This window comes from Mesoplodon densirostris, chromosome 10 (assembly GCF_025265405.1).
Source record: "Mesoplodon densirostris isolate mMesDen1 chromosome 10, mMesDen1 primary haplotype, whole genome shotgun sequence".
NCBI lineage: Eukaryota > Metazoa > Chordata > Mammalia > Artiodactyla > Ziphiidae > Mesoplodon > Mesoplodon densirostris.
Window position 1 is genome coordinate 37,879,879 of NC_082670.1, and position 71,101 is coordinate 37,950,979.

Below are 71,101 nucleotides of genomic sequence, written 5' to 3' on the forward strand. Positions count from 1 at the left end.
GAAGGAAAACACCCTCACACATTTACCCTGTAATTTTACCACCCAGAGATGTTTTGCCAATATTGTGGTGTATTTTCCTTAAGTCACTTTTCTAGACTTTTCTTTCTTTAAAGAGTTTTAACCTCCCCCCCCCGCCCCCCCCCCCCCACCAGCCTTATTACTCAGAAAAGCCCTTTGGAGTACAAAGGGCAGCATTAGTGCAGCCACTCCCCTGGGATCCAAGCCCTGACCCGAGGAGGATTTTCCTGAACTTCCAAGCTGGCTGTCTCTGTCATTGCTGTGTCCAGGCAGGTGGGACAGGAGCCGAGGAACAGGAAACCCAGGGAGGTGGCCCGCCTACCCTGGCCAGGCCAGGTGCTCAGGAGCAGCAGCCAGCTCTCTTGGGTGGCCTCTTGCGGGCTACCTCCACCAGTGAGCCCTTCAGACGGTCTTCTTGCATCTTGAGTGACCTGCGTGAAGATGCCTGGGCATCATTCCTCTCTCTCATCTCCCACGGGCAGCAGGGAGGGGCCCAGGGGTGCAGCTGGGGGGCTGCCCCCCTGAGCTTCCTCTCTCCCAGCTGCTCTGCCCCTGTCCTGCGTTCCACATGGCACCAGAAAAATGGGGCCACGGAGACTTCGGCTTCCTGTCTCTTTTCTGGCATTCTCTGTAGCCTACTGCGTGCCAGGCGCAAGGGACTCTGATTATGACAATGAAGCCATCATGTCCTTGCCTTGAGTAGTGAGAGAGACAGAGAGGGGAAGGGGCGATCAGGACCCAGGAATGGGGAGGCACACAGAGGGACTTCACACCAGGTCCTGGAGGGATTTAGGGAACAAGGAGGCAGAGATGGAGCTGAGACTGACCAGTGGACAAGGGTTCACTAGCAGAAAAGAAGGAGGGGTGTGTTCTAGGCAGAGGGCAAAAGCTCAGTGTCGAGAGAGAGCTTGGGGGTTGGGGAAGCAAAGCTCCTTCGTTCATTCATTTATTCACAATATATTTACTGTGTGCCTGGTGCTGTCCTAAATCACAGAGCCTAAGGACTAAATGGCCAGAAAGAAGCCTTGGAGGCAGCAGGGATTCAGGGCTCTGTCGGCCAGGAAGCCACATTCAGGAACTTGGGCTTTTATCCTAAAGCAAAGGGAAGCCACTGAGCAGTTTCCTGTCGGAGGGATCTGGTGTGATCAGGTTTGAAGTTTAGCAAGCTCCCTCGAGCTGCTTTGTCAGAGAAGGGGCCCAGAGATCATCTGGTCTAATACCCTTCCCCCCTCACTCACTTCATTCATTTATTGAACACCTAGTATGTGCCAGGCCCCAGGGGGAGGGGCTGAACGAAACAGACATGACTCTGCCCTCCTGGAGCTACAGCCTGGTAGGGAAGGCAGGCAGCAAAAAGAAAACTGTAACTACAGTTTGTCAAGAGGGGCTTTTTTGTTTTTTTTTCAAGAAGGGCTTTGAAGGACACAGAGAAGGTAATCCAGAATAGCGGTGGGAGGGGTTGTGGTCAGGGAGGGTCCCTCTGAGCGGCTGAAGCTTATGGGGGGGGGCGCGGGCGGGGAGATGGCACTGGAGCCAATACAGGCCACTGAAAGGCATTTGGATTTTACTCTAAGAGCACTGCATTATTATTACTATTTTTTTTTTTTTTTGCCGCACTGCTTGGCTTGTGGGATTTTAGTTCCCCAACCAGGGATCAAACCCGGCCCCTCGGCCACTGCACCAAGGCTCAGAGAGGGGACGGGAGACTTCCCAGAGGTGATGCAGCTAACAGGACTGGTAGCATTGGAGCGAGGAGACTCCGGGCAGTGTTCTCTCTCCTTCCCCAGACTTCTGAGCCCTGTGCTTTCACAGGTGCTTCCTCGGAATGGGCCTTCCCCTCCCACATGAGTCAGCTGAAGGCTGTCCAGAGATTCTGGGTGGGGAGCAGCAGGGCGGCACTCACCGGGCCAGGTTCACCACAGGCTCCAGGATGTTGTGACCCAGGGCAGCGCTGCACTCTCCAAAGGAGACTCCCAGTTCCTGCAGCCAGACAGATATGAGTACAGGTGCCATGGGGGAGACCACTGAGAGTCTAGGTGGCAGTGCCCACCACCAAAGACCTGATCATCAGACAGAGTCCCACCCACTACACCCCCAGGCAGCCCCAACAGGTGAGGCAGCCCATCTCCATCTCCTTGTGGCCCATGGTCCCCAGCCTTGCCCCTCTGCCCACTGTCTCTCCACCCTGGCTGGACAAGGTATCAAAGATGCCACCTAGAAAACTCCACAGCATTCAGAGTGACAGTGGGAAGCCTGTGTCCCAACTTGGAGATGTGTCCTTGGGGACATTTTTAAGTCATTAGTTATATGTATTTTTAATTTCAAAAATATTTAATTGGGGGAAATATTTGAAAATGTAGCATAAAAAAGTAGAAATACAAAATACAAAACACTCCTGTTAGTGTTTGAATATATATTTCCATTGTGTTTTATATAACTGTTTTATTGGGGGGTGAGGGGGGTGGGCTAAACGTCGTTATACTTTAGGTTAAACCATATGTAAGTGCTGTTTTGATAGACACCAAACAGTCAAATATCAGCAATCTCATATGATTCAACCTAACCTATACCCGGAGATGCAGCTGCTTTTCTGACTTCACATTATATTGTAAGCATTTCCTCCACACCCTTAGATATTTTTTAGAACAGGATTCTTAATGGCAAATGCTAGCCTCTCACATGAAGCTCCACAAATGAACCACCAAAGGTTTGTTCTTATAAATAACACTGTAAAGAATATCCTCATACAAATGTTCAAGTATACATACTACACAGGTATCCAGTACGTCATTCCCTTAAGAATTATTATTTCTGACTCTTTCCTTAGGATAAATTGCTAGAGGAGGAATTACTGTGTCAAGGAGATGAGCTACTACTTTTAAGAGGAAAAAGTTCCCACCAACCAGGAGTCACAATGATGACCTCATGATCAGGAGAAATGAGAGAAGAAACAGGAAGGAAATACGATATGGAAATGCCAAAAGGGGTGGAGTCAGAGGTAGGGCAGGGAGCGAGTCTTTGTTCCACCTTTATTATTCTCCAGATTTTCTGGAATGTAGTTCAGTTCTATTCATAAATAAATAGTATCCACTGTCCCCTGTCTGGTGACAGGGCTTTTGATGCAATCTTCCCAGGGAAGAATTTGGGTCTTAAGATAGAATAAATTAGAAGGAATGTTATGTTAATTAGAGACCAGAGATAAAATTAAGATTTGATTGGGAATTTTAAGTGAAGCTTAAAAAGATTTTTTTTTTTTTTTTTTTGCGGTACGTGGACCTCTCACTGTTGTGGCCTCTCCTGTTGTGGAGCACAGGCTCTGGACGCGCAGGCTCAGCGGCCATGGCTCATGGGCCCAGTCGCTCCGTGGCATGTGGGATCTTCCCAGACCAGGGCACGAACCCGTGTCCCCTGCATTGGCAGGCGGACTCTCAACCACTGCGCCACCAGGGAAGCCCTTAAAAAGATTTTGACTCTGAAGATATTTTTAGGTAGGTAAGGACACTGTGGGGATTTGCTAATTCAACAGTGAGGTTCAATGTCATGCCCACTGTTACCTTCTCATGTTTGGGTCTTAGGCCCCGGGTGGGTGGGAGGCTGTCGGTCTTTGATGGGGCAAGGGCAGGAACGGATCCTTCTCTGTGGTATCGGCTAGGTTGACCTATTCATTACCCTCCAGGGAGGGGTCTGCCCAACCCAGGCTGGGGGAGGGGCTGATGCCCAGGTACTCACCTGGGCCAGTTGCTGCCCAGCCTCGGTGGACACTTGCCGATCCTCCTCACAGTCTGTCTTGTTTCCCAAGAGAAGGACGACCACGCTGTCAGACACTGCATCCTGTACACAGAACATGTTCCCTCAGCAACACATGTTGAGCGCCTGCTGTGTGCCAGGCCCTGGGTAGATTTAGCCATGCTCTCCAGGAAGCTGACTGTGTGCCACTTCCCTCCACACATGCCCACCTTTCCATATCACACCCACTCCACACTCTTCCCACCTCTTACACTTTCCCTTCCATCTGCAGTGAACCTCTCTGCCTGCAAACATGTCACCCACTTTCCAAGGCCAACCTCAAAGTCACCTCCCCCAGGAAGCCTTCCTAGATTGCTCCTGTCCATGCCCCTCTTTCCTGCGTGTGTTGAACAGCCCAGCATTTGACTACACAGGCTGGCTTGGCTCATCTCCTAATTGTTTCATGGATAATAATGATAATAGCTTCTGTTTACTGAGAGTTTACTGTATACCAGGTGCTGTGCTGAAATCAGTTATATCAGTTAATCCTCACAACTGCTCTATGAGAAAAGTTGGGAAATTGAAGTTCAGAGAGTTTAAGTCACTTGTGCAAGGTCACAGAGTTCGGATGGGATAGTTGGGATACAAACCCAGGTCTTATCAGAACCCAGAACCCAGCTCCCCTCACGTATCACCTTATCCTGCTTCTCTTGCATCTCTTCAACTAGACTAGAAACTTCTAGGGAGAAGACAACATGTCTTTCTTCATACCCCTCTTCTGTGCTAGCACATACTGCAGAATTTCAGCATGTATACATACAGCAAGTAAGTATGTGGGGGAAAGAACTAGAGATGTGTGAACAGAGGAATGATCACCTAGAGTGGCACTAGACTTGCATTATCCCCAGGTGTTAAGAAGACATCACAGAGCCTCTGTATATAGGAAAAAAATGGTCATAGGATAAAGGAAGGAGTTTGTTTTGGAGCCCGTACTATGTGGTTGTAGTTTCTTTGTATTACTATGTTCCCAGCCCATCCAGCCACATACCCTCAGTAGATTATGTCACCCATATGTCTGCTGTGTCATTTGTAATCCTGGGAGAAAAGAAGGAGTGGGAAGGATACAAGTTCCCTCTTGACTCCACACACTGGGCCAACCCCAGCAGCCATCAGCTCACCTGGAGACAGTCCAGCCAGTAGCGCACATGGGCAAAGCTCTCCTGGGAGGTGACGTCGTACATGAGCACCACTCCATCAGCCTTGCGGAGCAGCTGCCGCGTCACGCTGTGGTACCTGCCCAAAGAGTCCGCATCAGGCCATGCCAGGTGGCCTAACCCTAAGCCCTGACCTCTCTAGGCCTCAGCCACTCCATCTGCTTCTAATTGCTTCCCAAAGAGAACGTGCATGTATTTTCCTTCTTACAGTGTGCTTATTGTTGAATAGGTAACAGTCCTCGTGGCTCAAATTTCAGAAGGTTCCAAAGGGCACCCCGTGAAAAGTCTTTCCCAGCTAACCCCACCCTCATCCTGCAGCCACCCCCAGAGGCAGCCAGAGTTACCCATTTCTTTTTTTTTTTTTGATAGCAAGAAGTTTATTTTACCCATTTCTTAAATAGTTTCCCAGAGGTATTTTATATATATATTGATACATAAATGTATATGTACACACACACACATATACCCATATACATACTGTTTAAACAAATACAGTGTAAAACATTGTACCTATTAATATTCAGTATTCTGTACTTTGTTTTATCCACATAATAAAATGTCTTGAAGATATTTCCCTATTGGTACATAAAGAGGGTCCTCCATCTTTTTTGTGGCTTCATAATATTCTATTGTGTGGAGAGACTCTAATATATTTAACTGGTCCATTACTGATGGTGTTTAGGTTGTTTCCAATGTTTCATAATATAAACAGTGTTGCTATGAACAGTCTTGGTCCCTTTGATATTATAGTCATGTATGAGTTTATCAATAGAATGAATTTCTAGAAGTAGAACTTCTGGGTCACAGAAGATGTGCCTTTTCAGTTTTGATCACTACAGCTTAACCAGAAAGTGGAAAGCCAGCGTTTTCAGAAGGACAGGCGATTGGGTGGCTGTCCCCTGTTGGGATGGCCATCACAGGTGCCCCGCCATGCTGAGGAGAACTCTGGGTCTGCTGTCCTGTCTCCTGCATGGGGACTGGACTCATCTCTCCATCCCTGACCTCCTGAATCATCAGGGGTAGAAGCTGCATTTGCACTTGGTTGCCTCTTAGCCCATATTGGACTCCTCAGGGTCGGGGCTGCCCTCCACTCCTCTGCAGCCCAGGCTCAGCCACTAATGTCGACAGTGCCCGTTACCTCTCCTGGCCAGCTGTGTCCCAGAGCTGCAGCAAAAAGCACTTGTTGTCCACCAGCAGGTTTGTGACCCGAAAATCCACTCCTAGGACACACAGAGGAGAGTCAAGCTTACTTTTAAGTTACCATCCCGGACGTGCAGCTGCGGCCTGCCTGAATACATACCTGTCCCCAGTACCAGCCAGGGTGGGATGGGAACCTCCAGCTGCTGGGCTTCCCTTTTGCTCTCCAAATCCCATCCATACTTGAGGGCCCACATCCTCCAAGAAGCCTTCCCTAACCACGCAGCTCCCACTGCACTCCCGCCCTGAAAGTTGGCCAGCGTGAGGCACCTTGCATTATTTTTACCTCTACAAAAAAAAAATCTGTCTTCTCAACTGCACGGCAGTGTTTATTCCTCAGTCTACTCAGGAAAATCAGTTTTGTTAATTTATTTTTTATAATACTTCTTGTTTCATTCCTAATTATTGCATGCATCTTCCCCCTTTACCCAGACAGCAGCCTGGGAGGGTGGAAGGAATGTTGGCTTCAAGGATGACCAGTTGGGCTGTGAGTTGTCCACCTTCTGCTGCTCTACTGGCTGTGTAACCTCAGGCAAGTCACTTCACCTCTCTGAGCCTTCCTTCCTCATCTGCAAGGTGGCAACTTAAAAAGACCCACATCACTGGGTGGTTGGGAGGATTAAATGACTTATGTCCAAGGTTCAGCCTAATTTCTGGGGGGTGCTTAGGAGGTGGTAATTTTTATTATCACTATGAATTCTCATCTCCCTGAGCCCCAGCTCCTCAAATTTCACAGACCCACCCTTCCCTGTGTAATGGTTCTAGACACCTCCTGTGCCTGGAAATATGGAAGTAATAATGAAGTCCCAGGGAGGTTTGGAATCTTTGGGGAGCGCCTTCCAGCCAACCTCCATTTCCCAGGGACACCAGGCCGGGTGGGGCTGATAGAGAGGGGCTGCTTTGTCCATGCTGAGCCCACTGCAGGGTTCAGACCAGCTCAGGAAAGGGGCATCTCCTCATATTATCCCTGAGCTGGTAAGACTTTCCTCAAGGTCTAGGTCTCTCATGACAGCCCCCAGAAGCACCTGCTGCTGTCTCTGGTGGTGACTGAAGCCACAGACCACTCCCACACCCATGCTCTCCACAGGAAGCTGGGAGAAGTGGCAGATGGGAGTCCTGACCTCAGCAAAATGCTGAAGCAAAAGTCTGTCTGTAGCATCCACTTCTCTTTTTTTTGGCCGCACCACGTGGCATACGGGATGCAGGATCTTAGTTCCCGACTAGGGATCGAACCCGTGTCCCCTGCAGTGGAAGCACAGAGTCTTAACCACTGGACCGCCAGGGAAGTCCCTCCATTTCTCCTTACTGCCCTCTTTCCTCCAGGTCTAAGGAAGCCCCGGGTCTGCAGGAACTTCTGAGATTATCCAATCCCACCCGCCGTGATGATATCCAGCCTCTGCTTAAATACCCACTGTGTGATCTATTGAGCAACCCTAACCCTAACTAAACCCTTGCATTTAGTAACTTTACACCTCCCTGCCCATCACCCTCCTCAATCCACCCATGTATCCCCATACCCTCCCCCAAACATGTTACAACTTAACCACATAAACTGTTAGAAATATAATGTTTTCAGCTTCCCAAGGAATCTGCTATTTTACATGAACAACCCCAGGGAGAGGGCAAGGCTGAACCCATAAGAGGGTAAAACTTCTGGAGTGGGGGCGTGTGGCTTGAAGGCAGGTGGCCCCAGGTATGAACTTTGGGGCCCAGGTAGGGCAAGAAATTTAATTTGGTCTTCAATTCTCTGTTCTCCTCATCTGTAAAATGGGAGTAGATACAGAGAAGCCTCAAAAAAATGCACAATCAGCTATAATTTGATTGGTTCTGTCTCTGGTCCTCCACCAGCCCTGCTCTCAGATGGAGGCAGGTGAGAAAGGGGGGTGGGAATGGAGCAGGGTGATGCTGAGTGGGGAAATGTTTATGGCTGAGGAAGCTGGAATCGTCCCCACTGATAGTTAAGCCAGACAGATGACAGCCACCAAGGGCACCAAACCACAGCTAGAAGTGGGACAGATTTGGATCACGCACCTGGATCTCAGGTCCTCCCAGCTGGCTAGCAGTGCATGCAAAGTTGCCTTGTCTTTTTAGAGTTATGCAATCTGTATTTTTCTCTACTGAATTTTGTGGAAACTTCTTACCACATAATAATGGGAGAGGCTCAGTCACAGGGAGGGCTGATGTAAGGAATAAGGCATGTATGCCTGGTGCATTGTAGGTGGTCAGTAACCAGTAGCTTAGGTGTTAAGGATGGTGGCCTTGCAGACCCTGTGACCCTGTTCAACATCAGACCAGGCCTCCTATGGGTCCCCTTTTCCTGACAAGTCTGCATTTTTTTTTTTTTTTTTCCTTTTTGCGGTATGCGGGCCTCTCACTGTTGTGGCCTCTCCCGTTGCGGAGCACAGGCTCCGGACGCGCAGGCCCAGCGGCCATGGCTCACGGGCCCAGCCGCTCCGCGGCATATGGGATCCTCCCAGACCGGGGCACGAACCCGTATCCCCTGCATCGGCAGGCGGACTCTCAACCACTGCGCCACCAGGGAGGCCCCAAGTCTGCATTTTTAATTGGCTCCCCGGGTGAGGATTCTCAGGCAGGGAAAATTTCAAGAACTTATCCTTGGGGGCCTCTCTTACATAAAGTTTGAGAACTTTATCCACTGGTCTAGCACTGATCCCCATCAGCACGCACACTGATGGGACACAAAGACGTGGATCATTCCAACTTTGCTCCTAAACTGGCTGTTCCCACAAGCTCTTTTCTGTGGCTCTATGCAATGTTCAAGTGGCCACATATCCCAATATTTTTAGAGAGAGGAGGCTTTGTGCTATGGGACATTTCATTTGCAAAAGCCACTGAATTAGACATTATCAAAAATTTACTTATAATAATAACCATAAAAATAACTAATATTGAGCACTTAATACATGCCAGATATTATTCCGAGAACTTGATATGTATTAACTGAACTAATTCTCACAGCCCCTCTATGAGGTCAGCACTGCTGTTGCCCCCATTATGCTCAGAGGGGTTAAATAATTTGCTCAAGTTCATACCACTAGTAAGTGACAGAGCTGGGTTTTGAACTCAGGCACCTGCGTTCCTAACTTACCCCACTCTACAAATACATTCTGCATAAAATATTCAACTTGCCAAAGGCCACTTCCTGCCAGAGTCTAGCTGACTGGCCTAGGGTTGGTCTTGAGCAAATTCAAGCAGCAAGGACCCTGCGGTGGCCTGCCCAGGGGCCACATGGGTGGAAACCTGCTTGTTTTCACCATCAGCCAGTGCTGGCAGCTAAATTGCAGGGTGCTTTGTTGATGTGGCACATTATTAGCTAATCAGATCAATGCAGAAAAAGCACATTACCTGTAATTAGAGATGATTAGTAAAATAGCCAGATTATGCCCATGTAAAATAACGTCTAATGCAGGGCCTGTGGTGAGGGCAGAACCTACAGCTTCCTCAGGGATGGCTTGCTTTGGGCCTGTTCCAGCTCTTCAGCCTGGTCCCCCAGGTCTCCCCTCCCTCCCCTGTCACCCTCCCCAGGTGGCCCTTACCCACAGTAGCTGTCAGCCCAGTGGCGAAGGTGTTCTGGTGCAGCAGGTGCAGGAAGGATGTTTTGCCCACATTCGAGTCTCCCAGGAAGATGACGTGGAAGGCGTAATCAGGATTGGCCAAAGGCTCACTGGCCGTGCAGTCCCCTGGGGATGGGGTCAGCCCAATGCCTCCAGAGTCCATTCCTGGATCTTCAGGCCTGTTCTCTGCCCTTGGCTCCCTGGATTGAGGGGGCCCTGGTTCTTCTTCTGCGTGAGTGGTTGTAGGTTGGGGCCTGGGCTGGGCTTCCAGCTCAGCCCTGGTGGGGAGGGTTTGTGTGGGCTCCTGGGGCCCTGCTGCATCCCCAGGCTGAGCCCCGGTGTGGGGAGAGCCCCTTGAAGGTGATGGTTTTTCAGGAGCTGGTGCTTGTGCCTCAGCCTGAGCCTGTGCTCTGTCAGGTGGGAGAGGAGCAGGTGGGGAATTGTGCTGGGGGAGTTCCGAGTGCCCAGTTTTCAGGCCATGAGCCTCAACGGACAGCTCTGACCTGAAATCCTGCCCTCCTTGGTCCCCTGCTTTCCTTTCGTCAGCCCTGGGCTCCTCTTCCAGACTCTGGTGGGGTAGGGCAGGCAGCCCTTCAGACCCAAGGACCTGGTTGTGAGCTTCCTGTAGTCCCTCAGGACGGCCCTCCTGTGCATCTGGGCTCAGCTTGCCCTGCTCCAATCCATCTGTGGGAGCCTGACCCACAGGCTCCAGGCCCTGGGAGGGCTCATCCAGCCCTGCCGTGAGGGCTCCAGCTCCTGAGGACCCCAGCCCTGGCTCAGAGCCAGTGGCATGTGGGTCCTGATGGAGGGCCTCTCTCTGCCTGTGTGGCTCGGCTGGGACAGGCCCAGGCCCGGGGCCCTCGTCATCGGGGTATGAGGCCTGGAACTGTTCACTGGGCCCAGCTGGGGCCTGGGGAGGGGGAGAGGTCACATGAGGAGGGGCCCCATCCTCCAAAGGAATGAGCACTTTGAGCACAGCTGCCATCAGGCCCCCTGACTCCCCAGCTGGAGCCCCTGGAAGCCCCCAGCGGAAGTGGACCCCAGGGCTAGGCCCTGACTCCTCCTTAGGTTCCAGGGTGGGGGGCTCTCCAGTCAGCTCTGGGCTGATGTCCTGCCCCTCTGGGTTCACTCCTTTCTCTTCCTCAGTCCCGGAAGGCACCCCAGGGGGGCTTCCTAGAGACCCATCTGGATCTGAAGGTGGCTCCTGACCAAAGAGAAAAGCACGCGGCTCCAGGATGGAGATCTGCCTGACTACTCGGGGTGTCTGGGGGCCTGAGGAGGCTCTCGGAGCTGGGGGTGGGCTCCTGGAGAGCTGCAGGGCACTTTGGCGGGTGCTGCTGAAGCTGCTGAGGAGCTGGTCCCAGTCATCGCTGTCCCCAGTCAGTCCGGGCAGGGGAGCCTCCTCAGAGGAGACTGAGGCCTTCTCCTCACCTGCTCTGGGGACACTAGAAAGGGTGCAGGAAGCTAAGGTCAGGGGAGGGGCGGGTAGAGGTCACACCAACCCTGTCGGCATCCATCACCATTGGGTGCGCACCTCACCACTAGGCCTTCCTCCCAGTCTTTCCTTTGGCACTGCTTCTGTCCTGGCACACACTCCCTACCCTTCCCCACCTCCAATCCTGATCATCCTCCCAGGCCTATATGGAGCCTCACCTCCTCCAGGAAGCCTTCCCTACCATTCTGGCCCATCCCACTCCTCTGACCTGTAACGAGTAGAGTGGGTGCTGTACCCGCCAAGGATCCAGCACTGCACTAGCCTGTGTGTGTGCGTGTCTGTGTGTGTGTGTGTGTGTGTGTGTGTGTGAATCCCAGTTGTGTGATTCATATGTCATGTGTGTCTGGGCACATGACTTTCCCCTGTCTGTCTCCTTGTCTGAGAAATGGGCATGATAATTCCAGCCTGGCAGGGCTGTTGTGAGGTTTAAGGAGGGAGTCTGTGTGCTCTGGGCACTGAGCAGAGCCTCGGAGAACTCAGAGCCGCCCTCCCCTCTTCCAGGAAGCCCCTGGTCTCCAGCCTAGCCCAGGGGTGGCAGCTACTTGCCTCGGTTCCTCCTCCATCTGCCAGGACACACGGCCCTTGGTGGCGTTCAGGTGCCCCCTGGTCACCTGCAGCTGCCCCCGCACCTCTTCCAGCCTCCCAGCCAGGTCACGCTGGGCCTCCCGAAGCTGCTGGTTCTCCGAGCTGGCCTCCTGGTGTGTGCTGCTGAGGCGGTGGAGCTGGGCCTCCAGCTGCAGGAGGTGGAGGGTGAGGAGGAGGGAAGCCCAGGTGCCCTTCAGGGGAACAAACAGCCTCCCAAGGCCACTGTGGGGCACAGACTCCAGGCTCCTGGAGACCCAGCTTAAAACATAGGATTGGGGCAGGGGGCGGTTGTTACCCCCTCACTGGCCTAATTAGTTCCATTATCTCCCACCCGGGAGAGACATTGGAATTTGGGGGATGGGGAAGAGAGAGGGAACTGTGTAAGAAACACAAAGTGCCAGCACCACAAGGGCCTGAAGCATACATGGGATCACACCCTCCTCTGCTCAACGTTCTGCAATGGCTACTCATCTCTGAGCGCATCTGGTCTGCAAGGAGCTCCTGATCCAACAGCAGGTCACAAGACTGGGAGATGGAGAGCTTCTTGACCATGCCGAATGGAAGGCAAAGGCCTCACAATAGCCTCCAAGGCCCTGCACAGTCTCCCCCCACCCCCCCTCTGTTACATCTATGACCTTCTCTCCCACTACCACACCCCCCAACCTGATCCCTCAGTCTGTTCCAGCCCACAAGTCTCTTTGCTGGTCCTTGAACATTCACAGCACATCATACCCACCTCAGGATCTTTGCACTTGCTATTCCCTCTGCCTGGACTGCTCTTCCCCCAGATGCCACATGGTCCACTCCTCACCGCCTTCAGGTCTTTCCTCCAAAGTCATCATCTTAGTGAGGCCTTCCTTGACTCCCCTATAAAAACCCTTCTGTCCCCCTGCCCTGCTTTACTTTATTCTCCTTAGCACTTTCACTATCTAATATGTTATAGAGTTTACTTGCTTATTTAGTTTACCATCTCTCTCTCTGACTAGACAATAACTCCATGGACAGGAGTTATTTGTGTCTATTATGTTCCTCAGAACCTAGAACAGTGCCTGGCACATAGTGGGTGCACCATAAATAGTTGTTGGGTGAAGGATTGAATAGCCTTGGGGGGAGAGGCTTCACATCCACAGGGGACAGGACAAAATGGTCCCATGTGGAAAGTCTAACCTCTTCCCTCGGTAGAAGGGGCCCGCCTCAGTTTCCAAGGAGCAGCTACTACAGAGGCACCTGGGAAATCAACCCATGTCAGGTGTGTGAGACCAGGTAGCAGGACCAGCCAAGGCAACGGTGGGGAAGACTCTGGGAACCTGGTCCAGTGCTGAAGAAATGCAGGTTGCCCTGGTTACAACAGACGGTGATTTTACTAAGGTAAAAGGTCTGGAAGTTGAGGAGGGAAGAGACAATAGGGCAGGGTCTCAGACCCAAAGGCTTAGCACAATGCCAACTGGAAGTGACTATAGGTTACGAGACATGAGGTGTTGGGGTAGCAGGTATTCTGACCAGGAAGCTAGGTCAGGTTCAGCGACAGTAACAACTGTGATATGTAAAGCACTACTACCAGCCAGGCACCATCTTAGGCCCTCAAATATAGTATCTTTAATCATCACAGCAGCCTTCTAAGGCAAAAGTTCTGATCTCCATTTCTCTAATAAGGAAACCAGGGGTCAGAGAGGTTAAAAACCTGCCCAAGGTCACTCAGCTGACAATGGAGATGAAAGTTGAACACCACCCTATCACCAAGCTTCTCCAACGTTGAGACTTTGTGTTCGCCCAGTGCTTTCCTGTTTCAAAATGCTTTCCCATTTATTACCTCATTTGACACTACTAGCTGGGGAGAAGCACTAGATGTGGCTATTCCCATTTTACAGATGGAGAAACTAAGGCCAAGACAAGCAAAATTATTTCCTCAGATCTGCATGGTTTTTAATTGGAACAGCAGGAATTTGAACTTGGACCTTCTGACTCATGTCCCAGTACTTCCACTGCACTACCCGGTCTCATCTCAGAAAAAGGCCAGAGACATCGCTTTCCTAGGGGCCAGCTCTGATGCAGGGGCCCAACGAGCCCAGAGAACCCTCAGGAGATGGGTGTCAGGGTCTGTGAATCTTCAGAAACTGGGCTCCCGGGGAAACCCGTCACTCACCTCCTTCTGGCCCTCAGTCAGGCATTGCACTGCTCGTTCCTTGGCCTCCAGTACCTCCTGCATCTGGGAGCTGAGGGCCAGGCCCCGGGAGTCGCTCTGGGGAGCAGAAAGGTCTCAGCCCCTGTATTGCCGAATCTAAGACCCAGCTGGACTGGGCTGGCCCTCCCCACACTTCACCTCCACCCAGGCCTAGGGTGCAGGGTCCAGGATGTCTCAACAAGGAGAGGTCTAGGACAGCTACCCTGGCTCAGGCAATAGGAGACAGAAACCCAGAGAGCAGAAGGAGCGGCTCCGGGTGGCACGCGAGACCTGGCAGAGGTGAGCAGGGGGCCCAGGCTCAACATTCCCCACCCCACCTCTCTGAGGAATACGAGCTCAGGGATATGAGAAGATCTACTCCCAGCAGCCTCCTGCTGCCCCACACTGGCCAGTGGCCGGCCCGCTGCTTGGCCCGCAGGGGAGTTCAGGGCCGGGGAAGAGGTTGGCTGTCGCGGAGAGCCTACCTCAGCCTGCAGCTGCTGCTTCTCCTGCCGGATTTGCTGCTCCATCTCCTCATAGAGCTGCTGGACCTCGTGATGGTGGTCAGAGTCCCGCCTGGAAGGGGTGGGGGGCGGGGCCAGGCAGCCCATCAGCACCCTGGGACCCTGCTGCTGGCAGAGGTGGTCTGGGCCTGGGTTTGCAGTCTATGCTACTGTCCACCTCACTCTGCCAGTGGTCACTGACCCCCGTCGCCCTGAGAACAGTCGTCCCAGTAACAGCTCCTGACATATATGCCCTTGATAATGATCATCTGGTCCCATCATGCCGACTCCCATAACCATCATCAAGATGTTGGTTCCTGTGGCCCTGTCTCATAGTCCCCAAAGCCCCATCACTCTGTCCCCACTTCCCGCTGTTGCTGTCCTCCTATTCCCATAACTCAGACTCCCTGGCAAGGCTGTGCCCATGCCAACCCCAGGATCACCACATGCATTGTAATCTATGTGAGTGGTGCCCTGGAGTTAGGTGCCGCAGTGGCCCTGCACCAAGACACACTGACCCTTCCCTCTTTGGCTGAAGGCCTAACTCTGTCCTCCCCAGTAGGTTCCCTTAGTCACCCCTTCTTCCAGTTCAGCTCTGCCCGTCCGGCTCCCAATCCCTGCAGTGGACGCCTGGCCTCCATTCTTTGGAGCTGAGAGAATTCAATTAAGATTCAACTAAAATGTAAAGAGCACCCACTGTGTGCCAACACCGGGCAAAGCACCCCGGCCCCAACTCACTTCCTCAGGGTCAGCTCCAGAACCTCCTTGTCAGTCCGTGCTTCCTGCAGGCGACTGTTCATCTTGGCCAGAAAGCCCTCCAGGGTGCCTGCCAGCTGGGGCTCCTCCTGCTGCAGCTTCCTCCATAGCTGCCAGATTTCCGCCTGCCTGGGAGGAGAGGATAGCCAGAGATTAGACACGAGGCGGGACCAGGAGGCAGGGGGAGCCCCACTCCTCGGTTTTAATGGCAACACTCCAAGAGACTTGGGCACCTGGGCCACGAAAATCTATTTACACCCTACAAGGTGAAGCTCAAATGCCACCTCCCCCAGGAACCTTTCCCAGTTGCGCCCTTTCCCTTTGTGAATCCCCACACTTTGTCTCTCTATGGTGTGGTGATTAATTGTGGGGTGGGGGAAGTTGGGAGTCCGATGGCCCAGGGCTTCCATCTGTCTTCTGTCTTCTCCCACTCTAGCTGTGTGACCTTTAGCAAGTCCCATGCCCTCTCTGAACTTATTTGTAAAACGGCCACTGGAGAATGAGACACACCCAGTGAAAGCACCGGCTTGGGGTCTGGCACACAGTTGGCACTCAATAAATGCTGCTTTCAGATGGATTTAACTAAGTCATGAAGACAGATGCCTGAGGGCTGAGCCCAGGCCAAAGCTGCCAAGTGGGTAAATCACCCCACCACACCTGTCCTGCCAGGCTGCACCCCAATCCCACCCTGCCTGCCCCACAACAGCTGCCCCACCCTCTGAGAGCTTGTCCTCACAGAGCCCTGCGGGGCGGGAGAACCTGGGAGAACCTGGGCAGACAGGCGAGGGCGATTCCCTTGCTGGTTCTAACAGACCCAGTGGGACATGGTGGGTGTGAGAGGGGCATTTCTAGGCAGGAGCCCCTTCTCTAAGCATGAGTGAACGCCAAAAGCCCAGAGCCTGAGGCAGTCTCCAAGCTCTCCTGTCTCCAGTCCTGCCCAACTCAAAGCATCACCATGCCTGAAAAACATCTCCCATCATACCCCTGGAGGACCCTCTTTTTGGCACCCTCGGGGAGCTTTGTATTTTTAAGAATTGAGTCCCCTTAGGGAGCTGACCCTTCAACTCACTAATCCTTCTGAGGAGTGACCATGTAGGGCAGGACAGGGAGGGAGAGGGTGAGTGGGATGGACTCCTAGTGGGTAGGCTTTCTCCACACATGGCTTCATTTAATCCCACAGCAGCTCTTATGCTCACTCTGTGGCCGGGGAAATAGAGGTCGGAGGTTAGGCTACTTGCCCACAGTCGCACAGCTAAAAAGTGGCTAAACCAGGATTTCTGCCCAGCTCTACCTGGTGGCTCCCACTCGAACTTGTGTCCAGGAGAGTCCTCACCCCCACTGACCAGCAGTAGCTCTCCCTGCACCCACAACCATGATGGCCTTACTCGGGAAGTGAGTGACTGGCTGCCAGTTGCTCCGTGAAGGCAAAGAACGCCTCCTTCTCCTCAGCGTCGGCCTCCTCCTGCACTGGGAAGCTGGTGGCTACAGATAGTCGCTTGGAGGACTGTGGCCTCCTTCTGTGGAGCCTGTGGGTGCTTGGGCTAGAGCCAAAGATGTTCTCTGTGAGACAAAGGAGTGCAGAAGGGAGCCGAGTGGGGTTCGGCCCAGTCCCTTGACCTCCCACCTTGCCTTGCTCCAGTCATTGGGGAAATCATTATATCTGTGTCAGTCACATTTTACAGGGCCAGGGTCATACATTCCTCACATCAACCTTTGGAGTCTACTCAAGGTAGACACTGTGTCCCTTTTACAGATGAACATCTGAGGTCCAGAGAGGCCAAAAGACTTGCTGGAAGTCGCACAGCAGCTCCACGGTGGCCAACACAGTCTTTACACTCAGTCAAGGGATATTTATTGAGCAGCTACTATGTGCTAGGGACAAAATTGGCCAAAATCCCTGCCCTGGTGGAGCTGACAGTCTATGAATGCTGAAAAGGATACATTTTTTGGGTTTTTTTTAAAAGTAGTTTGCCAAGTGAGCTAAAGGAATGAACAGGGTAATTTCCACTGAGAGACTAGACAGAGTCTACTTTAGAGGAGGTGGTCAGGAGTGTCCTGAGGAAGTGACACTGGAACTGAGATGTGACTAACAAGAAGGAACAAGCAATGTGGATTTCTAGGGAAGCATATTCCAGGCTGAGAGAACAGCACATGCAAAGGCCCTGAGGTAAGAGCCAGATTGGCATGCTGGATGAGGCGAGTGGTATTGAGTGAGCCCAAGAGATTGGAAGGGTCTGGATGGTGCTGGCCTGTAGGCTCTGGGAAGGGGGTTGGATTTTGTTCCATAGACCTTGGGAAGTCCCCAGTATAGTGGGCACAATGGACACAGATGTGAAGATGGCCTCTTGGGGCCACATGGACAAAACGTTCCCTCTGCCCCACTCCCGATTCCAGACCCTCATTTCCCTTCCCTACTCCCAGTTTCTCAATCACCAGAACTGGAGCAACCACCTCCTGGGGCGGCCCCAACCTATAAATGCAGATTCCTGGCCTCCCTTCCTGTTGTCCCCCAAACTCTTGGACACTCAGCAGACCTGAGAACTCCAGATGGCTTTGCAGACTTTAAAAGCTGAACAGTGCTTTTCAGGGTCTCTGCAAGGACACCACTCCTTCCATTCCCTGGGCCAGAAGGTCTTCCCCCATCAAGCTCAGCAGGAATATTGTGCATCTCTGGCTTTGGTGTCTTTAGGTCCTTCTGGGCATGTCTTGAGAAGCCGGTGTTGGAGTAACCTTGGCCAGTGAAGGCTAAGGAAGGGCCAGGGAAGCCCCCACCCACTAAACATCACCCTCTGCTGCTCCCTGGGGCCTTGATTTCCTCTAACCAAAGCTAGAATGTGACCTTCTTCAGGCAGAAACAAGGCCTGTGGTCTCAAGAACAGGTGGTGCTTAACCTCTTGCTCAGGGAAAACCTTTGACTGGGGTGAAGACAAGGGAGTCATCAGAAAGCAAGCCTGGAGGCCTCTCTGGAGGAGAGGGATGCTCAGGGGAGCCACCAGCCAATAAACTGCTCTCTCTGGTGGAAAGGAAGTCAAGTCTCCTGGGTTAGAGTCTTCAGGCTCAGCTCTACCTTGAACCAACTGCCTTCCCACTCAGGCTAAGTGTTCTCATCTCCACAGAAATCTGTATCATCATCCATGCCCAGAACTGCCCTTGGGCATGTTATGAAGGTCCTGTGATTGGTAGGGAGTCCTGGGGTCTTTCCTGCCTGCCCAGCCTCGCCTCATGCTGGGCACACTCCCCAGAGGCCCTCCCAGGACAGACATACTGAGCCCAGAGCTGAATTCTTCAAGGGAGAGGCGTCCCTTCCGCTCCACATCCACCCAGTCAAAGATCATCCCCGGCTCCTCCTTGCTGCCCAGGAAGCTGAACTTGGCCACCTGCAAGGAAGAGGTAAGTTAAGTTGGGCGCTGTTCCCACTGGGGAGGGCTCTGGGTCACCCTCAGAAAAGGAGAGGGTGTTTGTCTGTAGCCATCTCCACTTCCCCTCTCCCCAGTTTTGGAGTCCCACCACCAACCTGACCTCAAGGCAGACCCTTGAGGCTCTTGGACCCTATCCAAGGCTGCCCTCTCAGCAGTACCTTGAACTTCATTCACACCTTTTCCCTTCCTCCATCCAACATCAAAACCTACCTGATCTGAGTCTCATCCCTTTAGGACTCTAATAAAGGACAGTAGCCAATTCTCCCCAGAATGTGTTTATCAGTCTTCAAAAATTATCTAAAACTATTCAATGATGCAGTATAACAGACTATGTTCTGCATTAAAATATTAATATCTTGTTTAAAATTTTAATTAGAACTTGGAGGACTTCCCTGGTGGTACAGTGGTTAGGAATCCGCCTGCCAATGCAGGGGACACAGGTTTGAGCCCTGGTCTAGGAGGATCCCACACGCCACGGAACAACTAAGCTCGTGAGCCACAACTACTGAGCCTGCACTCTAGAGCCCATGAGCCACAACTACTGAGCCCACGTACCACAACTACTGAAGCCCATTCGCCTAGAGCCCGTGCTCCACAACAAGAGAAGCCACCGTAATGAGAAGCCCGCACACCACAATGAAGAGTAGCCCGCGCTCGCTGCAATTAGAGAAAGCCCGCACACAGCAACGAAGACCCAATGCAGCCAAGAATAAAATAAATAAATAAATAAATTTATTTTTTAAAAAAACCTTGGAATTGCTTGTTCATGTTAAATATAGAATGAATCCTAGATTATTTTTTTTTATTACATATGGGTTAGGATTAGGCTCAGATGCATTCAGCAAAAACAAACTAACAAACAATAACAGAAAAACTAAAATAGCTGAAGCTTAAATAATAAAAGCTGAGATAAGTAATCTGAAGTATTCGGGCCAGGGCTGCTGTAGCAGCTCCACTGTGTCTGCAGGGCCTCAGACTTCAAGCTCGAGGCTTAACTGTCCCTCAGGGCCACCCTCCACATGAAGGTGAAAGAAGCCTCCGGAACTCAGAAATCTCTATTCCAGACAACAGAATGGAAGAAGCAAGAAGTAAAGGTGTCCTCCTTTCCTCATATGAAAATAATTCCATCCCACCTTTCCCAGATGCATATATTTTACATAGCTGCAATCATATCATGATGTATATAATGCTGTACATTTTTCTCTCTTTTTTTTGTACCTTTTTCTTATCCATAATTTCTTCATATCCATAACTCTCATTGAAATTGCTCCTTCATACTCTTGAATGGGTGTTCCAAAATTACTTACCTTTTCCCCTATTCTTGGACATTTTTTGGCTCTGTTTTCACTTCTATAAATAAAATGCAATGAATACCAAACAGAAAATTATCTAAAACTTGAAAATAAGTACAAAAAGTGGACAGCACATCCTTTCAGTATTCTACAGGGGGGCCAAGGCCACCCAAGCATCTTCTAGATTCTGTGAATGTACTTAATTCAACACATGGTACTGATTAGGGGTCCCAGACTAAATGAAGTCACATGTTAACTTGTAGATTTTGTCCAGGAGAGATGTAAATAACTTTTGTCTGACAGAACAGATAACCCCAAAGATTTATGGCCTGTTGTACATTAACCAGCTTTAAAAAAATCTATCTCAGCAATCCAATTCTAACATTTCTTTGTTAAATTGTCCAGCTTTCAAAGTGCTCTTTCAACCACTCATAACATCTCTCATTAATAAATGAGTTAAATAAAACCTCTCGTATAGACTCATTTTATTTTTGTCTAAGGGTCATGATTTTACCTTTTTGGAAATTCTACTTCGACAGTTTTGGAGGTTCATGGAGATGCCCCAGTGGACTCAGCTGTCAGAACCCAGTAAATTGCATTGCTGGAAAAAAGAGCCCCAGATGGACTCTGGGAACCCAGGAACTTTTTTTCTTGGCTCTTGAAGGGAATCCCAAGTGTGACAGAACTTTAAGTTTGCTGACTCTGTTTCTCTAGTTTTTACGTTTTTGTTTTAACTGATTTTCTGCTTCTGGTTTTGGTGGTAGCCATGATGGGGAATTCCGTTTTATGGACTGACCATTTGGAGATCTCCATGGGATACATGAAGGAGACCTAGTGTCTGTTGGTTGAGAGACAACAGAAAATCTGGTTTGCTAATCCTTTGTTGTTGGTGGTGGTGTGTTTGTTTTTCTAGGTGTGACCTCAGATCGGTTAAGAATTTTGTGCCCGCTGGGGAGGAGAACAGCTCTTTGAAATCTGAACTGGAGAGTTTTTGTTTCTGTGTTTACTTTTGACCTGTGGCTAGGGTTGCAGAAAAGAAGCCCTGTCTGTGTGTCTACATGTCTGTAATTCAGAACGGCCCTTAACTCTCATTGTGAGTGTGAATATTTTTCTGTATCTTGGTATTAATGACTTAGAGTACTACATCTCTCAAAGGGGTTCTGTGTGGATTGGTTTGTAGAGACAAATAAGTGTTTATATAAATCTAATGGCCCCCAAAGTCACACACACAAAAAAAGAAACAACTTCTAATGCTTTAAATGTGCTGGACTTTAAAAAAATCCCTCTTACAAGAAATTGCTAACTCAGAAAACTTTTAAGGAGCCAGGTTCAGATAATTAAGGTGAATCTTTGACAAATTAAATTAAATTGGTTTAGGACTTCCCTGGTGGTGCAGTGGTTAAGAATCCACCTGCCAATGCAGGAGACATGGGTTTGAGCCCTGGTCCGGAAGATCCCACATGCCACGGAGCAACTAAGCCCGTGCGCCACAACTTCTGAGCCTGTGCTCTAGAGCCCACGAGCCACAACAACTGAGCCCATGTGCCACAACTACAGAAGCCCGGGTGCCTAAAGCCCGTGCTCCACAAGAGAAGCCACCGCAATGAGAAGCCCATGCACCACAACGAAGAGTAGACCCTGCTCACCACAACTAGAGAAAGCCTGTGCACAGCAACAAAGACCCAATGGAGCCAAAAATAAATCAATCAATAAATTTCTTTTTAATGTGAAATTGTATTCAACTCAGTTGATTTATTATTGCAACAAATTTTATATCAACAGTACTTATATATATATATATATATTTTTTTTTTTTTTTTGCGGTACACGGGCCTCTCACTGTTGTGGCCTCTCCCGTTGCGGAGCACAGGCTCCGGATGAGCAGGCTCAGTGGCCATGGCTCACGGGCCCAGCCACTCCGCGGCATGTGGGATCTTCCCAGACCGGGGCACGAACCCGTGTCCCCTGCATCGGCAGGCGGACTCTCAACCACTGTGCCACCAGGGAAGCCCAGTACTTATATTTTTTAGTGTGTCACCTTACACACAATTTCCGAGAGCCTTAGGTAACTTTGAAACTGAACTAATAGTAATTAAGTTAATTGATAAATAATTTTTGGCTACCTGGAAAATTTCTAAGAAAAATTTAATACTGAAACATTGATAGCTAAGCACAATTTTAAATATATATCTTTTTACTTATTTTTACATGCTAAAGAGCAGCTGTATCTTTGGGTCATGTTCATGAGCGAATTCATTTTTTCCACTTTAAATAGTTATGCAAGGGAAAGCAGGGATTCAAGTAGATATGTGTCTATCCATATTCATATCAGCTATATTAACAATAGCTAAAAGATGGAAGCAACTCAAATGTCCATCAAGGGATGAATGGATAGGCGAAATGTGGTATATACAATGGAATATTACTCAGCCTTAAAAAGGAAGGGAATTCTGACACATGCTACAGCGTGGATGAACCTTGAGGACATTATGTTAAGTGAAACAAGCCAATGACAAAAAGACAAATACTATATGATTCCATTTATATGAGGGACCTAGAGTGGTCAAATTCAGAGGCAAAGTAGAGTCGGGGTTTCCAGGGGAGAGGGAGCTGGGAGAATGGGAGTTAGTATTCAATGGGTACAGAGTCTTCTTTAGGGAAGATGAAGAAAATCTGGATTTGGATGGTGGTAATTGTGATGGTTGCACAGCATAATGTCACTGAATTCTGCACATAAAAATGGCTAAAATGGCAAATTTTAAGTTATGTATATTTTATCACAATTTTTTTTCAAGTTGTGCAAGGGATATGTGTGACTGTAGAAAGTCATGTTGTGTATTTGTGAGCTTTGCTAGTTTACTAAAATGCTAAGACAGTTCTCAATTATTTACCCATTAGTTTTTTCTGGGAAATAGAGTTTAATTACTTTGTTAAAAGTTATAATCACTATGATGTTTGAGATGATACTAGGAATGAGAGTGACAGAGAAAAACAACTGTGTCTGCAAGGAAAATGGGATGTGCTTTTGCTTTACAAGGGATAAGGGAAGTGGTTTTGTCTTAAAGTGCCTGGTTGTTCCAGAACATGAAAAAGCAAAATCTGAATGGATATAGAGAGTAGTAGAGGATTTGTTGAAAGGGAATCTTATTTGTCTTGATTTATAACACCTGAATCTGAAAATAGACTATGAAGTATATGTTAACATTTTGCTAAATTTGGCTCAGTTTTTTTTTTTTTTAAGAAGATGTTGGGGGTAGAAGTTAATTAATTAATTAATTAATTTTTGCTGTGTTGCATCTTCGTTTCTGTGCGAGGGCTTTCTCTAGTTGTGGCAAGCGGGGGCCACTCTTCATCACGGTGCATGGACCTCTCACTATCGCGGCCTCTCTTGTTGCAGAGCACAGGCTCCAGATGCGCAGGCTCAGTGGTTGTGGCTCACGGGCCTAGTTGCTCCGCGGCATGTGGGATCCTTCCAGACCAGGGCTTGAACCCGTGTCCCCTGCATTAGCAGGCAGATTCTCAACCACTGCACCACCAGGGAAGCCCCCTGGCTCAGTTTTGATGGGTTTAAAAATCAATCAACAGGGGGCTTCCCTCGTGGTGCAGTGGTTGAGACTCCGCCTGCCAATGCAGGGGACACAGGTTCGATCCCTGGTCCGGGAAGATCTCACATTCTGTGGAGCTACTGAGCCTGTGCTCTAGAGCCCTTGAGTCACAACTACTGAGCCTGCGTGCCGCAACTACTGAAGCCCGCGTGCCTAGAGCTGAGAAGCCCACGCACTACAACGAAGAGTAGCCCCGCTCGCCACAACTAGAGAAAGCCCGTGTGCAGCAGCAAAGACCCAACACAGCCAAATAAATAAATAAATAAATTTGTTTAAAAAAAAAATCAATCAAGCTTGTGAAAGTTTTACTGCCACATGTTATATTAATGCAAAACTAGAATTTGGCTCCATCTTTATTAAAATAATAAATTGGTCTTAGAGCTCTAGGCAAGGGTTAAAAAGGGGTTACTATTAATCTTCTGTGTAAGTTGCCCGGAAAACTGATTCCATGTCTCAGCAGAATAATTTTCTCTACTTTATTTTGGCTTTATCGTGTTCTAATTTTCTTTAAAACAAAAAGCAGAGCCACTTCCCCTATAAAAGAGCTAAATATCCTTGCAATAGTGTTGCCTTCTATGTTTATTTCAAAATGTTTTATTTTATTGTCACTTTGATTAAATAGGAAACCAAGTACTATTTCTCAGGATCCCATGATTCTAACTTAATCTAGTGCCCTATCTTCTCTGATGGCTCTTTTGGTTTTGCCTTCCCAACATCAGATCCTAAATTTAGAAAAAAAAATTAAAATGTCAGGATATCTTTGTCTTTATTTATTAAGTACCTCAACTCTATTATAAGAGCATCGTGGGAAGAACTGTCAGATCAGAAAAGATATTCAGCCTTGGGCTTCCCTGGTGGCGCAGTGGTTGAGAGTCCGCCTGCCGATGCAGGGGACACAGGTTCGTGCCCCGGTCCGGGAAGATCCCACATCCCACGGAGCGGCTGGGCCCGTGAGCCATGGCCGCTGAGCCTGTGTGTCCGGAGCCTGTGCTCCGCAACGGGAGAGGCCACAACAGTGAGAGGCCCGCGTACCACAAAAAAAAGAGAAAGATATTCAGCCTTTCCTAGGCTAAGTTTACATAGGTAAAACACTCTTAATATAAATATTTCAGAAACTGCATGCTTTAGGGGAAGGCCCTAGAGATTTCTCAATGTCTTTACTATGCAAAATATGTTCTTATCTTCAGGGGAAACACTAATCAGACTCTTAAGAAATAGTTATATACCGTATCCCAATAAAACATTTTACTCTCTTCCATTCTGATATTATTAGTTACTGTAATAACTACAGGCTTTCAGTCTCATTACTAAACACATTTCTGCTTTCCTACCCTTGCCTGAAGGCTTGGTTACAAGCTGCAGGGCAGTTTGTGTCTTCCACAAAGCACACACTCAAAGTCTTGTGGAAAAGGACTGTACCAGGTTCTATGAACTATTGATGCTTTACTTGGGTACAGGATTCCAAGCTGGCATTAGCCGACCTTCAGACTGAGCCAATGGATCACAATTTCTAGGACTCTTTTCAGTCCAGAAGCAGCCAGCTCACCCAAGATCCAGTAGATCAAGAATTAATTACATGGAACTGAATGAATGGTTGAAGGAAATCGAGTTGTGGTTATTTGCTGGGAATATAGTTGATATTATTTTTTTATTGTTTTATTTTTATGGATGTATGAGACTCTTCTCTCTGTCTTTTTGAGCTGTCTCTAAGCTTCAGTTTAGGAAATTATGCTTTCATAAACTGAAGTTTAACATTTTAAATGGTATCTGAATCTCACTGACCCCCTCCTGATTCAGAAACCAACACTTCAATACTTTTCCCGAATCTCTTTTCTTTCTCTGGCAATATAGTTATTTACACAGTTTCAGTAAGGATCTGTCCTCCTTTTTACTGGGATATAATTGAATAGATCAGTTGTGTGACTGGATGTTGTATTAAAAGATGATTCTCATTTAATCAATTGTGACAAGTCCACTGTAAGGTGCACTTGTGGAAGCAATGCCTGCAAAGCTCTCGCAGGAAGCTGGCCTGGAAACAGGTGATAAGGAAGGTTACTTCTAGGCAGGAGAGGGACCTTAGAAAAATTGGGAACCTAAGGAAAGGAGGAAGTCCCTCACATTTATAGGTGCTGCAGGTGAAAGATGCTAGAGAAAGTCTTATGCTTGGTTTCCATATTAGTAGGGAGGCCAACTTGTTCCAGTTTGCCCAAGACTTTCCCAGTTTCAACACTGAAAGTCCCACATCCCAGGTACCCCTCCAGCCCAGGCAAACTGGGACAGATGGTCACTCTAGGTAGAAGAGCGAATAACAGAGGTTTTAAAAGTCCAACTTAAGATTCCATATGAAAACTTCTGGAGAGAAGCTAAAATGGCTCAATACTTCAAAATTCTAGATTTGCAGAGCCCAGTCAAGGAGGCCCACATGCTTTATTTGCACCCTCGCTGCATCTAAGGAAATGATTGAGCCAAACCAAATGAGACCAGACTTTTTTATGTCAAAAATAAAAAACTTTGGAGACTATTTATGATCACAGGAAATTATCTGAAACTTGGAAATAAGGCAAAAAGGTAGACAGCACATCCTTTCAATATCATATGGGGGTAAGAACTACCCAAGTGTTGTCTAGACGAGAGGAATGCACTTAGTTCATCTCATTGTTTACCTTTCATTAGAAGTCCCAGACTTATCGAAGTTACTTGTTAACTTGTAGATTTTGTCCAGGAGAGGTGAAAATAATTTTTGTCTAGTAGTACAGATAACCCCAAAGATTTATGGCCTTTTTTAAAACTGAACTCAGCAAACTTATCCTAACACTCTTCTGTCAAATTGCCTATAAATATTTCAGCTTCTCAAATGGTCCTTGAACCTGTCATAACATCTTACTGGTTCCCTCACTAATTGATAATAATAATGAATGAGATAGATCTTTGATAAGTATTAATTTTATAGTTACTCAAAAGTCTCTTTTTTTAACCATTTTGAAAATTATATTTTAACATCAGCCATTTGTACTTTTTTGTGGCCGTGAGGTTGGAATATAGGAAGGGTCAGCCAATCTTGGTCTAGGTCACAGCCTAAGATTACTTCTTGGCATGTACAACCTTGGCTGATCTTCTGTTTCATTGAAGTTTGCAGCCATTGACATTGTTTGATTTCCAGGGCCCTGACTGCTCCCCAAGATAAACTTCCCTGCTCAGTGGGCCTAAAATTATACCATTTGCAAGTTACTCCTTTGGCCTAAAACCTTTCCTTTGTTAATATGCAAATTTTCTGGAAGAGGGTAACACAAAAGGCCTTATCAATCATTTACACATTAGTATAAACAAATTCCTAGCCTTTCCTAAGAGCAAATTTGAGATGAGAGAAAGGGAAAACAGCAGGAAAGCTCTGCTTTCCTGGGATGGGGAGTCTCAGAAGGCTGTGGAAAAGGGATTCAGTGGGATGGGGCCTTGGACTCACCGCCAGGTCCTCTCGAGTGACAAAGCCCCTCTCCTTGGCACCACAGTCCTGGAAGAAGCCCTGCAGTTCTGCAGCTGACTGGGAGGACCAGGACTCTGGCTCGGGGGCCACAGAGGCATCCTGGCCATCAGCTGGCTCTCGCATCTGACGCCAGCGGTTGGAGCCTAGCTTCCGGGCCTTTCGAGGCACTCTCTGTCCACTCTCCATGGTGCTTTGGCCTGGGGACAGAGAGGTGAGGGGACACTGGGCTGCTGAACAAAGTCACTCCCTGCTCAGAACTCTCCCATGACCCCCCATCACCCCTGGAGAAAACCCATGGTGGCTGACGAAGCCATGCCTGATCTGACCTGCGCTGGCCTCTCTGACTCATCACCCACCCCCAGCTGACAGCCTCCCACACATCCCGCTCAGGGCCTTTGCCCTTTCTGTTCCCTCGCCTGGAATGCTCTTCCCTGAGGTATCCACATGCCCTCATCTCCTTCAATTCTCTGTTCAACTGTCAAAAGTCTTCTCCAGGACTTCCCTGGTGGCGTAGTGGTTAAGAATCCACCTGCCAATGCAAGGGACATAGGTTTGATCCCTGGTCCTGGAAGATCCCACATGCCGTGGAGCAACTAAGCCCATGTGCCACGGCTACTGAGCCTGCGATCTAGAGCCCACGAGCCACAACTACCGAGCCCGCACACCACAACTACTGAAGCCTGCGCGCTCTAGGGCCTGCATGCCATAACTACTGAGCCCGCGTGCTGCAACTACTGAAGCCTGAGTGCCTAGAGCCCGTGCTCTGCAACAAGAGAAGCCAGAGCAGTGAGAAGTCCGCGCACCGCAACGAAGAGTAGCCCCCGCTTGCGGCAACTAGAGAAAGCCCACGGGCAGCAACGAAGACCCAACGCGGCCAAAAAAAAAGAAAAAAGAAGTCTTCTCCAGCCATCATAAGTTCTATTGCCTTACTTGGGGGTGGTTACACAGGATGGTCCAGGATCTCACTGTTTGAAAGACCAGAAAGAAGCAACTTGCTGCTCTACCAGCTTGTCTCCTCACATCACAGATTCCAGAAGGGGCTCTCTCCGTCCTCCCTTCCTCCCTCTCTCAGCCTCACCTGGCCTCCAACCTCTTTTTCCTCCTCAACAACGTTTCCCTACTCCTTCCACATATGCACCAGGGAATCCGTAGCCCCCCCACATGGCTTTTATGACCTTTCAAGACATGCGCATCCTTCACCCCCTCACCTCTGCATCCCATCATGGTCCATGTCATCCTTTCTGAACCACTCGCCATTCCTGGAATGCCAGATTCCCTCCCACGCTTGCTCCCTTTGCCCCAAACCTCCCTGATTCTCTCACCCCCTTGCCTAACTGATACCTCTTCCCCCCTCACCTTAGAGTCTAACCTCCTCCCTGAAGCTCCCCCATGCTTCAAGCAGGGTTCATGCCCCTTTATCTGTGACCCCATGATGTTCTGGGCTCCCCCTATAGGAATATTACTCTGTGCCTCAGTCCACACTGCTCCCAGCTCCCTAGTACCTAGTAGGTGCTCAAGTAAGGGTTGTCAAATTCATTAACTGGGCTACTTTCATCTGTCACTCAAGGTCAGTTAGTCAATTGATAAGGATTTGGATGGATAAGGATGTGTCCAGGTGAGGCCTCAAGGTAGGAGAGAAGGAGGCTGGAGTCTGGAATGAGTAGAATCTGGTCCTAGTTGGGGGTGGCGAGGGGGAGGTGAGAATAAGTCTGGGACACGTAAACCTGTATAGGGTGGGAGGGGTTTGATGTGCACATAGGCAGCTTCCTGCAGGTGCTGAGTCTTGAGCCAGGCTCTAAAGGAAGCGGGTAAGATTTAGAAGCAGCGAACAGCCTGTGTGATGGGACTGATGAAGCAGGAGCACTACACTCACCCTGGACTTTTCCTGTTGGGGTCAAAGGTCACAGACAGGCTGAGTGGAGGGAATGGGACTCTGCCTCAGGGATAACGGGCTCATGGCAGGCGTCTGGAGCCACTGGTCTAGCCTCCCCTTGGGCAAGTTCCTTCACACAGGTTGCATAGAACCTCAATGAAGCAATTCCTCACCCTTGGGGAGGCCCCAAACTTTAAAGTGAAGTAGAGTCCTGACTCCTTATCAGTTACTGCCTCTTTCTCTTCCCTTTCTGCTTTTTCTCTCTACCTGTTTCTCTCCATATCTCTTTCTGTCTCTCTCTTGGGGCCTTCAAAGTCTGCTTCAGATGCAGTTTTAAGATTATAGATGTAAAATCGCAGTGGTGTGCTGGAGCCACATATTAGAGGCTTGCAAGAGCCAATTGTGTACCTCTCTTCCCAACTCAGCAGCCTGCAATCAGCCGCTGTGGGAGTATTTACACCAGGGGAATCAGCAAATGCTACAAATCAGGGGTTTTTTCCCCAAAGAACAGTTACCAGAACATCTCTTCTGCCCAAACCCTTCCCAAGGTCTAGCATGCATTTAAGCAACAGCTGTTCACTGAGCACCGACTGAATGCCAGCACAGTGGAAAACGAGCCTGCTGTGATGTGTGAGGCTCCATTAGGCAAATTGGGAAAAGTGCCCCTTCCTCTGGGCAGATGCAGCCCAGTGCCAGGGCCCACGGGTTGGCAAGTGGACTGTGGGCTGGATTCCAGTCCCCACTCACCCCCTTGGTCAGGCACCCTTGTACAGGACACAACCTACATACCCAAGTAGAGCCCCTGGCCCTGTAGTTATATGGGTGGACTAACTCCTGGTCTCCCCTAGAGGCACTCGCATAGCCTCATTCAGGAGAAGACACAAAATTAATTACAGCACAGTGTGGAAGGGGCAATAAACCTGTGTGCCAAGTGCTGTGAGAGAACTGCAAAAGGAACAACTCTCCAGTGCCTATCAGGGAGGACTTCCTGGGGGAGGTGACATAATTTAGCAGTGAGTTCCAGGGCAGGAGAGATCAGTTTTAACCCTGGATCGCCTCATGATGCCCAGCCTTGCTCTGGGCATGTGTTGGACCCTCAGTTACTCACTGTTTCCTCCACTGACACACACTGTCCTTCAGAATGTGGGTTGTTCTACTAGATAACTGAGTAGACTCAAAAAATATTAGTGTCATAAAAGAAAAAATAAAGCAGGGGGACTGTTCTTTATTCAAGAGAATAAGGATAAATGGCACCTGAATATAGTATGCAATCTTTAATTGGATTTCCCTTCAAAAAACAAAACAGTAGGGGGCTTCCCTGGTGGCGCAGTGGTTGGGAATCCACCTGCCAATGCAGGGGACACGGGTTCGAGCCGTGGTCCGGGAAGATCCCACATGCTGCGGAGCAACTGAGCCCACGCGCCACAACTACTGAGCCCACGTGCCACAACTACTAAAGCCCGCGCGCCTAGAGCCCGTGCTCCGCAACAAGAGAAGCCACCGCAATGAGGAGCCTGCACACCGGAACGAAAGAGTAGCCCCGACTCACAGCAACTAGAGAAAGCCCGTGCACAGCAACGAAGATCCAATGCAGCCAAAAATAAATAAATTAATTAATTAAACAAAAACAAAAACACAGTAGGAATAAGGGACATTTTGGGGGCAACTGGGGAAATTTGAATATGGACTTTATATTAGATGATATTCACTGAGCAATGTGAAATTTCTTAGGTGTGGTACAAGTGTTGTGATCATGTAGAAGAATCTCTGTCTTTAAGGGATCCATGCTGAAGTGTATAATGTCTGCATTTCACTTTCAAATGGTTCTGAGTAAATACATAAGCAAATGAACAGGAAATAAGTGTGGGTGGGAGGGGGAGAGTAAATGGGGCAAATTGTTAGCCATCTGTCCTATAGCATTCATTGAACTATTTGCTCAACTCCTTTGTAGATTTGGAAGATTTCTTAATAAAAGGCAGAGGAGATAGGAATTCCCTGGTGGTCCAGTAGTTAGGACTTCATGCTCTCACTGTCGGGGCCCAGGTTCAATCCATGGTCGGGGAACTGAAATCCTGCAAGCCATGGTTTGGCCAAAAAAACAAAAACAAAAACAAAACACCGGTGGTGGGGGGAAGCCAAGAATGAGATTCCAGGGGTTAGAATAGAGAATTTCCTCCACGAATCTAACTGTCCTTCCGCTAGTATCTCCCACTCCCCCATCACCCTCCATGTTGCCCCTGGAAACAATGATGAGATACACAGCCCTCCTTGGGGTGCATCTGTCCACACCCAGAGGTCAACATGCATCCTCACGCACCATCCCCCTAAGAGGGGAGCTCCCTCCCTCCATGACCCCACGACCCTCCAATGGGCTGGGCCTTGGGCCTTGTGTATTGTAATCAAAGAAACACTCACTGAGTGTCAGTGCCAGAAGAGAGTCCAACCCACCCTCTTGACCCATAAATGTGGAAAAGGTGGCCAAGAGAGGCAGTGACTTCTAGTCCCAGTGCTTTAGAATCAGACAGACTCTGCCTCCTGAGCCCTGCCGCTCACTGGCTCTGTGACCTTGGGCAAGTCACATAACATCCCTGTGCCTTAGTCTCCTCACTGGAACATGAGACTAATATCTACCACATGGGGTTGTTGTGATGATGAGAGGAGACAATTGAAGTGGAAACACCACTTCCCATTCCCAGCAGAGCCCACCTCCCTTCTGGCTTTACTTACTTTCTTTTTTTTTTAAATTAATTTACTTATTTATTTTTGATTGGGGATTTAGTTCCCTGACCAAGGATTGAACCCATGCCTCCTGCAGTGGAAACACCAATTCTTAACCACTGGACCACCAGGGAAGTCTCCTGGCCTTATTTTCTCTTAGTGCTTGTCCCCTTCCCAGAATAGGGTATTTTTATGCATTTATTTGGTAAAATTTGCGTCTCCTCTTACTGAAACAGAAGCCTCATGTGAGTAAGGAATTTACTCTTTTGTTCACTGCTCTATCCCAAATGCCTAGAACAGTGCCTCGCATACAGTTGGCGCTTAGCAAATATTTGTTGAATATATAATCCATGTAAAGTACTCACAGCTATGCCCCGAAAACAGCAACCACTTGGTAAAGTTAGCCATGACAATTGTGGTGACAACATGGATGAGGGTGAAATTCCATTTGAGTCTCATAAAAGTTGGGTGCTGTACACATATGATTTATCCCCACTCAGCAGATGAGGAAACTGAGGGAGGTAGGCTCCGAAAGACAGAGACCTGCCCAAGCCATGATGTCAGAAGCAAATCTGGCACCAGATCCACTCTCCTGGTTTGTCATGGGACGGACTTGCCCCAAAACCACTTCTTGGGGAGGTACCTCCTCAGAGGACAGGAGGCCCCTCTGTAGATCACAGATGCCCCACAGAGCAGCCATGATGGGACAGGGCTTTGGAACAGGGCAGAGTGGGCAGGCTTTGCTCGGGTCGTGAGACTTGGGAACTCAAGTTCCACATGTACTTCTGTTGACAGAGATAACACACACATGGGATAACACACACATAAGGCAGCAAGATAAGATTCCCAGTGCAGAAGCTTCTAGAACTGAAGTGCTGGGGGAAGAGACTACTGTGATGTGGGTGTCACATCACTGAGTCTGTCAGGCTCCCACAAGTGAAGGGAGTTAGAATCCTGAAATAGATTCCCTGTGACCACATGGCAAGACATGGGATGCTCTTGACATCACTGTCCGGGAGTTCCTAGTCGAGCTGCACCCTATTTCCATCAGTCCCCTGGCACTTTGTAAGAAAGCAGCACTTCCTGGACACCTCACCAGTCCCCACTATGCCGAAGGCCTCAGCATCAGCCCTCTGAGTCTGTCAATCCTTCTCTCCCTAGAGGGTACTTGGTGGCCCCCTCCTTGCCTGTCAGGAGGCCTAGGGCAGAAAGGCAGCAGGTGACCTACCACCAGTTCTGTCTCAACACACCTGTCACCATAAGTCAGGGACAGTGGACTGCCCCCTCACGGCTTCGCAACGTGCACCTAAAAACAGTCTATGCCCCCATCATGGCCAGGTATGGCCCCTCAGAGACAATGGGGACGTCCTTCAGTCAGTCCTCACGTGTGTACATGTGTGTGCACACATATATGTGCACACGCACACACACACACACACACACACACACACCTCCCTCACGGTCAACTCTCACAGTCAGACAGGACACCCCTCACAGCTGCTGGCGTCTACGAAGGTCCCTGCACTCTCAGAGTCACTCAGAACAACACCCTCAGAGTCAGCCAGCAGGGGCAGCCCTCCGTCAGAGGCCCCTCCTCTGCCATATTCCCCTTATTATTATTATTTTTTTTTTGGCCGAGTGCTGTGTCTTGTGGGATCTTAGTTCCCCAACCAGGGATCAAACCCAGACTCCCAGCAGTGGAAGCACAGAGTCCTAATCACTGAACCGCCAGGGAAGTCCCCACATTCCCCTTATTGATCATCACTACCTCATACTTGTAACAGTGGGAAACCTCATCCTGGCCAGGAGCACACATACACACACGCACCCCCCAGCACTACTACCTCTCCCCACTTCCTTGCCCAAGAAATCATATAAAGTTTGAGGCCAGACTTGAGGGCAAATGAATCCTGCTCCCAGGCATCCCAGAAATCAGCTCCCCACTGTAGGACGTGGTTCAGCAATCAGGCACCACAGGCTTTCCCTCAGGAAGTGGAGAGTCTTGTAAGAAGGATGCTGTGGGGGACAGGGGCAGAATCACAGCATCTGCGATCGCCTTAGGGCCTCTCCCAGTTCCATCATTCTCTCTCCAAAGGGCTGAGGAACTGGGCCTGCGCTTCACTCCAACTACTTCAATAACTACAAGTAATAGTGATAGTCACAGAACCCAAACTGTTCATGTCAGTGGGTCTGAGAGACCTCCTAGTATATTTATCCTCTCCCTTCCCCCCACTAACCTGATAGAGAAACCGAGGCTCTGAGAAGCCAGGTGACTTGCCCAGGTTCACATGGCCATTTAAGGGTAGGTAATCTATCCAAGTCTCCTACCCAAGTGCCTTCCGCTAGATGCAGAGAGGTCCAAATTCATGAGAAAAGGGCTTAGCCCTTTGCACCTCGTCCCAGGAGCCGGGTGGGGACCACAGCTCCCTCCCCCATCCTCACCCCGCCAAAGAAAAGAAGCATTGCAACTCCAGGGTAGCTCCCACCTCTCAGAGGCTCCCAATCGTGCATGCAGCCCCGTGCCTCCTGGACCTGGTAATGAGGCAACCACTGCCCCCAGGAGCCCACGAGCTCTGGAACTGTTAACAGTCTTGTCTCTTGCTTAATCACTCTTTCCGTTCCCCGGGGAGCCAACCTCCTGTGTTAATCTATGGGACTTCCTGTCAAAGTGACCACTGATTACACTTTCACCATCTTGCCTGGTACTCCCAAGGAGCCCTAGCCCTACAATCTTAGAACTGGAGAAAGCTGGAGCTGGTGGGGAGGCCACAGAAGCTCTTCAGGGTAAGGTCATCCAGTTCTCAGTGGCAAAGACAGAACTTTGACCCTAGTCTCTGGTTGCCAGAGTGATGCCTCACCTTATCCCAGCCAAAGTGTTGAAGGGCACAATTATGGCTAAAGCTGAGTGTATACACCATGCCTTACCTCAGATCCTCATTCTCAGACCACGTCTTCAAAATCCAGGGGAGGCCCACACCCAAAGCATCTTTTAGGGAATGTCTAACCTAACACCAAAATATATTGCAGAGCTACATCCATCAGAACTGCATGGTACTGGAGCATAAATATAAATGGATGAACTGATGGGACAAAATAAAGAATAGAAAGGGGGACTTCCCTGGTGGCACAGTGGTTAAAAATCCACCTGCCAATTCAGGGGACACGGGTTCAAGCCCTGATCTGGCAAGCTCCCACATGCCACGAAGCAACTAAAAACCATACACCACAACTACTGAGTCTGTGCTCTAGAGCCCATGAGCCACAACTACTGAGCCCACATGCTACAACTACTGAAGCCCGCGAGCCTAGAGCCTGTGCTCCGCAACAAGAGAAGCCACCACAATGCAAAGCCCGTGCACCACAACAAAGAGTAGCCCCCACTCACTTTCCCTAGGGAAAGCCCACGAGCAGCAATGAAGACCCAACGCAGCCATAAATAAATAAATAAATAAATAAATAAATAAGAATAGAAAGGAACAGACTCACTCTATATGGGAATTTATTGTATGATAAAGGTGGCATTTCAAATCAGTGGAGAGGGACTTCCCTGATGGTCCAGTGGGTGAGACTCTGTGCTCCCAATGCAGGGGGCCCAGGCTCAATCCCTGACTGGGGAACTAGATCCTGCATGCATGCTGCGACTAAGAGTTCACATGCCACAACTAAAGATCCCGCATGCCACAACAAAGATCCCGTGCACTGCCACTGAGACCCAGTGCAGCCAAAATAAATATAAACAAACAAATAAAAATAAATAAATAAATATGTTTAAAAAATAAACTTAAAAAAAACCAAATCAATGGAGAAACAGTGGTTTATTCAGTAAACTGTGGGACGAATAGGCTAGGTATCTGCAGAAAACAAAGTTGGAGCTCTAACTCTAAAATAATTCCAGATCAAAAGTTTCAGCATTTAAAAAAATCGTACAATTATATGTTGTTTGCAATTTGCTTCAAAATAGTCAAGGGATGGGGGAATGCGTGGGATGTAGGTGAAATGAGACTGGCCCTGCCCTATTCTGACTGCTGTTGAAGTTGATGAGGGTAACTCTGGCTCCTTCTACTTTTCTCTCTACTTTTGTGTATGCTTGAACAAATGCCAAAAGTAATTATTGGATAATTTAAAAAATAATCTTGGAGCATTTAAGGCCTTTCCAGGCATATCAAAAAGCATTAGAAGCCATAAAAGAAAAGACTGAGGCAATCCACCAGATAGAAATTTTTTAAGAAAAAAATAAAATAAATGAATGGCAAAAACAAAGAAATTACCATTGACAAATAAAAAGGCAAACAAACTATGAAAAAATATGCACATAGCACAGAAAGTAAGCTAATTTCCTTTTTATATCATGAGCTCTTGCAGATCAATGTAAAACCAATAATGCATTAGAGAAATTGTTATCATATATGAATAAACAACTCATGGGAAAAAATATGGCTTTTAGACACATGAAAAAATGTTTACCTTCACTCATAATAAAATAAATAAAAAATAAAACTACAATGAGATAGCATTTTAAGTTATCCAGTTGGTAAAACAAAACAAACAAACAAACAAAATAACATACCATGTTGTAAAGGATGTAGAAAAACATTTTCACAGATTGTTTGTAAGAACATAAACCGGTACACCTTTCATGAAAAGTAATGTGATAATATCTATCAACGTTTAAAATGCAAAAGGCTTTTTACTCAGCAATTTCAGTTCTAGTCATTTGTCCTACGGGTGATGTACAAAATGACGATTTAAAAGGATATTCATTACAGCATTGTCTGTCATAGCAGAGGATTGGAAACAACCTAAATTTCCACCAACAGGAAACTAGTTAAATAAGTTCTGATACATGCATATGATGGAAAATGAGAAAGATCCGGGTAGACTGATATAGAATGACCTACAAAAGATATTGTTTTGGGCTTCCCTGGTGGCGCAGTGGTTGAGAGTCCACCTGCTGATGCAGGGGACACGGGTTCGTGCCCCGGTCCGGGAGGATCCCACATGCCACGGAGCGGCTGGGCCCGTGAGCCATGGCCGCTGGACCTGTGCATCCGGAGCCCGTGTTCCGCAACGGGAGAGGTCACAACAGTGAGAGGCCTGCGTACAGCAAAAAAAAAAAAAAAAAAAGATTTTTTTTTTTTTAAAATTGGGGTATAGTTGCTTTACAATGTTGTGTTAGTTTCTTCTATACAAAGAAGTGAAACATCTATATGTATACATATATCCCCTCCCTCTTGGACCTCCCTCGCCACCCTCATCCCACCCATCTAGGTCACCACAGAGCACCAAGCTGAGCTCCCTGTGCTATACAGCATGTTCCCACTAGCTATCTATTTCACACATGGTAGTGTATATATGTCAATCCCAATCTCCCAATTCATCTCACCCCCTTCCCCCTCCCCGCCATGGCCACAAGTCCATTCTCTATGTCTATGTCTCCATTCTTGCCCTGCAGTTAGGTTCATCTGTGTCATTTTTCTAGATTCCACATATATGCCTTAATATACGATATTTGTTTTTCTCTTTCTGACTTACTTCACTCTGTATGACAGACTCTAGGTCCATCCACGTCTCTACAAATGACCCAGTTTCATTCCTTTTTATGGCTTTTTATTCCATTGTGTATATGTACCACATCTTCTTTATCCATTCATCTGTCAATGGACATTTAGGTTGCTTCCATGACCTGGCTATTGTAAATAGTACTGCAATGAACATTGTGGTACATGTTTCTTTTTGAATTATGGTTTTCTCAGGGTATATGCCCAGTAGTGGAATTGCTAGGTCATATGGTAGTTCTATTTTTAGTTTTTTAAGGAACCTCCATACTGTTTTCCATAGTGGCTGTACCAATTTACATTCCCACCAACAGTGCAAGAGGGTTCCATTTTCTCCACACCCTCTAAAAGATATTGTTGAGTATAGTTTTGCATGAAGAAAAAGTGTTTGTTTGTGGATGAAATTTATGCTATATAAATGCACATGCTGTCATATATGTTTGTAAATGCATAGGATATTTTTGACAGAATAGACAAGAAACTGGTAGCAATGAGGGACAAGTATTGGAATGGACAAGGAGGGAGATTTATATTTCACTGTTTATTTTGTACCATTGTTAGACATTACCCATTCAAAAATGAATTTAATACAACTATAAAAAAATAAAATAAAATAAATTTAAGAATAATTTGTACATTATTTTAAGAATAATTTTTGTACATTCTCTCCTTCAAGAGAGAATGATGAAGGAGATGTGGTAAAATGTTAACATTTAGGAACTGTTGGTGAAGGGTCTGTGGAAATGATTTTACTATCTTTGCAACTTTTTTGTATGTCTGAAACAATTTCAAAATAAAAAGATTTCAAAATTAATAAATGTAATTCCTAAATAAGTAGATATTCTCACAACCAACCATCCATCCACAACCAACCATCCTTTTCACCCCCTTCTTACCACTGAGATACTCAGAGTTTCTGTGGCTTTATTGAGCTAAATAAAACACTGACTTTTTTAATTCAACAAATATTTATTGAATGTCTAATATGAGCCAGCACTGAGGATACAAAAGTGAAAAAAAGGGCTTCCCTGGTGGCGCAGTGGTTGAGGGTCTGCCTGCCGATGCAGGGGACACGGGTTCATGCCCCGGTCCGGGAAGATCCCACATACCGCGGAGCGGCTGGGCCCGTGAGCCATGGCCGCTGAGCCTGCGCATCCGGAGCCTGTGCTCCGCAACGGGAGAGACCACAGCAGTGAGAGGCCCGCGTACCGCAAAAAACAAAAACAAAAAACAAAAAACAAAAAACAAAAAACCCAGGCATGGATCACTGTTAGTCCTCAGCAACTGGGAGCTACATATAGTCAGAGCAAACCCCAGCCTTCAGGTGTCTGCCTTACCTCATAGATGTTGAATTGGCTCTGCCCGCAAAAAAAAAAAAGTGAAAAAAATAGGAAAAACACCATGTGTAATATAATGTCTGGTAGCAATAAGTTATGAAGAAAAGTAAAGCAGAGTGAAGGGATAGAATGGTGGATGGTATATTTCAGATAGGGGAGTGGTGGTCAGGGGAAGCTTGTCTTAGGAGGTGTTATTGGAATAGAGTATGTGAGGATGAAGTTTTGGGAGAATTCCCTGGCCGTCTGGTGGTTAGGACTCCGCGCTTCCACTGCAGGCGGCCTGGGTTCGATACCCGGTCGGGGGAACTAAGATCCCGCAAGCCACGTGGCCAAAAAGAAAAAAAAAAGTTTTGGAAGAAGAATGTTCAGGGAGAGGAAACAGTGAGTGCAAAGGCCCTGAGGCAAGAGCATGCTTTGTGTACATGAGGAGCAGTGAGGAGACCAGTATGGCTGGAGCAGGTAGTGGAGGGTAGAGTAAGATGAGGCCAGAGATGACAGACAGTGTGACCTGTAGGCCATGCAAGGACATGAGTTTTTGTTATAAGTGAGATGGAAGGCATTTGGAGGATGACAGGATCCTGTGTCATGAAGTTTGAAAAGGATCCTTGTGGCTGCTTTCATTGTGGAGAATAGACTGTATTAGGCAAAGGCAGAAAGAAGCAGGAGACCAGTGAGGAGGCTGTTACAATAATCCAGACAAGTGATGGCTTGGACCAGGAGGGTAGCCGTGAGGTGACGATGAGAGGCGACTGGACTCTGGATATATTCCGGAAGGAGGGCCAGCAGTGTTTGCTTCTGCATTTGGGCAATTGCGACAAATCCCGGACCTTTTTATCTCCAGCGAGGGACTCTCTCCACTTCTCTGAGAATAGAGTGAGTTTGGATTTTTAAGACCAAGTTCCCAGCATCTCAAGAAATCCCCAGTTCACTTTCCCCTACCCCCCCACCCCCCCACCTCCCAACAATGGAAATAAAGGGGCACAGAGATGGCCGGTGGAGGTCACAGCCCTCTCTGATGGAACCTGAGTGTCACAGAGTTGAGTCTGTATGTGGTGAGAGCTCAGGCTGGCCTCGCCTTCCACACCAGGCAGAGGAAAAACTTGCCCATGAGCCAGCTGACAGGAGGACATAGCCTGGTGCTAGGAAAAAAGTTAGATCCAGGCCTTTTTGGAAACAGTAGAACTAATTTTAAAATACAGTGTCACTGGACTGAGCTCAGAAACTAAATTTTACAGAAATCGAATGAATGAACAAGGATCAAAGACAGTGAGACCGTTTTGTGAATGGCAAAGTTTCACGCTCACTAATTTTCAATTCCCTAAAGATGTTCGAATTCACTTCACAATTTAGTAAACCTTGAAGCAAGATACTCTCTGTTCTGGGGTGCAGTGGTGAGAGCTGGGGCTCAAACTGGGAGACCTGGGTCCCCCTGCCTCCAGCTGCCAGCTCCAAACTATCTTTAGAGCAAGCTTAGGCAGGCTGGTGATCTCAGGGGACAGCAAGGCCAGGGAACCAGTTTCGAAACTGCATTTACACAGCATGCTTTACCTAAGACTGAGAAAACCTAAGTTACATCAAAGACTGAGGAGGGACACAGAAGGAGACAGGTGCCCTAAAGCCTCCTCTGAAGAGCTGTCATGGCAGCAGTGCCCTGGGCGAGGCACTTCCCCTTTCTGGGTTATTGAGCAGGCAATATGACCTGGGTCATCAGCGTGAATATCCTGGTGCCCCACCACTTCGTAGGGGTGTGACCTCAGGCAAGTGACGTAAAGTTTTGTTGCCTCAATTTCTTATCTGTAAAACAGATGCCATAATAATGCCCACCTTGGTTGTGTATTGTAAGGATTCAGTGCTATAAACCCATATAAAGCATTTGGAACCTTGTTAGGCAGATGATAATCAATGTCAGCTGTTGTTATTTTTGTGCTTGTTAAAAGGAGACTGAGAGAACCTCCAACTTCTCCATCCTAGCAATTTGCAGGTGGCCTTGTGCACACGCCAGACTGGTTGTCGAGTGATGAGGGGCAGTGAAGTGAGAGCTGGGATTGGGGCTGGGTAGGGTTGAGGATTGGGGTTGGGGTGGAGTTTGGGAGACAAATGCTCAGGTCAAGACGGCAATTCAAGCTGCAGTGAATCATTCCAAAAATATTTATTGAGCACCTATGATGTGCTGGGAACTTTCTAGGTGTTGGGATACAGCAGTGAATACAAGAGGCAAAGACCAACCCTCATGGTGCCCGTGTTTCTGTAAGCTGGGTGGGAGGGGGTAAAGCTGCAGTGATTTTTGCCAGCTTGCTCACCTGGGCACTAGGCTGGCTGAAGCGTAGCTATAGCAGCCACTGCTGATGCCCCACCTGCATCCCCAGGCCCATGTCTGTGTTCACTGGAAGTTTTGGTTAATAGTTCCTGGCAGGGATATAGCTTCTCACCTCAAATGCTTGCATCCTTCTGGTTTTCTCTGGCATCACAGGAACTAGATCCACCCAAGGAGCAACCTGAACTTGCTCCTGGAGGCTGCCCTCAGTCAGCCATGGCTGGCGTCAGTGGTTAAGTACCCCAGAGATACCCAGGCAAGTAGACCCCCAGGGACAATCCTAGGGTGCATTCCACACGGTCTCCTCAGACCTCCCAGGTGCACACAGCAGAACTTGCTCACCAGCACCTCCAGTGGCTTTCTCCTTTCCTTTCCCGCACTCTCCGCTCTCCCGCTTGTGCTTCCAGGACCACCTCCCAAGTAAACCACCTACACACACGTCCTTGTCTCAGGTTGCTTTTGAGGGAAAAAAGTCTAAGAAAGTTGGTAGCAGAAATGGCAGGTGGGCTTCTGAAAATGGACCCCTCACCGGTGAGATGACAATGGAGGCCTGATGCCGGCAGTGAGTGGGGCGGTGATAACCCCCAACCCCACGTAGGCTGCAGCCTCATGGTGACAGAGACCCAGATGTGGGAGGCGGACCGGGGAGAGGTATAGAAAGATATGGGGCCATGGTAATTATGAGGATTGCAGGGTTGGCTGGCTTCTGTTGACTGCCCTAGAAGTCTTGAAGAAGGAGAATCACAGACTCAACTCAGGGCAGGCTGTGTGGGACAGGAGACCCCCATCAGAGCATTCTAAATGGCCCTCATCTCCTGTGGCCCAAGAGCAGTCTGTGCTGATAATCAGCCCCAGGATCTGGTATAAAGGCGGCAGAGCTACAGGAGAGACCGAGCACAGCCGCAGCTGGCAAAGAAAGAGTGGGGTGCTTAGTCCTGGAATGGAGATGTTTGTATGGATGAACCTTATACTCCCAGCTTCCCCTGAGCCCTCCAGGCTTGCAGAATGCCCCCTCCCTCTCTAGAGGAGAACACTCTCCCGTCACATGAGGATTCACCCCACCTCCCCTCTCTGCCTCTAGACAAGAGTCAGGAAAACACCTTAAGGACAAGAGAGTAAATATTTTAGGTTTGTGGGCCAAGTGGTCTCTGTCGCAACTACTCATTTCTGCTTTTGTACTACTTAAAGTGCAAAAACAGCCATAGGCAACAAGCAAATGGGTGTGTCTATATTGAAGTAAAACTTTATACCAAAATGGTCAGCTGGTCCACAGAGTAGGGGTTTGCCAGCCACTTCTCTTAGACCAATAATTGGGTCAGGTCTCAGCATTGCCCAAGCAGGAAAGTACAGTCCCTGCTACTGGAGGAAACAACTTAGCAAAAAGCTACAGGTGTGGCTGGTATGTATTGGTAGGAACAGGGAAACACATGGAGGAGATCTCAGGGGTATGGGACTGGGGCTGGGGGAGATGAGGAATACAAAGTGGCTAAAGAGAGTGTTTATTGAGGCCTCTCTCTTGATTCAAGATTAAACATCCTGGGGAATTCCCTGGCAGTCCAGTGGTTAGGGCTCTGTGCTCTCACTGCTGAGGGCCCGGGTTCAATTCCTGGTCGGGGAACTAAGATCCCACAGCCATGCAGCGCGGCTCCCTCTCGGAGTCCAATGGGTCCAATGAGTCTGTGGCTATTTCCTAGCCCCTGAATGCAAATTGGTGTGGATGTACTTAGCAGCTAACAGAACCCTCACATTGGTTCCCTAATCTGTGGAATAAGAGCCATTAGGGAAAGGACTGAGTAGAAGTCTCTTAAGTTATCCCACTGGTCAAGATAGTAAATCAGAAGCAATACCACATCCCTGGTGGAATTACAAAGGTTAGTCTTACCTTCAAAAACTTAAAGGACACAGAGTGTTTCCCAATCTACCCCCAGATCTTGCTCTTACAGAAACCAAATGTAACATGGTAATTGATGGTTATCCATGAGGCAGCCCTAATTGCAGCCATTATATCAGATATAGTATCTTTACTAGAATAGTCTCCACAGCCTCTGACTGTAAGAAGCTAATAATATGGCCAATGCATTCTTTCCAATCCATATCAGAAAAGCGGATCAAAAGTGTGTCATGAGGGCTTCCCTGGTGGCGCTGTGGTTGAGAGTCCGCCTGCCAATGCAGGGGACACGGGTTCGTGCCCCAGTCCAGGAAGATCCCACATGCTGCAGAGCGGCTGGGCCCGTGAGCCATGGCCGCTGAGCCTGTGCATCCAGAGCCTGTGCTCCGCAACAGGAGAGGCCACCACAGTGAGAGGCCCGCGTACCACAAAAAAAAAAAAAAAAAAAAGTGTGTCATGAGGACTTCCCTCGTGGCATAGTGGTTAAGAATCCGCCTGCTAACGCAGGGGACACAGGTTCGAGCCCTAGTCCAGGAAGATCTCACATGCCGCAGAGCAACTAAGCCCATGTGCCACAACTACTAAGCCTGTGCTCTAGAGCCCGCGAGCCACAACTACTGAAGCCTGCGCACCACAACTACTGAAGTCTGCACGCCTAGAGCCCGTGCTCCGCAACAAGAGAAGCCACAACAATGAGAAGCCCACGCACAGCAACACAGAGTAGACCCCGCTCACAACTAGAGAAAGCCCACGCACAGCAATGAAGACAAAGCCCAACACAACCAAAAGAAGAAAAAAAAAAAGTGAGTCATGACCACATTCCCCACAAAAATTCAGAAACCTATCACGTTAGTTAAGTTTTTTTTTTAAAATAAATTTATTTATTTGTTTTTAGTTTTGGCTGTGTTGGGTCTTCGTTGCTGTACGCGGGCTTTCTCTAGTTGCGGTGAGCGGGGGCTACTCTGTTGCAGTGCGCAGGCTTCTCATTGTGGTGGCTTCTCTTGTTGCGGAGCACGGGCTCTAGGCGCGCTGGCTTCCGTAGTTGTGGCACACGGGCTTAGCTGCTCCACGGCATGTGGGATCTTCCCGGGCCAGGGCTCGAACCTGTGTCCATTGCATTGGCAGACAGTTTCTTTCTTTTTTTTTTTTGCGGTACGCGGGCCTCTCACTGTTGTGGCCTCTCCCGTTGCGGAGCACAGGCTCCGGATGCGCAGGCCCAGCGGCCATGGCCCACGGGCCCAGCCGCTCCGCGGCATGCGGGATCCTCCCGGACCGGGGCACAAACCCGCGGCCCCTGCATCGGCAGGCGGACTCTCAACCACTGCGCCACCAGGGAAGCCCGGCAGACAGTTTCTTAAGCATCATGCCACTAGGGAAGCCCTGTTAGTTGTTTTAAATGGTCAAATGAGTTGGGGCATGCTGAGACATTCCCTCTATGATAAAGGACAAGTTATTATACTGTGGACATCCTACCACTAAAAAGAGGCATAGCGCTGGTGGCCAATAAGGATTTTGGAGGCAGTATACTAAATACTGCTCCAGCCCGTATACTGTATGACTTGTTTAAGTGGAGTCCAGAGCAAAAGAGGCTCTGCAATAGGTCCTTGATATGGGGCAAGCGCTTGGGATGTATGACCCGGCATATCCCACGATACTAGAAATATCCATGGGCGATAAGTAAACAGTGTAAAGTCTCCAAAAGCCCCAATGGCAGAGCCTCATCTCAGACCCCTAGGATTCTGGAGCAAAGCCACGCCCTGTACAGCAGAGAATTATTCAGCATTTGAAAAGTAGTTCTTGGCCAAATTGCACCATCCAGAGCAAACAGATCATTATTGTTTTAAGCTACTAAGTCTTAGGGTTGTTAACTATGAATAGGTAATCAGAAGATGCATGTAAGAGTACTTTGTTCTTTTTAATGTCATATAGTATTCCACTATATACAGATACCACAATTTATGTATCTTTTCTTATGTTATGGACATTTAGGTTGTTTCTGGTTTGGCTCTGTTATGAATAATGCTGCTATGAACATGTTTTTTGGCAGAAATGTGTACTCATTTCTCTTGAGAATAAACCTAAGAATAGAATTCCTGGTCACAGGGCAGGCATGAGGGGAGGCATCTTTAGGAGATATTGCCAAAGAGTTTTCCAAAGTAGTTAAAATAGTTTATACTTCCATCAGAAGGTATAAGAGGGCTTCCCTCGTGGCGCAGTGGTTGAGAGTCCGCCTGCCGATGCAGGGGACACAGGTTCGTGCCCTGGTCCGGGAAGATCCCACATGCTGCAGGGCGGCTAGGCCCGTGAGCCATGGCCGCTGAGCCTGCGCGTCCGGAGCCTGTGCTCTGCAACGGGAGAGGCCACAACAGTGAGAGGTCCGCCTACCACAAAAAAAAAAAAAAAAAAAAAAAAAAAGAAGGTATAAGAGTTCCAGTTGCTCCATATCCTTGCCAACGTTTGGCATTGTCAGTCTTTTTCATCTTAGTCATTCTGGTAGGTATCTTATTGTGGTTTTAATTTGCATTTCCCTGATGAGTAACAATATATTCTTTACTAAAACAACCACACACACAAGAAACCAAAATATTGACAGTGGCAGTCTGCAGAGGTGTGATGATTTATTATTTTGTTTTGTTATTGTTGTCTGCTTTTTGTTCTGTAGTCTTGGTCTTTCTATTTGCTAAGCTTTCTGCATTCTTAAAATTTAAGTGCTTAATTTTTTAAATTATAAAAACAATCCAGGGCTTCCCTGGTGGCGCAGTGGTTGAGAGTCCGCCTGCTGATGCAGGGGACACGGGTTCGTGCCCCGGTCCAGGTCCGGGAAGATCCCACATGCCGCGGAGCAGCTGGGCCCGTGAGCCATGGCCGCTGAGCCTGCACGTCCGGAGCCTGTGCTCCACAACGGGAGAGGCCACAGCAGTCAGAGGCCCGCGTACAGCAAAAAAAAAAAAAAAATCCAAAAAACCTCCACCTATTTGTTCTTATAAATAACAAGGTATATTGACGACAACAGTAATATTACAAGTGAAATCACCAGAAATATTTATTGAGCACCTACTGTATATCCAGCACTGTGGGAGGGGCTTTGAAGGACACAGGGCAGTACAGGACTTATTCTCTGCCCTTGAGAGGTTTACAGTCTAGGTGGAGACAGAAGAACCAGGACATACGGGAGCCAGGAGAAAACAGTCCAGGCCAGGATGTTACAGGAGCTGGAAGGTGTCTGGGGTCAGAGCCACCAAGCAGTTCAGTGCCAGGAAAGACAACAACTCACAGCTCCCGGGCCCATATCCACCCACTTAGTGTGCCCTATCCATAGCCTCTACTCCCGCCATCATAAAACACTTAACTCCTTGTTCAGTTGCTATTGAAAGTGCAATGAAATGGGGGAGGGGTGGGGCAAATGGAAAACGTCCTTGGATGAGTTCCAGAGGCTGGCGTCACAATCTCCCTCCTGCTCCTCACCCACGTACCCCTCACATAGAGAGATCCCCATTCAAGGAGGCCTGTCTGACCATCCAGGACCACCACCCCAAGAGCTAAGAGGAGGGGGTGGTCACTGCTTGAGCTGCCTGAGGTAGAACTGGGGAACCCTACTTCTAGCATGCCCCTTCCCCTTCCAGTCCACTGAGTTGGGGGGACAGGCACCCCGGAGCTGCCACCCAGGGCTGAGAAGGTACAAAGGGGAAAGAACATGGAGGAAGGGAGAGGAGCAGAGAGGGACTGAGAGCCCAGCTGGGAAAGAGGGGCCTCTGGGGCTCCTAGAAAAGTGCAGGGGAAGGCGAAGCCAAACACTAAGGCCGGCTCCCCCGCGGGTGGAGGGGAGGTGGGGTGGTCTGCTACGGGACCGACCTTCCCCACGCCTTCACGGGACCGAGGGGGTTATCAAGGGCCACGAGGGTATCAAATCCCCAGCCCTGTTCCAGGCTGTGCCCACTTCAAGGTCACCCTGCCCAACCTTAGAGGGGAGTGAGGGGACCTCAAAGTTTCGATGATGCCCCCCACTCTGTTGGGTCCCCTACAAAGTGCTATCTGTTTACTTCTCAAATTACAAGGAATTCAGGTCTGAGAATGCGGGAAAGGGGCAGAATTTTGTAACACCCATCAGACGGTGAGGGGAGGGAGCCAGGTACCTCCAGAGAGTACCACCCAGCGGGTGAGGGTCGTGCCAGCCTCACCGTACCTCAGGGAGAGAGGAAATGGACAGCAAAGGATGAGGAGGGCTTAAATAATAGTTCACATAATAAAAATACCTAGCTCTCTAATAAGCCTATTTTTCTGCTATCTCATTTTTTTTTAAATAATTCTAATGCCAGAGGCTGGGGGTATGAGGAGGGCGTGGGCAAGCAGGGTATATACATGAGGAGGAGTTTAAATTAAAACACAAATAATAATTAAGACACACAAACTGAAGGAATCAGGCAAAAGATGTAGAAGAGGCCTACAGTGGCCTCCTTGTTTCCAGGAGGACCTAGCTTCCAGCGGCTGGGTTAGGGCTTTCTCTTGGAGCTGATCAGCCGGCGTTTAGAGTGATAGAAATCTGAGGAGAGAGAACAGAAGTCAGCCAGGCCAGGAGGAAGAGGGCACAGCAGAACCACCCATCCAACGCAAACTGCAGAGGGGCCAGGGACCCCTCCCCAGGGCCAGAGGGACACACTGCCGAGTACAGGGAAGAACTCTGGCAACTTCTGGCCCATCTCCCAGAGGAGCATTTCCAGAGCATCTCACCACACTTCACAGATGTGATTAATAATAGATAGGACCTACGCCCATGGGCCGGCTCTAAGCCAAGCTGCCGTAGACAGTAGCCACTAATCCTATGTGGTTATTTAAATTAACTAACGTTAAACAAAATGAAAAATTCAATTCCTCGGTCACACTAGCCAGATGTCAAGTACTTGGCGGCCATATGTGGCCAGCGGCACTGGACATTTGCATCTTTACAGAGTTCTATCGGATAGCACTGCTCTGGGGATTGCATTAGATAATCCATGAAAAGTGTTCTGCACAATGCCTGGGCTGTATAAGTTAGCTATTATTACTATTATTATTATTATTATCATTATTGTTAGTTCTGACCCAGCTGCAAATTAGCTGTGGGATTCTTGGCTGCATCTCTCCAAGCCTCAGTTTCCTCCCCTATAAAATGAGGATAACACTGGTATGGTGCTCTGAGGATTAAATGAAATGCTCTCTAAAAGACTTTGGTTGATGGGGAATTCCCTGGCAGTCCAGTGGTTAGGACTCCATGCTTTCGCTACCAAGGGCCCAGGTCCAATCCCTGGTCAGTGAACTAAGATGCTGCAAGCCGTGCATGGTGAAGCCAAAAAATAATAATAATAACAGTAATAATAATAAAATTTGAAAGTAAAAAATAAAGACTTTGGTCGAAGGCCTGGCATACTTAGTGCTCAAATGTCAGTATCATTCATTCAGTTTTCCTCAAGCACCTGCTATGTGTCAGACACCATCCTAGGTGCTGAGGATTCAGCAATGAACAACAGAGATACAGATTCCTTTCCTGTGGAGATAATATCCTAGTTGGGGAGATGGACAATATCAAGATAAGGAAGTAGCTGTTGATAGTTTAAAAAGTGCCAAAAAGAGAAAAATAGGCAGGGAAGGGGGGGTTGGAGGTATGTATGTGTGATGGGGAAGGGGAGTTAAGTTTGAATAGGACAGCCAGGAAATTCTCATTAGCTTTCTCTCCACTGCAAATTCATTGTGGGACCTTAGGCAAATCATTCTACCTCTCTGAGCCTTGTTTCTTTGCCTACAGAAGGATGGCAAGAATGTCTTATGGTATAGGATTACTATAAGGACTGAAAGAAATCTAGAAACTTAGCAAAGGGCCTGGCATATAATCAATGTTCCAAATAAATGTTAGCTGGTTGGTCTTGGCACCAGGCTAGCTGTGTGACCTCAGGCAAGTCACTTCCCCTCTCTGGGCCTGTTTCCCCCTCTGAGGTATGAGGAAGCTGGGCCAAATAGTTCAGCCCTTGCACCATGAATTCTGGGAGTCTTGATCCCTTGCAGTATCCTCTGCACTTGTCCTCACCTGTCATGCTGGTCTGTCTCCGTTTTCGTCCCTGGGAGGTGCCCGGCCCTCCCGGGGACACCTCAGGCCGCTCAGGGGAGCGAGGCACGAGGGTGCAGGACAGCGACAGGTCCACGTGGTCCTCCTGAGATGTCCCCTGCAGCAGGGCAGATGAGGTGCTTGGCCACTTGCCCCCTCCCAGGTCGTCCCGGGTCCCCCGGGGCCCTGCAGGCAGGTAGAGCTTGGGCAGGCCAAGGCCCCTCACGCGCTCCCAGGCGAAGTCACCCTCCAGTGGTGTCTCGGTGACAAAGTCGAAGTTCCATCGCTCTCGGGCCTCCTGCACGCAGCTGGCCATCAGGGCGTCGCAGTCCCGGCGCAGCTGCTCACTGTCCACCGGGCCAAAGAGGCGGCGGCATGCCTTGCTGCTGCGTGGGATCTGATGGGCATCCCTGGATGGCTCTGACATGGTGCCTGCAGCTGGAACACAAGTAAGACCCTGGTCACTGGAGAAATCAGACCCTCCCTTACCCGGCCGTGCTTCACTCTGTAACCTCAGGCGAGGTCTTCTTACCAGAACGTGAGGTGAGAGGATCACTCTGGTTCCTTCCGGATGATTTTCCCCCACTTCCCTCCCACAGGCTCTCCCAACCCCCCAGCAACACACACAGGGTTGGGGCAGAGCTCAGCCAGCCTGGCACCCCAAGGTCACTGGAGAAGTGGGCAGCTGAAGGGCAAGTTTATGTATGTCAACAAAGGCAGGTTTATTGCAATAGCAGGGATCAGGGTCCTGTTTACCACCAGGTATTATCAGGTAAAATCAATTTGTTTTCCCCCCTGAGGTGTCCCTCATGGGTGTGAATGCCCCAAGTCTGTGTGAATTGCCAGAGTCCAGCAGTTTCCTAACCCCAGACCTGGCCAGGAGGTCAATTCCCAAGTAGATGGGCAGCTCCTCGAGCCTCCTGAAACCCTCCAGCTAGATACTCATATGGAGTAATCCTGCTCAGCTACTTAAAACTACCCTGGACTTTGGGGTAAAAAACACCTGGGTTCTAGGGCTTCCCTGGTGGCGCAGTGGTTGAGAATCTGCCTGCTAATGCAGGGGACATGGGTTCGAGCCCTGGTCTGGGAAGATCCCACATGCCGCGGAGCAACTAGGCCCGTGAGCCACAGCTACTGAGCCTGCACATCTGGAGCCTGTGCTCTGCAACAAGAGAGGCCGCGATAGTGAGAGGCCCACGCACCGCGATGAAGAGTGGCCCCCGCTTGCCACAACTAGAGAAAGCCCTCGCACAGAAACGAAGACCCAACACAGCAAAAATAAATAAATTAATTAATAAACTCCTACCCCCAACATCTTCTAAATAAATAAATAAATAAAAATAAAAACACCTGGGTTCTAGTCCTAGCTCTGCCACTTACTATCTCAACTTTAAAAAGTCACTTAACGTCTTTAGGCCTCAATTTCCTCATCTGTAAAATGGGACTGCATGCAAGTCTAAAGAGCAGGGCTGTAGAAGCATGCTCAAGCAGTTGATCAGTGGGTCGCTCCAGGCAAGGCAGATGGAACAGAGTTGGGAGGCTGTATCTTGGTGGTTCAAAGTGAGGTCTCTGGAACCAGGCCACCTGGGTTGGAATCCAGGCTCTGCTGGGTGAACCTGGACAAGTGGCTTAACTTCTCTGGGCTCTATTTTCCTCATCTATAAAATGGAGACAGCAATAGTGAATGTCTCAGAGGACAGACGTGAGGATTAACTGAGTTAATGTAGATAATGTGCTTAGAGCAGTACCTAGTATATAGAAGCGCTTGGAAAATATTATTATTATTTCTCTCTGCCTTTAGTTCTGCCTGAGCTCCTCCCCATCACTCCACCTGGGCCGCTGCCTCCTTCAGACAGCAGCTGACAGGTGTTGTGCGCTGAGGGCCTTTCCCAAGGATGTCATCATGCAGGCAGCCTGGGGGTGAGGAGCAGCTAGGCAGGGCAGGGCAGGGAGATGACTTCTCCCAGGCTGAGCCACATCCTGCCAGGCACATGAGGTGACCTGAAGTCTAGACAACCTGGAAGCCCCTGCCCCATTTTGCCTGCATCCAAAGAACCCATTTTTCAGGCAAAGAAAATTAAAGGCATTGGTCTACCTGGTTCCTCTCCTCCCACTTCAGGAGAGGGAAAACTAAGGATGAGTTTGCCCATGGGGGAGTGCAGGCACCTACCTGCCCTGCTCCGACCTGACTCCAGGATGAGCTCCTGCACGACCTTGACAGGGACTGGGTTTTCTGGGGACAAGTCCTGCTTTGTAGGCTCTGAGGGTGAAAGCTCTGCTGAGTGACCTCCTGGGACAGGAAGCCCTGAACCCACACCACACCTACCCCTCCCCACTCCACCTCTCACAGTGAGTGGAGCCCACAACGTGATGTCTCAGCTGATAGAGGAGGGGAGGCACTAGGTGACCTCAGATCAAGTTAAAAGGGTAGGAGTTATGAGACTTGCCCCCAAACCACACAGTTAAAAGGATCAAGGGCCACTGCCACACAGAGAGGGGTTACCTAGTGCAGTGGGCAAAGCCCACAAATAACCTTTGCTCACTCTCTTCAGGGCAAGGATTGAGATTTATTTATATATTTTATGTGCCAAGACCTGTTCTAAGAAGTTTACAAATATTAATTTTCTGAAAAAGTGGGTACATTAGCTCTTTTACCAAAGAGGTAACCAAGGCTCAGAGAAGTTAAGTAACTTTCCCAAAGTCACAAAGCTCACAAGTGGCACAGCCAGGATTTGAACCCAGGTCTGAATGCCCTGGGTTCTGTGCTCTGGTGTTGAACCCTACTCCCTCTCTAATTTTGAGGTTTCTTAACCAGAGAGACCCATCAGAGCCACTTGAGCTTTTTCAAAATGTAGACTGACAGGCCCCTCCTTCCCCAGACCACTTAAATTCAAGTGTTTGACAGCTCTCCAGATGGGCATACTTGGGGTGCCAGCCAAGAGGGGACACACAATGTCCTGAATAGACACTATGGATCTCAGTGCTTCATTGGTACATGGAGGAGAAGCCCACCTAGGGCTTTATCAGGGAGCTGGATATTCCCTAGCTTCTAGGAGCTGAAGATGGGACCAGAATCCAGGCAGGGACCCTCTCTACTTCTGCCACCCCTTCCCTTATGGCTCATAGGCTCCCCACCAAAATCTTCTCTCATGCCCATTATTATAACTCCCACCTCAGAGAAAACAAACAAAAACCCTTGTTTTACAAACAAGCAACTGAGAATAGCTTCCTTTGTTGGCCTTCGTGCCTTAGACTTCAACCATATTTTCATATCCCAATAAATGGTAAGCTCTCAGTAAACACTGCTGAACCAATAGGGTACTCTTTTTAAGAGGCGGGGGAGCAATCTCAGATCAGTACTGGAATAGCGGCGGGAAGCAAAGGCGGGTGAAGCCTCCTTCCGCGGGAAGGCGTGTTTGCTATTAGCGCTGGGGCCAGAAGGGGGCGCTGGTCTACAGGAAATCACGCGCGGGGTGGGAGGTGCGTGGGCAGAGCCTGGGACCGCGGCAGGGAGTTGTGATGAGTCAGTTTCCTGCAAAGAGCTCCCAGCCCGCCAAAACTTCGCTTCCACTCCGGCTGCACGTCACCCCCGGGTGAGGAGGGGGAGCGGGAGCCGCGAACACGTCACGCTGAGCCAGCTAGGCTTCCAAAACCCCCGCCACTATTGGGAAACCGCGCGCTCTCGCGCCGTCTCTTGTGACACACGCGCGCGCGCGCACACACACACACACACACACACCGCAAGCACAGGCGCGCCGAGATCTGGTCCCTCCACCTTATCTCCACGCCCAAAGCAGGGGATGAGTCAGATCCCTGGAAAATAAAAATAGACGGGAGCAACGAAAACAAAACCGCTCTTAAGTCCTCCCCGAAACGCAACGTGGAGGAAGGGAAGGAAGGAGAGAGCTGCCTGGGCGCCCTAAAGTACCAAAACAGTTCCAAGATTCTTGTCCCCACGGGGAGGGCGCGTGTCCCCCGGGGGCCCCTGACAAGGTAGACAAGGCGGACGCACCATGGTTCGCGCTGGGCGGCGGCGCCCGAAGGACGACTCGCCCTCCTGCTCAGCCGTGTCGCCCTCGGAGAGGGAATTCTGGACTAGGTTGGGGGAGCCCGGAGCCCCCGAATGCAGGCGACGGAGGTCCGGAGCGGCGTCGCACCCCGAAGCCCCATCCCTCAAAGACACAACCTCTCACCCCCTTCCTCCCTTGCGGGGACTGTGTGCCCCGCCGCCCCGCAGAGCAGGGCTCGGCCCCCGCCCCTGAATCCGTCCGTCCGACCCAAGGGCAGGCTGGGCCGGGGTTCTCCCGGCAGCGGTGGGAGAGAGGTAGGTCCGGTTTCTGCGCTTCCCTGACTGGCTGGCTCAAGCCCACTCAGCGCCGGGCCGCGGCTCCGGGTCCTCGAGGGCGCGCCGCGGGGCGGGGACCGGACACCCAGTCCTGGACCTCCCGGTGTCCCGGCTTCCCTGGGAACACTCTGTGCCAGCCAAATAGGTCACTGTGCTGATGGGGGGACAGAGACCGTGGAGAAGCAGGGAAGGGGACTTCTGGGGGAGCCGCCGTCTCCCAGCCCTGGCGGGGATCTGACCTCACCCGGCCCCGTTCCCTGGGGTCTTCTTGTCACCGTGAGTCACCTCCTCGCTAGCCCTTAAGGGACGTGTCCCGACACGTTCCCAAGGGCCGGAGACACAGCCCGCGCTGACCTCAGCGCCCAGCCTGTTGGCGGACGAGGCAGCGTTGGGGACCCAGACCTCGGTTCTGGGCCGGGATGGCACCGATTGGATCCGAGAGCCGCCCAGGAGCGGATCCCAGATGAACCTGCTCGGCTCGGCTTTCCCCACCCCTCCCGGACCCCTCCGCGGACAGGGCTTCATCCCCATGCCGCAAGCGCACCAAGCCTGGGGCCCCGAGCTCACCCTCCGCCCAGTCCACGCCGTCCCTCGCCCCAGCTGAGCTTCAAGCGGAGGGAGCGTGGCGGGGAATCTCTGAAATTAGTGCTCCCTCTCCCCGCCCGGAATCTCCGACACATCCTGGCCCCTGTCCCACGCGCACGTATAGACTCGGATGTGCGCAAAACCGAACCCCAAGCACGGACCCACGCACGCCATTCACCTGTGAACACAGTACACACACGCCGCTGCGGACATACACCCACGGAAGTGCGCGGACACACACGCGGACACGCTCGGCTCAGCTCAGAGCCGCAGCCCGGGATTCGCTCTTGCCTGCCCTGGCTCCCTCACCTCCTCTGAGGGTCTCGGTGTCTCAGTGAATCCGCGCCCAGCTCCTCGTCGCCCAGCTACCGACTCGGGCAGCTGCTCACACCTAAGCTGGTGCCGCCTGCGCTCCCCTTATAAAAGGGCTGGAGGCGGGACCGGCCGCTCCGCCCACAGCGCGCCGGGGACCGGCCTCTGGTGGGGGACAACTGCGGCTCCTCTGCGCTCGCAACAGCGCTCTGGAAACCTCTGCGGCCAACCTCGCGTGCTGCAGGAGAGCGCTTCCCTCCTCCCCACTACCCGCGCCTGGGTTTGTACGCTTGACACATTTCCCCACGAACTGAGCCCCAAATCTGGTTTTTTCAGTTGGGGAGTGAGTTGCCGTTCCCCCGGAGGGGACGACATTGTTAGGACAGGACCGAGGAGCCCCCTCTCTGGCCCACCACCAACTGACTCTGGGCAAGGGTTTACCCAAAGCAGCTGAATAGACCATGAGGAGTGTCATTAATAAATAAAAATCCTTAAATAATTAAAAAAAAAACCCTCACTTTGCAATTCCCAGAAAAGCCCCACTACACCACCTCTATTCCCATGGATCCCTCACTACACCACCTCTGCCCATTACCTGAGGCACCCAGAGACCCCAATGAAGCATTCTTGGAGGCCAGAAAGGATTCAATTCCCTTTATTTCACAGATAAGGAAACCGAGGCCCACAGAACTAAAGGGATGAGGAGTTATTTGTCAAATGCTCCAGGGAAGAGAGGACTGGGCACACTGCTAAGAAAGGGCCAACCTGGTCTCCAGAGGAAATGGGACACTGAACTAACTTTCCCACCCCCTCGTCCTCACTCCCTACACCCACCTCCCTTTCACCTCAGCAGAAGAAAGCTCTGTGATTGCAGCAGATTTGATGGCTAGGAAGGGGAGAAAGATTTGGTGGGTGAGTTAGCTCCTGGGTAGTCCCCACACAGCCCACATACACTGCTGGGAAACCGAGGCTCAGAGTTCAGTGGCCTGACTCATAACACAGCAAATAAATGGCGATGGTTGGAACATAGGCCTTTTGCCTCTCATCCAGAGCTCTCTGCTTGTTGCCCTCTCTGTTTCAGTGGCTCTAGAATGAGGGAAATGCCCTGCACCCCTCATTTCAAGGCAGTATATTGAGGCAGTATACTGATGAAAGACAATTCTGGAAACGTCCACTGGTGCTTCTGACAGATACAAAAGCAAGTGAGGTGCCCTGCTGCTCCACACCCCTAGCTCCACTTGCACCCCACCTTTGCTTCCTTCCTTCACCTAAAACATTTGCAGTTTCTCCTTTTAAAAAATTGCAGAGAACAGAGTGTTAATCTGAACAGAAATCTACTAAGAAATAGAATCCAGGCTTGGAACAGCTACAATTACTGACATCTAGGGCTGTTCAGTGTCTGAAAATCTCTGCCCAGACATGCCCAGTCTATTTCCTCTAATGCAGCTGACCTCAGGGAAGACAGGCCTCCTTCTCCTCTACTGCTGGGACAAGAGCCTGGGTAGGGGTGGGAGGGCACATTACCAGACCCCCTTGCCTACCTAATTTTGGAATCAGGCCAGGACTTCAGAAGGACCTCAAAAAGGCCAAGACCCCAGGACCAGCCCCCTTCTCCCCTAGTTCCACCCTCCCCACCTCCAACACACCCGTACCCACACCACCCAAAGGCTGGGTTGTCAAATGTCCAGCAGAAGACGGGCATATCCTCCTACTGCCTTGAATCCCCTTGGCTTTCAGACATTTCAAATAGACTTGACATTGTCTGTCTGTTTACTTTGGGAAAAAAATTTAATGAAGGCTTGTATTGAATTATTTAAAGTTTTGTGGTCCTGAGCTTCACAATGAAATAATTCTTTTTGTTGTTTTTGTTGGGAAGTGAATTTTTTTTTATAACTTCTAGCTCACCACCACCACCACAACAGAATTCAACAAATATTTATTAAGCGCCTACTGAGTGTCTAGTACTGTTCAGCACTTTAAAAAAAGAGTTTCCAACCATACACTTGAATGTGTAGCCAGGTATGCTCTTAAAGGAAGACTTCTGCCCTGAAGAAGCAAAGAAGCAGGTTGCTAGAAGCCACACGCAAGATCTAACTCCCAAAACACACACACACACACACACACACACACACACACACACACACACACACACACGATCCCAGGCCAGTCCCAAGGGATCTGCTGCAAATCACATATTCTGTTCAGAGGAACTCAGACCACGGTCTCCCTAGGGTCTCTGAGGGTCTCCTGTCTCCTACCACCCCCCTCTTTCTGAAAGCAGGCAGCCCCAAGGACAAAACAGCCACCAGCTTCTTCTATGCCAGGGCTCAACATGTTAGGACATGTTCCTGACGGCCCGAATGCTAGTCAAGACCACAGCCTGCTGTCCGGGCCTGCTCCCAAGGAAGCAGGCAGCTTAGGGATGTAGGGAGACTCAACCTGAGACACCAGAGGATCCAGGTCAGCCCCCATCCAGGAGGGACGTGATGACGAAAAGCAAAGGTAGAAGCTCTAGCCTGAAGAAGGAGGATGTAAGGAAGGCTCAATGGTGGCCACAGGAGCTGCCCAGGAAGCAGGGGGAAGTTCTGGGAACAATGTTGCTGTTTTCTCAGAAAAGGCCTGGGGAGTCCCTAACAGGGGCAGTCAGCTTTCAGTGGAATTCACTTCCACACAGGCTCCCAAGAAGTGAGACCCCCAGAGAAGAGGCAGAACAGAGACATTATTATATTACTGAGCAGAAGTCCCGCTTGCTTTTTTTTAAAGGAAGAATGAGATTGGGAGCTCCCCCAACTCCACCCCCCAACCTTCTGGGGGTTTTACCCAGCCAGTACAAAGATCAGGATTGACCATACAGTGAGGTAGAGGAATTTGTGACAGAATTTGTGCCAAATACTTCCAGCTTCCCTGAGCTAGCAATTTCACCTTGTCTAAGCCTGAAATTTCACCATTAGAAATTCATTTCTATAGTATTAAGTTCTGTTCTTCATTAAATAAGATAATATAGGAAAAATGCTTAGCAATAGTGCCTGCCACATAGAAATCAGTGGGGCAAATGAGTGCCTGAATCCTGCAGAGGGTTCTGGGTGGCACAGCACAGTGTGAATGCGTTGATCATATCATTTAGGGACTAGAAGGTGGTGAGGGAATGTTGTGAACACAGGCCACCTGAGGAGTGAAGGGCTCTCTGTGCCTTTGCACATATTGTTCCCTCTTCTTGGAATGAGTGTTCCTGACCAATATGCCCCCACCTCCACTCCTTTCTCCACCCATTGAACTCCTACTGATCCTTCATGACCCGACCTATATGACCCCTTGGGACAAGGCTTTCTCAGGGCTTCCTCTGGCTCCCAGAGCCCCTGGTAAGCAATACACTCCACTGTGCTTTACTGGCTTGCCTGGTTCATGTGCCTACTGCATCCTCTGAGATGAGAACCTAGAGAGGATGAGCCCATATTTTATTCATCTTTGTACCTTCAAGGCCTAGCAGTCTCAGCCTAATCTCAGTGAATATTTATGGAAGAGCCATTTTTGGCCTGCACTCTGAGGTTAGGCTTCAGTGGCACTGCTTCTCAGCCCTCTCTTTTATTTATTCATTCATCTGTTTACTCATTTATTCATTAAAAACTAATATAATTAACACTCACTGCTCAACCCAAGAATTAGAACATTACAAATCATTGATACCTTCCTGTGATTTCCTCTCCTATGCTGACCCATCCTCCCCTACCCCAAAATAAACAGTATCTTGCAGTGTACACTATTTTATGTTGAACTTTCTTTTGTTTTCAATAGTTTTATCACATGTGTCCAAGACAGTAATGCTCTTCCATTTTTCTATGTGCTCTCCTACATTTCCCAGCCCCTCCTTGTAGTTTAGACTGGGTAACGTGAATGGTTCTATCCAATGAAATGTGAACATAAGTGACATTTTCCTCCTTAGAGCTGAGATCAAGTGAAATTCTCCAGCCTTTCTGTCCTCCCTGGCTGTAGCAAAAGTGAGGTCTCATGTCCCAGATGGTGCCACCTTGCTATGGCAGATCCTCCCTCAGCCTAAGTTCCTGAGTGGCTCTGTGGAGCCAAACACCCCACCAACTTGTATGTGAGAAAGAAATAATCTTTTGTTATATGAAGTCAGTGAAATGTGAAGCTAATTTGTTCCTGCAGCATAACCTACCTAAGATTTATCCATATGGCTATGGGGACTGTGGTTTGTGCAAGTCTGTGGCACCCAATGAGGTACAGCTCTGGGTATTTGCACTCTTTTGACGTTGCCTCCCCTTGAATCTGTCTGGCTTATGACTCTTTTAACCAGTAGAATGGGTAATTCTGTGCTTGTTCTAGGCCTAAGCCTTAAGAAGGTCTAGCAACTTCTGCTTTTGCATTCTTGAGGAACTTGAGACACCACGTGAGAAGTTTGATTACTCTGAGACCACCATGCTGAGAGAAGTCATGTGGAGGCCACATGCAAGATAACCAAGGCTACTGCCCCACACACAATAGCTCCAGGTGATCTCCTAGCTGACCGCCAGCATCAACATGCCAACCACGTGAAAGGACCATTTTAAAAGTTGATCTTTCACCCTCAGTTAATCCTCCCCAGTTGAAGCCACATGGAGTAGAGACAAGCCATCCCCAATGAGACCCTGCCTAAATTGTAGAATTATGAGCAAATAAATGATCGTGTTTGCCACTGTTTTTTTTTAAGTCTTTATTGAATTTTGTTACAATATTGTTTGTGTTTTAAGTTTTTTGGTTTTTTGGCTGCAAGACATGTGGGATCCCAGCTCCCCGACCAGGGATCGAACCCACACCCCCTGCACTGGAAGGTGAAGTTTTAACCACTGGACCACCAGGGAAGTCCCACCACTACATTTTAACATGGCCTGTTATGCAGCAATGCATAATTAAAACAGGGCTCAATCATTTTCACTGTTATTTAACATCCAGTGATTCCCTTCTCCTGTAAATGGGCACTTTGGTTATTTCCAGTTTTCTGTTATTATGCATAGGGTTGCTATAATTATTTTTTTAAAGATTTTTTTGATGTGGACCTTTTTTTTTTAACATCTTTATTGGAGTATAATTGCTTTACAATGGTGTGTTAGTTTCTGCTTTTGGACCATGTTTTTAAAAGTATTTATTGAATCTGTTACTACACTGCTTCTGTTTTATGTTTTGGTTTTTTGGCCACAAGGCATGTGGGATCCCAGCTCCCCAACCAGGGATCGAACCCGCACCCCCTGCATTGGAAGGCGAAGTCTTAACCACTGGACTGCCAGGGAAGTCCTAATTATTCTTATCCATGTCTTTGGGTCACACATGCAAGAGTTTCTCTTGGACATACACCTAGTAGTAGAATTGCCCCACAATCTTCCCGTCAGAAGAAAAATGATTGGTGAAGCACCTGCACTTGGTGTTTGGACCTGTCTGTGTCTTTCAGGATTACTGGGAAAAGTCTAAAGCACTGCACATATGTTTGGGATTATCATTGCTTGCATTTTTGTGGAAGAATAAAAAGCAATCCAAAGGAATGAAGCACTAATGGTGGAATTTCAGATATACTGGACACCTGTGGGTAGACATTTGGTGACAAGAGGAACTGCCCACAGACACTGAGTTCAGTCCTCTGAGCCAGCCTTCAAAACGCCCAAGACATCCCTCTCCCGGGATCTTTAGCTCAGAACAGCCTTCTGAATGATTCCCAAAAAGTAGGAATTATGCATTCTTTCACTTTTTTCTTTCCTAACAAATTATTTTTAAGCCCCTCCCAAGAAAAAGGCCCATCAAAGTTCTGAGGGTCTTGGGTTTGGATCCTCTGATTGCATAGCAGTGTGGAGTCTTAGAAAGTCATTTCAGGATTTCAGATCTATTAGCTGACTCCTCACCATCCCTGCCCCCCTCCCTCCCTCTCCATCCTGGATGGGTGTTTTAGACTCATGTTACAGATGGTGGAATGGAGGCCCCAAGAGGTGCTGGCTTTGGCTGAGATGACACAGGCAGAGAGTCAGGGCAGAGCCAGGGCTCTGACTGTGGCCCCACCCTCTCTGCTCCCCCTCCTATCAGCTGCTTGTCTTTATCTTTGCTCCCCTAGGATGGCACTGAGTGTCACACATAGTCAAGATGCCACCAGAGCCACTGTGGAATGCAACAGCTGCAAACCCAATCCCCAAATGCTGGTGGCCTGAAGTTCAGAGCTAAAGGGAGATTATGCCTCCCTCTCCCCACCCTCAGTGGTTTTTAACAACCCAGCACCTGCTGTGAGGAATGATTACCGATGTCTCCTTTTGGGTACATGCGAGCAGCTCAGTGCTGGACTTAGGAAGAAAAGTGGGAGTGTCTGTTAGGATGACACTAGCCATTGTAATAAATAAACTCTCAAATTACAGTGACAACCCAATAGAAGTTTATTTCTCACTCACATATGAATACAATTGAGGTGTTCTTGTTGGCAAGTAGCTGATCTCCATGTGATAATTCAGGGACTCAGGCCCTTTCCATCCTGTGGCTCCACCATGCCCTAGGGCATCAGGATCTCTGCTTCCAGCTGGAGGAAAGAGAAAGAACATCAAGAAGGTATATGCATTTCTTCACACCTGGTTCAGAAGTAACACGCATCATTTCCCACCCACATTCCATTGGTGAGAACTTGTCATGTGGTCCCACTTAGATCAAGGGTCTGTGTAGTCCCCGATGGGGGCACAGATGTGTGATGAGCTGCAAGCCATCTCTGCCACAGCAGAGGAGCGAGGCAGATGAGAACCCCTTCCTCTTCCCCCTCTTCCCACAAGAGAGTTTTTTCCTGCCGAGTTTCCGGACCTGGCCACGAGAAGAACAGTGCATGATCTCTGAGCTGCATGACCTTGGACCTCAATATCTTCATCTATAAAACGGGTACTTGCATATCCATGATCTTACAGCCTTTGCTGAGAGGTTGAAAAAAAAACGAGGTAGACATGATGCTCCCCAGTTCCCAGAGGAGGAAACCAGGACACAAAGAGACAGTGTGACTTGTCTAAAGTCACACAGCAGGACCCAATTTCCCCCTTCTGGTACATAGGTTTGTTTTGTTTTGACTAGTCAACATCAAAGTCTGCTGAGAAGTCACTGGACTGAAATGCAGGAAAATCTCCTACTCAGCAAATCCATCTGAAAACCTCCTGGGGGCCTAGGAGGATTACTAAGAAAAAGCCTTTTATTGTCTGAAATGCAGGTATAGAGACCCTGACAGGTTCTTGGTGGGCTGTGTGGGACCCAGCCTGGACCTGGTGGGGGGAAGGGAGCCTGCTGTGGTGAGACTTCAGGGAAGGCCCAATCCTCCTTTATCACTTTGCAGATGCCTGCACTCCATCCTTTAGATCATTTTCCGTCCAGCTCAGGAATTCTCAACACAGGGAATGGGAGAAAGGGAACCCCCTTTTGACAAATGTTCAGGTCCTACAAATACACAGACTCTCTCTAGAAGAAGACACAAGGAACAATGACAGTGGTTGCCTCTGGGGAGGGAAGCAGGTCTCCTGTGTTACCTACCTCCATGGGCACCATCTGAGTCTGTGTGGACAGCGCCCCCTGGAGTTGTGCTATGTACAACTCTGGGTGCAAAGTAGGCTTATTCCTCGTAATACATTTTAATAGTTAATTCCATTTAAAATAATAATTAACACAATTAAAAACCTATTCCAACTTCTGGCCCCATCTGGACCTACTGAATTAAAATTGTATGAGAGTCAACCAGCTACACAAGCATACAGGTATTTTGAAAAATCTCCCCGATAACTGAAACCTCCCCACCCTCCAGCCTCACGGCTTTGGGAACCCTGATTTAGTCTGTCCATGCACAGGGCCCCCTTTCTTACCTCCAGAAGTTCTCAGCAGCCCCTTCCATCTGATTGAGAATGAGAGAACCAAGATTAGATTCTGTCACTAAATGGGAATGGGGGAAGGGAGAAGGGGCAGGTGGGGTGGGAGCTCCAGGCTTAGTGCACAGGCCAGCTTTACCTTCTGGGCAGTTGGGTTGCCCGTACCCCTGCAGCTCTGAACCACCCCTCCTATTCCAACCCTCCCCACCTCCACCCCCCCACGCCACCTGCCCCAGTGTAACACATCAGCATCTTTGGCCAGCACAGCTCAGGCTCGGCCTTGCCCGGGCTTGCCTTTTGTTGCATCATCCTCTGGCCTTGCCCGGTGCAAGCCTCCCACTCACCGCTGGATAAAACCAGCTAATTATATCACGGGAGACCCAAGGCGGGAGCATGTGGGCATTTTCAGCTGACCCAGCCTGTTTCTACTTGTTTTGCATGATTGTTCTTGGTTTTTCAAAATAATAATAACAACTACTAACCAGGGAAAAAATGGCCTGGGGCTGTGCAGAGCATGCTGCTGAAGCAAGAGCAAGGGTCCACCTGCTGCTCCAGGAAAGACCTACCCAGCACTCAGCTCAGAAAATGAAAAACAAGTCTCTTGACTCCCAAATCAGGGCTCAACAGACAAGCAGCTCTGAGAACAGGATACACTGGAATCAGCAGAATCAGAAATACAAATATTCCTTTGATAGCATCAATAACAGCAGCAAGGTAATTTATTTTTTCAAAATTTTAAAAAATTCTATTTGCAGTTTAGTCAAAAGTAGAGAGAGTTTTGTTTTCCCATAATTTCCTATATTTATTTGTGGAGGAGATAATACAGTCAAAAGATACAAAATGATATGCAGTGAAAACTCCCTCCTATCCCTGCCTTCCAGCCTTCCATTTCCTTCCCAGAGGCTATGGCTGGTTGCTTGTGCCTCCTTCCAGAGATAGTCTATGAACAACCAGATCCATAGTCCTTCATCCAAAACATGTGGGGACAAATGGGTTTCAGAATGCAGAACTTTTCAAATTTTAGACAAGTAATGAGGTGCATGTACCATGTATTTTGCAACATCTTCCCTCCATCTAGGCTCTGTATAGGATGACCCTTGGTCTGAGTTTTAACATTTTAAATTCCACATCCAAGGAACCTCTCAACTGCAGGCAAACAGGAGGATGGGTCACCCTGTCTGGAGTGTAAGGTATTCACACTAACCATGGGTGGGGGTTAGCAGAGGAGGAGTCAGATCTTCATTCCTAATGCTTATTTGTGACTGCAAGTTTAAGTCCAAGCCTGCTCAGAAGTTGAGGGAGAGACAAGAAGACCTGATGAGGTCTCCCAGAACTCCTGCACCTGTCCAACCACTTAGATCATGCAAAGTCATTCACATTAAGAATGGTTTACCAAGCAAGAAAACAACTTACATTCAGACCTACTGTATTAGGGTTCTCCAGAGAAATAGAACCAATCTCTCTCTCTCTCTCTCTCCCTCTCTCTCTCTAATATACATATGTATATATGTAGAGAGAGAGAGAGAGACAGAGGGACAGAAATTTATTGTAAGGAATTGGCTCACCTGATCGTGAAGGCTGGCAAGTCCATAATCTGTAAGGCAGGCTGGCTGAATGGCAATTTCAGTAGGAACTGATGCAGTCTTGAGTCTGAAGGCAGTCTAGAGGCAGAATCCTTCTTCCTGGTGGTGGTAGGAGGGAGAAGATGGACCTCAGTCTTTCCTTTTTTTTTTTTTTTTTTGCGGTACGCGGGCCTCTCACTGTTGTGGCCTCTCCCGCTGCGGAGCACAGGCTCCAGACGCGCAGGCTCAGCAGCCATGGCTCACGGGCCCAGCCGCTCCGCGGCATGTGGGATCCTCCCGGACCGGGGCACGAACCCATGTCCCCTGCATCGGCAGGCCGACTCTCAACCACTGCGCCACCAAGGAAGCCCTCAGTCTTTTCTCTTAGGCCTTCAACTGATTGGATGAGGCTCAATCACATTATGCTAATCAAACCAAATTATGTTAATCAGCCTTACTCAGTGTCTATTGATGTAAATGTTAATCACATCTAAAAAATACCTTCACAGCAACATCTAGACTGGTGTTTGACCAAACAACTGGGCACCAAGTTGACACAAAACCTTCACACCTGTTTAACATCCCAACTCTTCAGCTGTGAGTGTTTGTCAGGGATGGGATATGCAAGTCCCCACCTTCCCAGAGCTAACAGTCACAGAGGTAAAGCTGAGGTACACAAAACAATCACGAAGAGTATGAAGAAATGTCTTGTGTGGGATAAATTGGGAGGTTCTGAGTACAGCCTGGAAAAGTCCCCTCAAATATAGTCCAGAAGGCCAGAAAGATACTGGGAGTTCATGCCCAACATTGAGACAAGCAGGCTTCCTCTCTTGTCAATTTCACTCTTTTTTTTTTTTTTTTTTTTTTTGCAGTATGCAGGCCTCTCACTGTTGTGGCCTCTCCCGTTGTGGAGCACAGGCTCCGGATGCGCAGGCTCAGCGGCCATGGCTCACGGGCCCAGCCGCTCTGCGGCATGTGGGATCCTCCCGGACGGGGGCACAAACACATGTCCCCTGCATCGGCAGGCAGACTCTCAACCACTGCGCCACCAGGGAAGCCCCACTCATTTATTTATTTATTTATTTTTTGCGGTACGCGGGCCTCTCACTGCTGTGGCCTCTCCCGTTGCGGAACACAGGCTCTGGACGCGCAGGCTCAGTGGCCATGGCTCACGGGCCTAGCCGCTCCGCGGCATGTGGGATCTTCCCGGACCGGGGCACGAACCCGTGTCCCCTGCATCGGCAGGTGCACTCTGAACCACTGCGCCACCAGGGAAGCCCCCCCCACTCATTTTTTAATACAAACAAAAATCTTTAATTAAGTGGGCCAGCAGAGCAGTATTAGTATATCCTAAATGTAAGAACACAAGCTCTCAATAAAGAACACAGGTACGATAGGGCTCCTTTCTCCCTGACCTGTTGCCATTCATCAATTTCAGCTTCTGCTTAAGTCTCCAGATTTAAAACATTTTCCCTACTAGACTTGTAATCATGTTCCTAAGCTGCCAACCACCCTGAGATTTCAGAGGCTTCTTGTTCCACATAGATTCAAAAGGCCTTCCAGTTTGTCCTGTCTGTCAAGGGCTTTGCTCCACCCCAGAACTAAGCCATTTTTCTGCTGGTTTTCCTTGAGAACAAAACAGAACCAGAGTATATTCATTCACTCACTCACTTGTTCGTTTGTTCATTCATTCATTCATGATATTACCAGTCCAAATGGTGATGGGTAGAGGCTATGCCTGCAAAAGAAGACACAAAATACTATGCACCAATAACAAAGGAGAACAGGCTCACATAGGTAAAAGTCCTACCCAGATAGGTCTCTGTGACCAGGCCCAGTTAAAGAAAGGGGTTAGATTTCAGCAGATGGGGACTTGGCAGTCTGAGTTAGGAACCCCCTTCCTAAAACCAAGGTAGGATCCAGGTGGCGCTTAAGTTTGTGCGATGATAGAAGTCCTCTATAAGAAAAAGAAGACACAATTATAAATATAGTATTGTCAGAGCACTTCCCATGCAAATGAAAGTCCTGGAAGCCTGCCTTCATTAGCTCACCATAAATCCACGCTGTGTGTAGCTAAACAAGGATCAGGGATGTGGTAGTGTATGTGCAAGGAGTGGCACCTGGGGCTACAGTTTTAAAACTTAAAGGACCATAATAACCTGGGCTAGAGGACAACACAGGAGAGGCAAGAGAGAGTGGATGGAACCATCTTGCAGGGCCCGGATGAGCCTGTCTCATGTGTGCTGGGGCCCCACCCCCACCCCACTGGCTGTACAGAGGGTGCTCTGGTTGATGGTGCTCTAATCACTGCCTCCCCCAGTATTAATAATAATGGTAATAACAGTAATAGTAATAATTAGTATTAAGGAGGCTCACACTTATTGAGCACTTCCTATGTGCCAGGTACCGTTCTAAGTACTTTGTCCATAGTCACTTGGTGAGCTTTCATAACAGCTCTGTGAATGAGACACCATCACTTTCATCCCCATTTTAAAGATTAGGAAACTGAAGTAAAGATAGAGATTAAATCATTTGCCCAAGCCAGACAGGGACAGAACAAGGATTTGAACCCAGACAGGCTGGCTCCAGAGGTAAATCTTTTAACCGTTAATAACAATAACAGCTAACACTTAGGTCGCGATTACCCTGTGCCAGCTGCTCCTCTAAGTGGTCACATGTATCAGCTCAACTAATCCTTACAGGTGCTATTATTATCCCCATTTTACAGATGAAGCAACCAAAACACAGAAAGGTCAAGCCACTTGCCTAGGTCACACAGCTAGGAGGCTGCAAAAGAGGGACTTGAACCCAGGCAGCCTGGTTCCAGTGGCCACATTCTTGTGCACTGAACTGTACCCCTGTGCCATGACTGGATTTAAGGGTAATCTGAGAGCAATGGCCGTGGCTTACTTTTCTCTGCATCATGTGTGGTGCCAGCACTGCATAATTTAATAAGAACTCAATAAACAGTCAATGAACCTTTCTCTAAAATAACCCTTCCTGATACAAAATCCTGATACGTACAAAAATCACATTTCAAGTTTATTGTAGAAAATCTGGAAAATACAGAAAGGCTCCAAGAAGAAATGCAAGTCATTCTCACTACAGCAGAGGTAACTAGAGCTAACAGTTTGGTGTCTTTCCAGCCAGTGTTACAAAATAGGGATTCCACTCTACGTCCTGTCCTGTAACCTTTTTTCTCACTTATCAATACATCACAAACATTTTCCCACATCTTTACATTTTCTTCTGCAACTTCCACAGAGGAATAATTTGTGAATGCTCAAGTGACCTGCTCAGGGTGCCACCAGCAATGAACCAGAATGTCCCCCACAAACAGCCCCCTCCCCAGGGGCCTCCTCATAAACAGCCCTCTCCCACCAATCTCTCCACCCTCATATATGCCCACCCTATACACTCGGCCCTCTTCTACTTCCTGTCATCTCTAGAAAGCTCATGGCATTCCCTTTGCCTTCCTTCTTAGACTCAGGGTCTCCTCCTCCACTCCTGCCAAGGGTGTGTTCCCATCCTTTTCAACATCCCATACGTCTATTATCCTGTTTTCCCCTCTCCAGGTCACTCTGCACCCTTCTCACACCCTCCCTAAGCCACGATCAAACTTTTGTCATCCTGTGCCCCATTCCCACAGGACTTGCTAGAGACAATCTAGTTCCATCGGCAAGCTGGGATTAGGCAATGTCTGTTGCAACGCACTGAGGGACAGAGGAGACAATGCCAGCTAAGGTGCTGAGGCTGTAGCGTGGAAGTCTCTCCCGGGGATACAGATGCATTTTGAGCAAGGGCCATCAAGGTACAATGCCTTTACCTAAAAGGGGTCTCTCCTGGTGTGATTTCAAGCTACCAGACAGGGCCTATGAGAGCTATTTTGATGCAAGGATCTCTTTTGATGTACTTTAAACCCCAGCAGGGAGGCAGAGGCCTAATCCACCCTGAGGGTGGGGCAGCCCGGGCACCTTGCCCTAATGGGAGGGAATGAAAGACTTTTGAAGGCAGTGGCTCAAGACAGGTGGCTTCTTGATTCCAGCCGCTGTGTCTCAGCCAGGATGGGGGGAGGGAGGACTGCGCAGACAGCCCGCAGGAAGGGGGAAGCCTGGGTGGGGTGAACAGGGAGATGGGACTTCTTCCAAACTTGCTCTGCCTGACCTGTACTGTGTGACCTCAAGCAGGTGCCTGTGCTTTTCAGCATCATTGTCATAATAGCACCTACGCTACCTACCTCACAGGTTTTTGTAAGGATCTAATGAGGTAAGTTCAGTAAAAGTGCTTTGCCAAGGGTAGAACCCCAAAGTTAGGTGTGGTTAGGACTCTGCCTCTTTCCTTTTTTTGGAAGGTGCTGATAGTAACTTTGTTTTTTAGGGCATTTCCTCCCTAGCTGCACTCTCTCTATAGACAAAGGGTAGTGGTGGATGTGGATGGGAGCCACTCCTGAGGGTCTCCTTAGCTCTGGGCCACTCCAGCCCCCTATCTCTTTGCCCCCAGAGCAGCTTGCTTTTATCACTGGTATTAACTGAGGGTCCAGGCCTGATTCATTTGAACAGTGTGTGGGGTGACTACCATTCTGGATTCCCCCAAATGGAAGTGTTTCCTGGGACTTAGGACTTTCAGTGTTAAAATCAGACAAGTCTCAAGTACACAGAGATGGCTGGGCACCAAAGGTGTACCTGGGGGTTCAGTGGGTCAGGTGTGGGTGTGATTTTTGTCTGGTGTGGCATATACACATGTCCAGCGTGCTGAGGTGTGGGTATGTGTGATTATTCATGTTTGTGCACAGTGGGTGTAGCACGGGTCTGTTGATACATTGGGGTCTTGTGTTGGGAATATGCTGCTGAGTGTGTAATGATGTGATTTATGCATGTGTCTGTAGGATGCTCAGGGCTTCTACAGCATGCTGTATTTAGTGTGGTATGGGTAATATAAGCATGTGGGCGATGAATGCGTGTTCTTTCCAGCAGGGGCTTAAGTGTATATTTTGTGTCTGGTGTAGTATGGAATGTATGCATGTCATGTGGGTGAGGGGGGCCAGTGCGTTGTGGTGTGTGTGTGTGAAGTCGACCTCCATGTGGGGGTGTGTACGACTCAAAATACATGGTCTTTGTAGTCTGCGCATGTGTAAGTGGTATGCTGTGTGTTGTGTGTACTATGTTTTTGGTGTGTCATGGGATGCACGGATGTCTTTGGTAAGCAGAGCGAAGGCTGGGTTTATGTTGGGATTTCTGCACTCCGAGTGGGGGTTGAGACGTGCCGTCTCAGATGCCGTGTGCAGATGCACTGCGTTGTGTTCTGCATATGCTCCCAGCGCCGTGCCGCGTGGGCTCTGCTCCGCTGGGGAGGTGTGTGTCCTGTGTGGGCTAAAAGCAGAGGGTGTGGTCGTGTGCGGAGGTGTGCGCTAGTGTATGTGTGCCGGCTGTGCGGTGTCCACGTGTAGATGCTGCTCCTGTGGGATGGGCTGTAGGGGGTGGCTGGAGAGCACAGGCACGGTGCGCTCCTCCGCGATGGGTCAGGGGCTAGGCCGCCGTCGCCTCAATGCGCGGGCGCCGGGGCTCTAGTCACGTGACCTGCCTGCGGGCCATTCTGGGAAGCGGGGCCACGCCCACCGCGAAGGCCGCCGGGAAGCGGCTGAGGCAGAGGAGTGGGGAGTGGCGGCGTCTTTTTCCTCCCCTGCTGCGCTCTTTTAGAGCCGCTTGGTGTTTAAATTGTCCTAGTTAATGGCTCCTGTCGAGTGCCGTGCGTCGCACATGTATTTTCTCGTTTAATCCTCACGGCCAGCCCCTGAGGGGCCTTCTAATCCCCCCGCCGCACAGGTGAGTTACCTCAGGCTCCGCGAGGTGTAGGAGTCCGCCCGGCTGGTGCCCCTGACTCCCCAGCTTGCTGCAGTGAATTTATGACAAGGGAAAAGGCCACGGGAAATGGAACTCCCCAAATAGCGTGACCCAGTTTCCCCCAAAACCTGTCGAAAGGTGCTTGCCAAAAATCTCTCCTCAGACCTTTCTGAGTTTCTCGCCCTTGATGGAAAGGGAGGGAATCACGGTTCAGTGCTATGAAAACAAGGTTGAAAGAATGAAGATGTTAGATAAGCTTGTATGGTGTAATGATACTTCCCAGAGGGTGTGTAATCGAATAATGAAGAAGCTGGTTGTCCAAAATTATATTTAATACCCGTCGTGGAGTGAAGGATTAACATTTCTTTTTAAGCTCCACATGGTCGTTCTTCAGATTTGCTTCTGGTGGCATCGGACTCCTCCTCCTCTCCCTCCTCCTTCCATCTTGCTTCATTCCTTTCTCTTTCTTTCTTCTGCCATATTTTCCTGTGTATTTGATCCCTTAGGCTGAATCTTATGAAACTGCCTTCTATGTAGATCAAAACTAATGTTGGCAATTTCATATGTTCAACCTAATACACTTTGGAAAGCTCTTCTATATTTTGCAAAATTCAGGGGAATTGTTGATGTTTGATTAGAGTTGCAGATGTCCTGAGATTCTCACTGATTGGAGGAGCTTGCGCTTATGTATTATGGCTAGAGGGGTGGTATATGGTGTGCTGGAGCCGGCTTGTACTGGTGACTCTCCACGTGACTGTTATATATTCCAGAATTTTTGCAAGTCAGTTGTTAAACCATTGGTAGCTTGAAATTGGCCCTGGAGGGAGTATTTACACCATGAAAATTGGCTTCCCTCCTTGCCCTCCTGGGATCCAGTTTACCAGGACACTATTAGTTGTTTGATTTACCTTAGGCCAAGTGAAGTCACAGTGAAATCAGTTCAGAACCACACAGATCCCCAAACAGAAATTGAGACTGAGGGAAGAGTGAAATGAATGCTGGGGAGGCAACCAACAAGCTCAGTGGTTGTGGGAGAAAACACTGAAAACTGGGGGATGTGCTATCATGGTTCATAGTTGTAGTTCACTTTAGTTAATCAAGCATTTATCAGTACTGTTTGAAGTACTTTATATGTGTTAGCTCATTTAATCCCCACAACAACCTTATGAGGTAGATGTCTTTGCTATCTCCATTTTACAAATGGGGGAACTGAGACTTGGAGAGGCTGAATAAGTTGGCCAAGGTTACACAGATAGTAAGTGGTAGAGTTTGGCTTTGACCTCAGTTTGGCTTTAACTCAAGGACACATGCTCTTAACTACACTGCCTGTTTTACATACGTTAGGTTATACTGCAGTAATAACCCCCAAATTTCAGTGTCTTACAATAATAAAGGTTTATTCTTGCTCACATTACATGTTAGCTATGCGTCAAATATGGTTCTGCTTCACACATCTTATTCTGAAACCCAGGCTGAAGGAGCAGCTCCCATCTTGGCCTTTCCCCCAGAGAAAAAAACAATTCTAGTACCATGTGATGATTCTTAAGATTCAAGTAATGTGTGACATACTTCTCATCACATTCCATTGGTCAAAGCACATCACGTGGCCAAGCTTGACTCAAGGAGGGCTGAGAAATAGATTCCCCCTCTCCCCAGGCACTGCAAGTCACATGGCAACCTGCTGGGTAGTGAATAACAGGGAACTGTTTCAGGTTATGTTCCCAGAAGCAGACCCTGAGTCAAGGATTTGTGGGTTAAGTGATCTATTAAGGAAGTGTTCCTGGGAGAATCTGGAAAAGGAGTGGAGGACAGG

At 48.9% G+C, this 71,101-nt stretch overlaps 2 protein-coding genes across 2 annotated transcripts; both read right to left on the bottom strand.

The window, feature by feature from the left end:
- Window positions 1-358: 358 nt before the first annotated feature.
- Window positions 359-34,129, bottom strand: RAB44 (RAB44, member RAS oncogene family). The gene is made up of 14 exons (XM_060111198.1): window positions 34,105-34,129; window positions 27,007-27,224; window positions 18,496-18,607; window positions 16,616-16,790; window positions 15,213-15,359; window positions 14,457-14,547; window positions 13,954-14,049; window positions 11,772-11,959; window positions 9,713-11,175; window positions 6,097-6,178; window positions 4,923-5,037; window positions 3,748-3,849; window positions 1,922-1,998; window positions 359-449 (listed from the first exon to the last, which is right to left on the bottom strand). Exons 1-14 carry the CDS (start codon window positions 34,127-34,129, stop codon window positions 359-361), a joined length of 2,982 nt encoding a protein of 993 aa, XP_059967181.1.
- An 11,601-nt stretch (window positions 34,130-45,730) lies between these two features.
- Window positions 45,731-54,126, bottom strand: CDKN1A (cyclin dependent kinase inhibitor 1A). Its single transcript, XM_060109653.1, has 3 exons — window positions 54,028-54,126; window positions 48,771-49,226; window positions 45,731-47,252 (listed from the first exon to the last, which is right to left on the bottom strand). The coding sequence occupies exons 2-3, from the start codon at window positions 49,213-49,215 to the stop codon at window positions 47,203-47,205; spliced, it is 495 nt and encodes a 164-aa protein (XP_059965636.1). The 5' UTR covers window positions 49,216-49,226; window positions 54,028-54,126; the 3' UTR covers window positions 45,731-47,202.
- Window positions 54,127-71,101: the final 16,975 nt, after the last annotated feature.

Bases quoted from the DNA above. Each gene is read 5' to 3' on its own strand.
- CDKN1A (XM_060109653.1), bottom strand. From the start codon at position 49,215: ATGTCAGAGCCATCCAGGGATGCCCATCAGATCCCACGCAGCAGCAAG. The intron at 47,253-48,770 runs GTGAGGACAAGT...CTCTCTCCTCAG, and splicing joins GAGACAGACCAGCATGACAG to ATTTCTATCACTCTAAACGC.
- RAB44 (XM_060111198.1), bottom strand. From the start codon at position 34,129: ATGCACGATTGGGAGCCTCTGAGAG. The intron at 3,850-4,922 runs GTGAGCTGATGG...TTCTGTGTACAG, and splicing joins ACTGGCTGGACTGTCTCCAG to GATGCAGTGTCTGACAGCGT. The intron at 450-1,921 runs GTGAGTGCCGCC...ATCTTCACGCAG, and splicing joins CCTGTGGTGAACCTGGCCCG to GTCACTCAAGATGCAAGAAG.